Consider the following 71130-nt stretch of genomic DNA (forward strand, 5'->3'; position numbering starts at 1 on the left):
TGTTTATTTCCTTGACATCTGATGGGAGGGCGTTCCCCAGGGAGGGCGCCACTACCAAGAAGGCCCTCAGCCTGGTTCCCTGTAACCTCACTTCTCACAGGGAGGGAACCACCAGAAAGTCCTCAGATGAGGACCTCAGTGTCCAGGCTGAACGATGGGGGTGGAGATACTCCTTCAGGTATACTGGGCGGAGGCCGTTTAGGGCTTTAAATGTCAGCACTAACACTTTGAATTGTGCTCAGAAACGTACTGTGAGCCAATGTAGGTCTTTCAGGACTGGTGTTATATGGTCTCGGCGGCCCAATGACCTACCAGAGCCAAGAAGATTGTGCCATTCAAAGGGACTCAGTCTCAGATTGAACGAAATTATTTCAAGTGCTGCAAGGCAAACTCCCACTTAGAAGGATCAAGAGCTGGGAAAATTTGCTAGTTCATCCGCAACATGGATTCTCACCTGTTTGCCTCGTCGTCATCTGGGACCAGCTGGGCTTCCAAGGTCTCTGATGAGTCAGATTCTCTGATGCGGCAATAAACAAGGCTTCTGAGTGCCATCTGCCCGGTGTCAGAGCTGCCGCCTCCTCCAGGCCTTGGGCAAGCCGAGCGGCAAAGATTGCGTAGTTGACCAAGGTCTTCCAGGTATTGCTGGCTCTCCCACGCACCCATCAAAGAAATTGCAGATGCAGTGATAATTCTTCCTGGTAACAAGACCAATCTCCTCTTGCCCCCAACTGTTACATCTCCTGAGCAAGGCCACCGGAGGTGCCTCGTAAGTGCCTATCTCTCCATCTCAGTTCCACAGACATCAGATGTTTTTTTTTTTAAAAAAAAAATATTTTTATTAAGGTTTTCAGATAAAAGAGAAAAAAAGGAGAAAAATACAAAAATAAAAACAATTCAATTTCCATGCTATTTCTTACATTTGCTTATTTCCCGGACTTCCCCACACCTCCCTCTCTGTATTCCAATTCCATTGTTTAGTCAGCAAATCCCTTCCCTCTACCTTATCCTTAATTTTATCTTAGTATATTATACCTTTAGTTTTCTTCACCACATTATTACTAATAACCCTTTAACCTCAATCCAACATCATTCTAACACTCATTAATTTTATAGTGTTTTTGTAGATAGTATTTAAATTTCTTCCAATCTTCCTCCACCAGCTCCAGACATCGGATGTTACCTGCGTAAGTACATTTCCTGGATTCATGCTGATCTGCTGGCATGTACAATATAATAATAATAATAATTGATTATATCTACCCCACCCATCCGGGGTAGATTATTTCTACCTCACCACACAACCTTTCACCTTGGGTTCAGGGCAGCATGGCAGGAGATGGGTTGCATTTATTTGTTTGTTAAATTTCTTTGCCACCCTTCATCCGAGGATCACAGGACGGTTTTCAATATAAAAAGACAAAAATCATAGAATTGGAACGGACCCCAAGGGCCATCGAGTGCCACCCCCCACCCCCGCAAGGCAGGAGTCATTTGCCCACCACGATCCTGAGATTTAAGAGTCTCGTGCTTTGCCGACTGAGCTATCCATTTTTGTGCATAGAAACAAACAAAAACGATACCCCCCCCCCCCGGTCCAGTTTAAAAGGCTGTAGATTGAACATTTAGCCAAAGGCCAGGGAGAAGAGCAATGTTTTTGCCCGGCACCTAAATATATATAATTATATAATCATAACAATTTATTATTTATACCCCGCCCATCTAGCTGGGTTTCCCCAGCCACTCTGGGCAGCTTCCAACAAAATATTAAAAATACAATAAAACATCAGACATTAAAAACTTCCCTAAACAGGGCTGCTTTCAGGTGTCTTCTAAAAGTCAGATAGTTGTTTATTTTCTTGACATCTGATGGGAGGGCGTTCCAAAGGGCGGGCACCACTACCAAGAAGGCCCTCTGCCTGGTTCCCTGTAACCTCACTTCTCGCAGTGTGGGAACCACCAGAAGTCCCTCGGAGCTGGACCTCAGTGTCTGCGCTGATCGATGAGAGTGGAGACGCTCCTTCAGGTATACTGGGCCGAGGCCGTTTAGGGCTTTCTTGATTTGTGTTTCAATCCAACTGATGCATCTTATTCCTTTATAGCTGAAAAAACGTTGCTTGGGGTTCCGTGATTCTAGCTCAGGAGGCTGATGGATTTCTACCCTAGAACCCTTTTGAGCAAGTGTGCCAGCTGTTTGAACAACTGCAGAAGTCATTTTCATTCATTTAGATCAGTGTTTCCCTGTGTACTGAAGCACATACAGTGGTGCCTCGCGAGACGAAAAGAATCCGTTCCGCGAGTCTTTTCGTCTTGTGTTTTTTCCGTCTTGCGAAGCAAGCCCATTGGCAGATTAGCGCTATTAGCGCTATTGACAGTTTAAGGGCTAAAAACGGCTTTTTAAGGCTTAAGGGATTAGCGGTTTTGCTGCTAAAATGCTTTTAGCAGCTTAGCGCTTCAGAAAAAGGGGTTTTGGAGTGGGGGGGAAAACTCAAAATTTTTTGTCAATTTTCGTCTTGCGAAGCAAGCCCATAGGGAAATTCGTCTTGCGAAGCGCCTCTGCAAACGGAAAACCCTTTCATCTTGCGGGTTTTCCGTCTTGCGAGGCATTCGTCTTGCGGGGCACCACTGTAACCGCATGAGGGGCTGAAGTTTGCCTTGAAAAAGCAGCCGACCCAGTTGAAGGCAGCTGCCACATCTGTCCCTCGTGGAGGGAAGGGGCTGCTTGCCAAATCAATCCTGTTCCTTTCTGCTCTTACATGGACAGCAATATTCCCAGGGGAAAGAGCAAGGCTACCCAAGGGATTCCCTGGCTCTGCATGATATCTGACAGGTGTGGGCACTGGGGAACATCAACACAGATTCAATAGTACAGTGGTACTTCGGGTTAAGAACTTAATTCGTTCTGGAGGTCTGTTCTTAACCTGAAACTGTTCTTAACCTGAGGTACCACTTTAGCTAATGGGCCTCCCGCTGCCACCACTGTGCAATTTCTGTTCTCATCCTGAAGGAAAGTTCTGAACCTGAGGTACTATTTCGGGGTTAGTGGAGTCTGTAACCTGAAGCATCTGTAACCTGAAGCGTCTGTAACCTGAAGCATCTGTAACCCGAGGTACCACTGTACTAAGCAAAGCAGAGGCCAGAGCAACTACAGTGGTACCTCGGGTTACATACGTTTCAGGTTACAGACTCTGCTAACCCAGAAATATTACCTCGGGTTAAGAACTTTGCTTCGGGATGAGAACAGAAATCGTGCTCCGGCGACGCAGCAGCAGCAGGAGGCCCCATTAGCTAAAATGGTCTTCAGGTTAAGAACGGACCTCCAAACAAATTAAGTACATAACCAGAGGTACCACTGTACCGTATTGGCCCAGATATAAGCCTCATTTTTTTTTTCCAAATTCTGACTGAAAGGTTATAGTGCTGCTTATATTTGCGACCTTACGGCTCTCCCCCTCCCCCCAGGACGCAGCGTGGGTCAATGGCGCACCACCTGCCCACAGCCCCCAAGCGTCCCCCGAGCCATCAGGGGAAGGAGAGGGGAGGCCGCTGGCAAAGTGGCGTAGCTCTCCCCCCCCCCCCCCCGGAAACAGCCTGGGTATTGTCCTTTTCCTTCCCCCCCCCCCTCAATTTTAAAGGTGCAGCTTATTTATGGGTGCAGCTTATATTCGGGCCAATATGGTAAGTGGAAGCTTTATGCCACAACTGCAAGGAGCATACTGACTATGGCATTCATCAAAATGTTGGGCTTCACAGGGTTCCTCTTTCTGTATGAGCACATGCTAAGGTGCATGACTAGCAGTAGCTTCTGCTTTTTCAGGCTGTTGTCGCTATTCTACACAACTATGCTCAGCGTTCAGAGTTGTGCCAGCAAGTTCCTGTTGATTATCCCAACCCTGAGATAAGATGTAAACCTGGACCGACTGTATCAGGGGTAAGGTAAAGGGACCCCTGACCATTAGGTCCAGTCGTGACCGACTCTGGGGTTGCGGCGCTCATCTCACTTTATTGGCCAAGGGAGCTGGCTTACAGCTTCCGGGTCATGTGGCCAGCAGGACTAAGCCGCTTCTGGCGAACCAGAGCAGCACACGGAAACGCCGTTTACCTTCCCGCCGGAGCAGTACCTATTTATCTACTTGCACTTTGACGTGCTTTCGAACTGCTAGGTTGGCAGGAGCTGGGACCGAGCAACGGGAGCTCACCCCGTCGCGGGGATTCGAACCGCCGACCTTCTGATCGGCAAGTCCTAGGCTCTGGTTTAACCCACAGCACCACCCGTGTCCCTGTATCAGGGATAGCCAGATGAATTCAAGGAGGAATCAACTTTTAAAACTTGTCTGAGTTAAGAGTTAAGAGAAAAATTAGGGAAAATGATGTACCGGTGGTATATTACCCCGGTTAAATTGGCAAAAATGTATAAATTGAGTAATAAAGCCTGTTGGAAATGCAAATCAAAAGTTGGGGATCTCTTCCACATGTGGTGGGAGTGTGAAAAGATGAAAAAGTTTTGGGATTTAATATATAATGAACTGAAGAAACTTCTTAAGTATACATTCCCAAAAAAACCAGAGGCTTTTTTATTAGGGATAATAGGGGAGGAAGTAAAAAAGGAGGACCATAAATTATTCCAACACGCTACTGCAGCAGCTAGAATACTTGTGGCCCAAAAATGGAAATTACAGGAGACCCCAACGATAATGTAATGGCAGGCCAAATTTTTTGAGTATACAGAGTTAGCTAAAATGACGTATAGAATTCGAGACCAAAAAGGGAGAAAGTTTGAAGAAGAGTGGGGTAAATTTGTGGCATATATAAGAACTAACTGTAGAAGTTTAAAAACTATAGCAGGGTTAACCTAAATCCTGTGCTGTGTATAGAAGGTGAATAAGAATCTACAAGAGAAGTCATATATTAAGAAAACCGAAGCAGGGAAGGAAGGAAGTCTGGGCGTGAATATACACAGTGTAAATAAGACAACATAAAATGATGACTGTAAAAGATTGTTTTATTTTTGTTTGTGAAAAACTCAATAAAAAGCATTTTTTTAAAAAAATAAAACTTGTATTGAGTAAGAATTTGGAGATTCTAGTTCCTTCCCACCCCCCCACCCCAAATACATGAAAATTGTTTCCAAGACTCAGCGAAACATTCTGGGCTCAGAGAAGAGAGTTTTCTGGCTCAAACGCATCATATGCATCATATTAACGTAAATGACCCTGCGCAAGGAATCCTTTCTGGTTTTTTTCTAGCCCTGGATGCGACAGCAAGGGCATCCCTGGGACCGTCCAAAGGACATTCCAAAGAACAACCCCAAAAGTGAAAAGCATGCGAGACTCGCGTCATTCTGGGAGATGCTTCCGAAACGCAAAATACCCGACTCTTGCGCAATCTCCCTACAGCTGCTGGCCAGCTGTCCCCAGACACCCAGCTCTTGTGTTTGTTCTTAACGAAGAAATGTTTGGCTGCTGGCGACGAGTTCATTCCTTGCTAAAAATTAAGACCAGCTGCTGTGCGCCCAAGCTAAGCAGGAGGAGGACAGGCCTTGTGGCGTTGTCTAAAGGGATTGCCAGGCCTTGTGCAGTACAGGCCAAACGCAGCCGCCGCAGAGGCATTAATAGGTGCAGGCTGGTTTTAGCTGCGTCTTCCGGCTGCTTCCCCTTTGCCAAGCCCAGCCCCAAAAATACAACCGCAAGAAATAAAAGGTTTTAGCAGGGTTAGGGAACCTCCAGTCTCCTCTGCCCTGCAACCCAATTTCTCGCTGATCGCTTGTGATCTTCCCTGGTTTCACTGCTTTGCCGGTCTGAGGGAAAGAGTTGAGAAGCGGGAGTGACAAAGGGACTTGGGTGCTGGGTTCTTGCTGAACGGCCAATTTACAAACAAAACTTTCCCTTTCCAGAACAGTTGCACTGGTCTGAAAAAGAATTAAAATCTCACCACATCTTATTGGGGGCTGACTTCTGAGCACTGAGCATCCCCAGCCTGGACCACAGCTCCTTGCAATCATGTTCAGCAACGGCTTGACAGGATCCAAAGTAAGGGGGAAACCAGCTTTGTGGTGAGACAGTAACAAAAGAAAGAGTTGGTTTTGAGCAGGCTTCCTCAACCTCGGCCCTCCAGATGTTTTTTTGGCCTACAACTCCCATGATCCCTAGCTAGCAGGACCAGTGGTCAGGGATGATGGGAATTGTAGTCTCAAAACATCTGGAGGGCCGAGGTTGAGGAAGCCTGGTTTTGAATTTCCATTTTCAAGTGAGTATTCGAATAGGCAACCAGTATAATAATAATAATATTATTATAATTTATTATTTATACCCCGCTCATCTGGCTGAGTTTCCCCGGCCACTCTGGGCGGCTCCCAATCAAATGTTAAAAACAGTACAGCGTTAAATATTAAAAACTTCCCTGAACAGGGCTGCCTTCAGATGTCTTTTAAAGATTCCACAGGGTGGGCGCCACTACCGAGAAGGCCCTCTGTCTGGTTCCCTGTACCCTCACTTCTTGGAATAAGGGAACAGCCAGAAGGCCCTCGGAGCTGGACCTCAGTGTCCGGGCTGAACGATGGGGGTGGAGACGCTCCTTCAGATATACTGGAACGAGGCCATTTAGGGCTTTAAAGGTCAGCACCAACACTTTGAATTGTGCTCGGAAATGTACTGGGAGCCAATGTAGATCTCTCAGAACCGGTGTTATGTGGTCCTGACGGCCACTCCCAGTCACCAGTCTAGCTGCCGCATTCTGGATTAATTGCAGTTTCCGGGTCACCTTCAAAGGTAGCCCCACATAGAGTGCATTGCAGTAGTCCAAGCGGGAGATAACTAGAGCATGCAGCACTCTGGCAAGACAGTCTGTGGGCAGGTAGGGTCTCAGCCTGCATACCAGGTGGAGCTGGTAGGCAGCTGCCCTGGATACAGAATTGACCTGCGCCTCCATGGACAGCTGTGAGTCCAAAATGACTCCCAGGCTGCGCACCTAGTCCTTCAGGGGCACAGTTACCCCATTCAGGACCAGGGAATCCCCCACACCCGCCCGCCCCCTGTCCCCCAAAAACAGTACTTCTGTCTTGTCAGGATTCAACCTCAATCTGTTAGCCGCCATCCATCCTCCAACCGCCTCCAGGCACTCACACAGGACCTTCACCGCCTTCGCTGGTTCTGATTTAAAGGAGAGGTAGAGCTGGGTGTCATCTGCATACTGATGAACACCCAGCCTATAACCACTAGAGAAGGGGAACTAGAAAAGGGTTCTATGCTGCTTCACTAGCAGTCTGTGCAGCAAGATTAAGATACCTTCTCAAAAACAGTACACCTGATGGAGAACATCATGCGGGACATTTGGAACTCACCCTGAAGAGGATGAACAGCATATTTAGCTAATTTCAAATGACAAGCACTACAGTGGCCAATTGTGGAAAAATGAATACTTTCCTAGCTGTGCTGCAAGCCACAGACGACAGAAAACTCAGGCTACAGACAGCAGATGTCACCTGAATTACAGTAGCAGAACCTCAGCAAAGTTTGGGGCAATAGACGTGGGGGAGGGGGGAATAACCTGAAAGATTCTGTGATAGAAGTTTATAAAAGCATTAACAGTGGACAGTGAGAATATATCTTCTCCCAAGATACTAGAATTAGAGGGCACCCAAGAGTGATTAGCAGTAGGTTCATAGCAAACAAAAGGAAGTTTTCCTTCATGTGTAACACAATTAGCAGATGCGGGTGGCGCTGTGGGTTAAACCACAGAGCCTAGGACTTGCCGATCAGAAGGTTGGTGGTTTGAATCCCCGCAACGGGGTGAGCTCCTGTTGCTCGGTCCCAGCTCCTGCCAACCTAGCAGTTTGAAAGCACGTCAAAGTGCAAGTAGATAAATAGATACTGTTCCGGCGGGAAGGTAAACGGCGTTTCCGTGCGCTGCTCTGGTTCGCCAGAAGCAGCTTAGTCCTGCTGACCACATGACCCAGAAGCTGTACGCCAGCTCTCTTGGCCAATAAAGCGATATGAGCGTCGCAACCCCAGAGTCGGCCACGACTGGACCTAATGGTCAGGGGTCCCTTTACCTTTAACTTTAAGAGTGATTAGCAGTAGGTTCATAGCAAACAAAAGGAAGTTTTCCTTCCTGTGTAACACAATTAGCCAATGGAACTCATTGCAAAGGGATAAAGTGATGGCTGTGAACATAAGTAGATTTTTTTGTTTCCTGTGCACGACTACTCAGGAACTTGTTCCCAGGTTGGTGGCGCAGCATCACACAGTTGCATCCTTAAATGAGATTTCTGCGAAATCGTATACCGAGTGTTTTCCATGGCACTTTCCTTATCTGGTGAGTTTCGGAAAATCAGATACACCTGGTAAATGATCAGCATTTCTAATGTGTGCTTTGTAACTAATACAACCAGGCCATCTCAATTTGCGTTAGGGAATACTTACGCACTTATGGGCTTTCCTAACTATTTATGAACATTTCCCATAAAACTGAGACGTTTGGTCAGCAGAGGGCACTACGTTACCATATAATCGCACGCGAAAGCAGCACGAGCGAGAATTTAAAAATACATACATACAAAAATACAGGTTTGTATTTACCGGTATACAGTCCCGGGGCATATTTCAACCGCATCTGTCTACAGGAGAGAGTTGGTCTGCGTGCAATATTTATTTATTGGCGTGCAATAAATAAACCAAGTCCTTTTTCTCTTCTTTTGCTTTATTTCTTTCAAGCAACGTCCAACCTTTCCCATACGCACACACGCCGCCCTCCGGTCCCCGGGAACAAAATATGCAGACGATGTAGGGGGAAGTGAGCTGTCTTATAATTTGCAAATCAATAAATTCTAATGGGGATCGTCTCGTCGCCTCGCCACCAATGAATATTGGGGCAAGCGTGGGCAATATTCGTTGCAAGAGAGGCAAAAGCACATTCCTCGTTTGTTCGGAAAACAATTCCTTTGCAGGCATTTCGGATTTGTATGCAAAAGCAAAAAAGAGAGAGAGCTTTTTGTTTGTTGTCACAAGGATCGCATTCATGGCTGCAGAAACGGGGGCCAAAATCCGGTTTCCCAGCCTAAGGCTGAGGCAAGACCCGCAGCGGAAGCCCGCTACCTGGACCGCATAAAAAGAGCATTGTCTCGTCGTCACATCGGAGACAATTGAAACAATCCGGATCTCTCGGGAAAGGGCTTTTTACGCGCAATCCGAGACTCTCTGGCCCCACCCCTGGCGGGCTGTGCAAGAACACTGAGGTCTAGCGCCTTGGAAGTTGAAGAGGCAGACGGGGGCGCCCTCTGCAAGAACACTGAGGTTTAGCGCCTTGGAAGTTGAAGAGGCAGACGGGGGGGGGGCGCCCTCTGCAAGAACACTGAGGTCTAGCGCCTTGGAAGTTGAAGAGGCAGGCGAGGCGGGGCGTCCTCTGCAAGAACACTGAGGTCTAGCGCCTTGGAAGTTGAAGAGGCAGACGGGGGGGGGGGCGCCCTCTGCAAGAACACTGAGGTCTAGCGCCTTGGAAGTTGAAGAGGCAGACGAGGGGGGAGGGCGCCCTCTGCAAGAACACTGAGGTCTAGCGCCTTGGAAGTTCAAGAGGCAGACGAGGGGGGAGGGCGCCCTCTGCAAGAACACTGAGGTCTAGCGCCTTGGAAGTCGAAGAGGCAGAGGAGGGGGCGCCCTCTGCAAGAACACTGAGGTCTAGCGCCTTGGAAGTTGAAGAGGCAGGCGAGGGGGGAGGGCGCCCTCTGCAAGAACACTGAGGTCTAGCGCCTTGGAAGTTCAAGAGGCAGACGAGGGGGGAGGGCGCCCTCTGGTCCCCAATCCAGGCTCCTTTACGAAGGATAAGGGGAATTTTTATTTTCCTGGAAGCGGGGCGGCGTTTCTTCTGAGGTGGTCGTGACTCACAGGAGAAGGTTGGGAAGGGGGAGGGAAACTTCTAGAAAGCGTCAAAAGGGTTCCTTGCAGCCTTTCTCAGCCTATGGGTCCCAGATGGTGTTGAACTACAACTCCCATCACCCCTAGCTAGCAAGGCCGGAGCTCGGGGATGATGGGAGTTGTAGTCCAACAACATCTGGGGACCCACAGGTTGAGAACCGCTGCATTGGCTTGGAGAGCGGCCAGAGAGCGCCCCACTTTGAACTGGAAGGGTCCACCCCACCCCAAGGCAGGAATATGCAGCTGGCCCATACGGCGATCGCACCTGCAACCTCGGCACTATTAACACCCCGCTCTAACCAACGGGGCTATTCTCCTTCTCCTCGAACCTCTGTGGCCGCTCAATGGGTCCCTGTCGCAATGGCTGTGCACCAGAAGGTTGGTGGTTCGAGCCCAGCCCGGCAGGATTCTTGCATTGCAGGGGGTTGGTCTAGATGACCACTTGGGGTCCCTTCCCATTCTACTCCGGAAAGAAGGCGGGGACGTTCCCGGCTATGGGCTCGAGGGGGTGGGGCCTAACTCGAAAGGGCGTGGCTCCGCCGGCCCTAAAGAGGCGGGGAGAGACACCGCTTGCGAGAGAAGCCGAGGGGAGGGCGTGGCCTGGCCGGAGGAGGGCGTGGTCTCCGCGACGCCCCGCCCCCGGCGCTCCTCCAAGAGCCCATATAGCTCCGTGCAGCGCCGCCGCCCCCTTTTCCTTTCCGCCCCCCCGGCTATGACCCTGCGGAGGCTCCGGAGGCTCCGGCCGGGGCAGCCCGACCCCGAGGCGGCGGCGGCGGCGTCGAGTGTGGCGGGCGCCGGTGTTCTCGGCGGCCGAGCGTCGGAGCTGGAGCTGGAAAGGGCGCTGGCGGCCTCGGGGGGCACCTTGCCCCGAGCCCGGAGGGTGAGTGAGAGCCCGGGCTGCTGCCCTTCTCTCTGCACGGACGGGACTGGACCCGAGACCCGTGTCGCGCCAACACGCGCCGCGTTCCCACGTTACGCGCTCCCCGCCGCCCTAAGCCAAGAGACCCCAGTCCTAGGGCGGGTCCCATTCCGGACCCTAATAATACGCCTCTGCCGCCTCCCCCCCACCCATCACATTCCCCCCGACGAGGATCGGGGCAGGAATGAATGACACCCGCCCGGGATTTCCCTCTTCAACTCCACGGGAGATGGAAAAACACGAGGGGACGTCGCCCCCCCTCCCGCGCCTCTTCCCGGCTGCCTTTCTTGGAGACGTTTCCTTCCTTCCAACGCCTCCCAGCCATGCTTTCCCCTCGGTCCGTCCCCTCCCATCTCGGATGCGCGTCCCCGAGATCAAAGTCCTGCTTAAGTCCTCCCCTGCATCCTCGGAGCACCTGCGAGGCGCGCTTCCAGTCCGCGATGGGGGGCGAAGTTAGAATCGGGGTGCTGCTGGGTCGGGACTCCCTGGTGCGGAGGGAGAGGCGAGGTCCCTTGACACGGATTTCCCCCTTGTCGCCTCCTTCTGCTTGGGCGACGCAAGGGACAAAAGGAATGCTGCCGGCGCTGCTTTGCTTGCCCCACGTGGCTCACCTGGGAGTTGGAAAGGGACCCCGAGGGTCATCTATCCCAGCCCCCCTGCAATTGCAGGAATCATCTTCTCCTAAGTTGCCATTTGTGGGGGCAGGCGAACTGCCTTCCGGGCTCTGCGCATTGTTGCCCGAAAAGGATAGTTTGTTTGTTTGTTTTTCTCACTCTTGTGGACTACTGTACTTATTTAGTTCAGGTGGTTTTTAATGCCTGTCCTATATAAATGGACGGCGTTTCTTGCCCAGCAAGGTGGTTGTGAGTACAGTGGTACCTCGGGTTGAGAACTTAATTCGTTCTGGAGGTCCGTTCTTAACCTGAAAGTGTTCTTAACCTGAAGCACCACTTTAGCTAATGGGGCCTCCCGCTGCTGCTGTGCCGCCGGAGCACGATTTCTGTTCTTATCCTGAAGCAAAGTTCTTAACCTGAAGCACTATTTCTGGGTTAGCGGAGTCTGTAACCTGAAGCATATGTAACCACAGAGTAAAGACACCTTGATTCTCCTCCTATAGCAAGGACTTGCTTCTCTCTCATCTGTATATGGACTTATCCCTTGTTTTCCTGCATTTCAATGACTGTCATCTGCTTCCGTAGTCTGTGTGGCTACATCTGCTCTAACTTTCTTTTGTACTCCATTTCTATCCCATGTGAATATGCCTTAGATCAGTCTTCCCCAATGTGCTGCTCTCCAGATGTGTTTAGACTACAACATGGGTAGGCAAACTAAGGTCCAGGGGGCGGATCCGGCCCAATCGCCTTCTAAATCCAGCCCGCGGACGCTCCAGGAATCAGCGTGTTTTTACATGAGTAGAATGTGTTCTTTTATTTAAAATGCATCTCTGGGTTATTTGTGGGGCATAGCAATTCATGCTTTCCCCCCCAAAAAATATAGTCCGGCCCCCCACAGGGTCTGAGGGACAGTGGACCGGCCCCCTGCTGAAAAAGTTTGCTGACCCCTGGACTACAGTTCTCACCAGCCCCTGGCAGCATAGCCTAGGGGCAAGGATTATGGTAGTTGCAATCCAACAACATCTGGAGATTGGGTTAGAGGGTTGGAAGAGACCCAATTTCGCATCCCCATTCTGCCAGAAAACTCAATCGGTGATCTCGAGTCGGTTAACATCTGTCTGTCCAACCTAACTCACAAGGTTGTTGTGAAAATAAAACTGGTTAGAGAAAGCTGCAGAGGTCACATACGTTCAAAATATTTACAGCGGTACCTCAGGTTAAGTACTTAAATCGTTCTGGAGCTCCGTACTTAACCTGAAACTGTTCTTAACCTGAAGCACCACTTTAGCTTATGCGGCCTCCCGCTGCTGCCACGCCGCTGGAGCACGATTTCTGTACCTGTAACCTGAGGTTCTGTACCTGTAACCTGAGGGACGCGGGTGGAGCTGTGGGTTAAAGCCTCAGCGCCTAGGGCTTGCCGATCAAAAGGTCGGCGGTTCGAATCCCCGCGGCGGGGTGCGCTCCCGCTGTTCGGTCCCTGCTCCTGCCAACCTAGCAGTTCGAAAGCACCCCTCGGTGCAAGTAGATAAATAGGGACCGCTTACTAGCGGGAAGGTAAACGGCGTTTCCGTGTACGGCTCTGGCTCGCCAGAGCAGCGATGTCACGCTGGCCACGTGACCCGGAAGTGTCTCCGGACAGCGCTGGCCCCTGGCCTCTTTGAGTGAGATGGGCGCACAACCCTAGAGTCTGGCAAGACTGGCCCGTACGGGCAGGGGTACCTTTACCTTTTAACCTGAGGTACCACTGTATACCACTTTTTACGGTCATGGCTCCCCCAAAGAATCCTGTCTACAGCAGCTTACCCCTTGCAGAGCCACAATTCCCAGCACCCGTCTCAAACTACAGTTCCCAGGATTTCTTAGATTCATGGTTCTAACGGTGGTGTAAAAGTGCTTTAAATGCTTGGAGAAAATGTGACCGTAGGCTGCCCTGAGCTACCTGGAGGAAGGCTGTTATTTTAAAACTCTTCATTTCACCCCCCACACCTGGAATATTCGTTGCTCCTGCTTGATCTTCCAGAAAGCAATTAAACCAACCGGCAAACTGCAAAGTCGCTAGGGCCTTTTCTCATAGCTTTTCTGCTGCGTTCTTGAAGCAGCTCCTGAACTTTGCAGCAGCAACTAAATCTGAACTGAAGCCGGTCCCGTTGGCAAAATACAAAGCCTGTACATCTGGTAGTAGCGCCCGAGCTCCGCAGTCGCATGCAATATGGTTTTCAACCGCATATGTTGCTTCAGGCAAGTCGTCGGGCTCCTGTGGTAAACTCTGTCTGGCGGGATTGCAGTTAAAAGTGGCTTAACACCAGACTCTCTCCCCCCCCCCCCTGAAGCTGCTGAGCAGCTTAGCTTGTTGACCAGGGCAATTTGCAGATTCGGTGCTTTTTCAGAGTGAGAAAAGTTGGCAACTGGCGAATGCCCAGGCCAGAGGTTTGGCAAAACTGATGTAGGGGTAATCCCAGCCTATCTACAAAATATGTCCAGGTCTCCTACAACCTTTTCTTTGCTCCGAGAAGCAGGGGTTGGTGGTCCGAGTGAAGGAAAATGCAAAGAACTTCAAATGCTTCTTGTGTCCAGGATATTTGACTTATCCTCCTACCCTCATTGTAGACACAAATAATCATTTTTTCTGAAAAGCACAAAAGTTATTCCAGTTGTTAAGCTACATAACTACTTGGATCACCGGCTTATGGAAGAAAGGGAACCATTGCCAACAAAATTAGTAGGCTAAATTCCTGGGACATTAGTTTGGTCAAGATCTCCAGAAAAAATATGAGTACTTGCCATTTTTGAGATGCTTCATTAGAATGATTCACTGATCAAAAGAACCCTAGCAGTACAATAAGGCTCTAATAGGGCAATACGGGATCAGGAAAAGGTAGGGTATTTTGTCTGTGTGCGTGTCTCTGTGTGTCCCAGGAGCTCTGTCTTCCCCATCTGCATTTGGAAACTGAAAGGCCAAGGAAAAGCAATGTTGGAAGCGAGTGCAATTTGTGATCATGGAGCAGCGTCATGACTGATCACAGGGCAGGTCTGTTAAAGTACCCAACTTCGCTTTTAATTTCTTGCTTTTGTTGAGCTGGTGCCAACAGGAGAGAACCATAGCCAGTCTTAAAAGGCAGGGTGTTTTTATTTATTTAATGAATTCTTCTGGTTTTTGAGAAGGAGAGTTATTAAAATAGCAGGTTCTATTAATGGTCTATGTGTGCAAGATTGCCAGGTGGGGTAGGCGATTAGGGTTACAGCGGGGATTTGCAGGCTGTGCTGAGTGGGGCGTTTGTGATGGTGTGTATGAAATGGGGGTTGCAGTCACCGTGTGGCGAGGTGTGTTTTTCGGATATCGAGTGTGAGGCAGATAGGGTTCAGAAGGAGAATAGGGTATACAGGAAGCAGTGTTCAAAATTAACCAGGAGCCTGGCACATTTTGCACCTGGCTATCAGCCAGGGACACGGGTGGTGCTGTGGGTTAAACCACAGCCTAGGGCTTGCCGATCAGAAGGTTGGCAGTTCGCATCCCTGTGACAGGGTGAGCTCCCGTTGCTCGGTCCCTGCTCCTGCCAACCTAGCAGTTCGAAAGCACGTCAAAGTGCAAGTAGATAAATAGGTACCGCTCCGGCTGGATGGCAAACGGCGTTTGTGTGCGCTGCTCTGGTTCGCCAGAAGCGGCTTAGGCATGCTGGCCACATGACCCAGAAGCTGTACGCTGGCTCCCTCGGCCAGTAAAGCGAGATGAGCGTCACAACCCCAGAGTCGGCCACGACTGGACCTAATGGTCAGGGGTCCCTTTACCTTTTTCGGCCAGTAGATAAATAGGTACCACTCCAGCAGGAAGGTAAACAGTGTTTCCGTGCGGTGCTCTGGTTCGCCAGAAGTGGCTTAGTCCTGCTGGCCACATGACCCAGAAGCTGTATGCCTGCTTTCTCGGCCAGTAAAGCGAGATGAGCGCTGCAACCCCAGAGTCGTCCGCAACTGGACCTAACGGTCAGGGGTCCCTTTACCTTTATCTATCGGCCACTTGAGAGCAAGTAAATATATCTGGGCACCAGGATGGTGCCTGATATCTCCACCATCTGGGGATCAGTGGATCCTGACTGTTTCCCCATGCTAATACCATATCCTGTAGAATTCCATCTATTCTATTTTATCTGTACAATCAGAATGAATTTCAGGAACCGAAATGCTTTTTCTGTGCAGGCTGAGCAGGAGCAGTGAACAACATTTATAGTTAAATGTTGTAGGTTGTCTTACCCCACCCCACGGTCCTGCTCACAGTTATGAATAATATGATAGTTTATGAATGGTCTGTTTCACCATTCAGAAAAAGGGGTCGGAATAGGCCAATACCTATGTCGACCATCCCTGGATCAAGTGACTTTCCTTCTTTAAGTTCTCAAAGTTCTTTAACCTAGCTCAAGGTTCTCGCCTGAACCAACCAGATCTTTTACTGACAATCCATCACATCCAGTCCATCATATGAAAAATTAGACTTTAGAGCCGTCTTGCCCCAAAATGGCAACTAGACATTCCGTTTTGGCAACTTTAACCCTGGTTAAAGTTAAAAAGTAGAGACATCACCTTGCCAACAAAGGTCAGTATAGTAAAAGCTATGGTTTTCCCAGTAGTGATGTATGGAAGTGAGAGCTGGACCATAAAGAAGGCTGATCGCCGAAGAACTGATGCTTTTGAATTATGGTGCTGGAGGAGACTCTTGAGAGTTCCATGGACTGCAAGAAGATCAAACCTATCCATTCTGAAGGAAATCCGCCCTGAGTGCTCACTGGAAGGACAGATCCTGAAGCTGAGGCTCCAATACTTTGGCCACCTCATGAAGAGAGAAGACAACCTGGAAAAGACCCTGATGTTGGGAAAGATGGAGGGCACAAGGAGAAGGGGACAACAGAGGATGAGATGGTTGGGTAGTGTTCTCGAAGTTACCAGCATGAATTTGACCAAACTGCGGGAGGCTGTGCCCAAAAATATTGGCAAGCCGTCATTTGATCACTAACCCACACTGGCATATTTCATAACCAAAGGAATAGGTGCTGCATGCGCTCTCTCCGCAAACATGGTGGTCCTGGCAAAATCTTCACTTCAAACCCGGAGCTATGTACTTATTTTTCCAGTACAGTGGTACCTCGGTTTAAGAACAGTCCAGTTTAAGAACAATTTGGTTTACAAACTCTGCAAAACTGGAAATAGTGTCTTGGTTTGAGAACTTTACCTTTGTCTAAGGACGGAATCCAAACGGTGGAAGGGCACTGGTGGTGGGAGGCCTCATTAGGGAAAGCGCGCCTCAGTTCAAGAACGGTTTTGGTTTAAGAACGGACTTCCGGAACGGATTAAGTTCGTAAACCGAGGTACCACTATACTTACTGCCATAGACTTTAACAGAGCAGGAAAACCTTAACTTTTGAACCGCTGCTCAAAATTTCATCCAGTTTCTTTCCTTGAGACGCCTGAATAAGAGTCACACTAGGTTTCACCAAAATGGGAAATAAATAAATGATCTGGCTATTTTTAAAATGAGAGGTGGAAGCCTCAGTTTCAGACCTTCTATATATTGCTGAACCTCTGCCAGTTCTTACTGGGTCAGTTTGAAACTTTCCTGCAGACCCCATTGGGTTGATCAACGGTGCCAAGTTTCAACATATTAGTTCAACAGGTGCCATTTTAAAATAAAGTATAAGTGTTTTGGGTCTTACGGTGGCAAAGCTTCCTTTTTGCAAAAAAAAAATTCAAGCCTTCTCCCCTCCCCCTGTAAAACCTTTGATGCCCTCATTACCGGATCCCAGACCCGGCTTTGGCGTGGCTCCTTCGGGGTTGAATTACTAAAGCACAAAGTATGCGTGTACCACATCAGTTGCAAAAAGGGACGCCTGCCTGTTTCCTTTTCCTCTTTAAAGTTCACAGGCACAAGGCCCTTCTCATGCTTTGCTCAGTGCTCCTGTGTGTTTTTTAAAAGGTTAAAAGTTGCCTGAAGAGCATTCTGTTGTATGAAAAAACCCTCACATTGCTGCTTTAACTTGTGTCCCATACCACATTCAGGTCCGTTCCCGGATTTAAATTAAATTTTTAAAGTCCCTTTAAGTTTTTTTCGCTTTTTGTGAGGTGTTTGTTGTCCAAAATTCCTTCATTTAACCACCTCCTCTGTGGAGTTTTCCCTTCTCTCAGTTCCACTAACACAGGATTGTGGTCAGAAAGTCACCTAGGCGGTCTCAGTTTTCTTCAAGTTTTCTTCATCCTCAATGATAAATCACTGGATGTCCATATCAAGTCGATTCTTCCGGCAGACTGATTGTGGCGCTGAGAAAAAAGCGAATTCTCTGTCCAGTGGGTGTTTAACCCTCCACAATGTCAATCGAATTATATTCTCCCTTCCTTATTTTCAGTTTTCCTTATTGTCCTATCTATTTCTAGAGAGACTACCCCCATTAGTATCTCCAAGTAGAATTACTTTCTGGTCCATGAATTCAAACATTCTTTCTTCTAATGTTTTATAAAATTCCGACTATCATTTGGTGCATAAATTCCAACTAATTTCTCACTTTGTGTAATACCCGGGGGATGTTTCCATTGATATTCTGGCGCATGTGCGCCTGCATGGATATCCATGCACAAGTTCAACATGAAAGGCATCTTCTAGACCACCTGGAAACCCCCTTTGCCAACAACCCCTCTAAGGAAAGTTATTGTGATGTGTCTTTTCCTGGAAATTCTTTAAAAAGAAAAGGCTAGCTGATTTTCACCTGGACTTGCTGTTTAAGAACCCACAGGTCCTCACCAAACATCATCCTTAACATCATAGAGTTGGAAGAGACTCAAGGGCCTAGTCCAAACCCCCACAAATGCAGGAGTCTCGGCTAAAGCATCCATGACAGATGGCCATCCAATCTTTGCTTAAAAACCTCCAAGGAAGGAGAGTCCGCAACCTCCTGAGGGAGACCGTTCCACTGCCCAACAGCTCTTACTGTCAGAAGCTTTTTCCTGTATGTTTAGTCAGAATCTCCTTTCCGGAAACTTGAAGCCATTGGTTCGAGTCCTACTCTCCAGAGCAGGAGAAAACAAGCATGTTTCCTCTTTCACGTGACAGCTCTTAAGATATTTGAAGATGGCTATCATATCTCCTCACAGTCTCCTCTTTTCCAGGCTAAACATACCCAGCTCCTTCAAGCGCTCCTCATAAGACTTAGTTTCCAGTTTTGTTTATTATTATTATTATTATTATTATTATTATTATTATTATTATTATTACCCTGCCCATCAGGCTGAGTTTCCCCAGCCACTCTGGTCGGCTCCCAGCGGAATATTAATAATAATAATAAAGCGATAAAACATAATAATAATAATAATAATAATACAGTCATATTTCAGGTTACAGACGCTTCAGGTTGCGTTTTTTCAGGTTGCGGACCGCCGAAACCCAGAAGTACTGGAACGGGTTACTTCTGGGTTTCGGCGGTTGTGCATGTGTAGAAGTGCTAAATCGTGCTTTGCGCATGCGCGGAAACACCGAATCACAGTGTGCGCAAATGCGCCGCTGCAGGTTGCGGATGCTGCAAGTTGCAAACGTGCATCCCACATGGATCACGTTCATAACTCAAGCGTCCATTGTTGTTACTGTTGTTATTATTATATATCCTGCCAATCTGGCTGGGTTTCCAGCACATATAAGGTAAAGGTACCCCTGCCCGTACGGGCCAGTCTTGACAGACTCTAGGGTTGTGCGCCCATCTCACTCAAAGAGGCCGAGGGCCAGCGCTGTCCGAAGACACTTCCGGGTCACGTGGCCAGCGTGACATTGCTGCTCTGGTGAGCCAGAGCCGCACACGGAAACGCCGTTTACCTTCCTGCTAGTAAGCGGTCCCTATTTATCTACTTGCACTTTGACGTGCTTTCGAACTGCTAGGTTGGCAGGCGCTGGGACCGAACGACGGGAGCGCACCCCGCCGCGGGGATTCGAACCGCAGACCTTTCGATCGGCAAGCCCTAGGCGCTGAGGCTTTTGCCCACAGCGCCACCTGTGTCCCTCCAGCACATATAAAAACATAAACTGTCCCCCCCCCCCCAGCACGTATAAAAACGTATAAAAACATAATAAGGCATCAGACATTAAAAACCGCCGTGTAGTTATTTATCTCCTTGACATCTGATGGGAGGCTGTTAGGTGCCACTACTGAGAAGGCCCTCTGCGGTGGACAATTGGACCACTTTAACTGTCTAAAGAATCCTGAGAACTGTAGTTTATGGGCACCGGGAATTGTAGCTCTGTGATGAACCAGGTTTTTTTTGCAAGCAGGGAGCCATGACTGTTAAAGTCATGTAAATGTGCTTTCAGTGCATGGTGCGGGGGTAGCCTCTAAGCCAGGGGTCCCCAACCTGTGGCCTATGGGCCACAAGCGGTCCACAGAGGCCATTTAACTGAGCCGCCCACTCAGTGAGTCCCTACACGCTGCACTAAACCAGCGCAATGCGGTGCAGAGACTCCAGAAATTGCATTTGCGAATGTCCACGGCGCCGGAAATCGCTTCTGCGCATGCCCAGGCACCGGAAATCGCTTCTGCGCATGCCCAGATGCTGGAAATCGCTTTTGCGCATGCCCAGACGCCGGACATTGCTTCTGTGCATGCACGATTTTCAGCATCTGGGCATGCGCAGAAGCGATTTCTGGCACTGTGGACATGCACAGATGCAATTTCCGGTGTTGCACTGTGCCCGTCCGGCCCTCGGAGGATCTTCACAGGAGTGATCCGGCCCCTGCCCGGTAAGCCTTGCCTACCCCTGCTCTGAGCTGTAGCGTAAATATAGCCCCGCAGAGGCAATTTGGCCGCCAAGCGCTACGTCTCTGAGCCGAAGTTTGTGTTGGTTGCGGCAACAGTTGGGGGAAATAAGGACTCATTTCCTGTGCAGCTCTGCACATCCCATAATAGTATCCTGTGGCTATGGCAGCCTGTTACTGCACGCAGAGATAACAGCTGCTGAAAGGAACTTTGAATGCTGTGAGCTATTGTAGAAATGGGCTTGAGCGCCGGAGAAACTGTCTAGAAATAAGTTCCGTTAAACGAGTTATACAATTTGTTGCTTTTAATAGGGGGGCGGGAGACGGAGCGGGGGCCCAACTGCTGCGGGGGGAATGACGCCAGTGAAAGAAAAAAAAAGCCCCCCCCCCAACACCTTGACATCACTGTTTTTCAGAACAGGAATGACATAAGTGTAAAGAATCAGAACAATTGTGTCAGGGACTTGTGTGGTGGCGGCTAATTTGCGAAGTTGTTTCAAAACAAGCCTTCCTTGCTAGCTTCAGAAACTGTTCTGAGGTTGGGAGCCGAACTGTGGAAGTTTTTTCAATTGTTCCTGAAAAAAGCTTTTAAAAAAAAACAAACCAGTAATGAATACCCAAAGCAGAAATTTGTGTACTTTCCTTTCCTTCTTTTTTCTTTTTTCCATTTTCTGCAATTTCTGTATCAAGCTATACGGATGCTCTGCTAAAACCCACCTGGTTTGTTGCTGGTTCTACCTCTGGGGTGAATCCGGAGGCAAAGAATTATTCGCATTTTGCGGCATTCCACGTACCTCTGCGTCCTTCAGACGTCTGATAGCTGAACTCTGTTTCCTTCAGAGTTAAAATGGGAGAGATTGGCTTCACTATTGCACCCCAAACAGCCAGATTCAAGGGTGCTGAATTCTTATTATCTCTCCTCAAAAGGAGTGCGAAGTGTGCATTTTTACAGTTCTCAACACACCTCCTGATTAGGAGGAGGAAACATCATAGCAGCCATTCCTGCTGATATCATAATAATAATAATAATAATAATAATAATAATAATAATAATAAATTACAGTGGTACCTCTGGATGCGAACGAGATTCGTTCTGGAGCCCCGTTCGCATCATGAGCAGAACGCAACCCGCGTGTGCGTGCGTCACGATTCGCTACGCATGCGCATGACGTCATTCTGAGCGTCTGCCCATGCGCGAGCGGCGAAACCCAAAAGTAACCCATTCCGTTACTTCCGGGTCGCCGTGGGACGCAACCTGAAAAGATTTAACCCGAAGCAACTTTAACCCGAGGTATGACTGTATTTTAATGAACCTTTTAAAGAGGGTAAAAGAGGAGAGCACAAAATATGGTCTGAAGCTCAACATCAAAAAATACGAAAATCACCTCCTGGCAAATAGAAAGGGAATAAATGGAGGCAGTGAGAGATTTTACTTTCTTGGGCTCCATGATCACTGCAGATGGTGACAGCAGTCACAAAATTAAAAGACGCCTGCTTCGTGCGAGAAAGGCAATGACAAACCTAGAAAGCATCTTAAAAAGCAGAGATATCACCTTGCCAACAAAGGTCCGTATAGTTAAAGCTATGGTTTTCCCAGTAGTGATGTATGGAAGTGAGAGCTGGACCATAACGAAGGCTGATCGCCGAAGAATTGATGCTTTTGAATTATGATGCTGGAGGAGACATTTGAGAGTCCCATGGACTGCAAGAAGATCAAACCTATCCATTCTTAAGGAAATCAGCCCTGAGTGCTCACTGGAAGGACAGATCATGAAGCTGAGGCTCCAATACTTTGGCCACCTCATGAGAAGAGAAGACTCCCTGGAAAACACGCTGATGTTGGGAAAGATGGAGGGCACAAGGAGAAGGCGACGGCAGAGGACGAGATGGTTGGACAGTGTTCTCGAAGCTACCAGCATGAGTTTGACCAAACTGCAAGAGGCGGTGGAAGACAGGAGGGCCTGGCCTGCTCTGGTCCATGGGGTCCCAAAGAGTCGGACACGACTAAACAACAACAATAAATGACAGTATTTATACCTCACCCATCTGGCTGGGTTTCCACAGCCACTCTGGGCGGCTCCCAACCGAATATTAAAAACACAATACAGCGTTAAACATCAAAAACTTCCCTAAACAGGGCTGCCTTCAGATGTCGTTCATTCATTCAATCAATCAATCCAGGGGTTGTCAACCTGGTCCCTATTGCCCACTAGTGGGCGTTTCAGAATTCTAGGTGGGTGGTAGGGGGTTCTATGGCACAAGACTGATGGGTGGTAAGGAAATTTTACCATCAAGAAAGATGCATTAGTGGGCGGTAGGTATAAAAAGGTTGACTGCCCCTAATTCAATCAATCGTTCCATTCCACTATCCTTCTTTCTGTCAAGGAACTGAGGGCAACAGAAATAATTATTTCTTCAACATCTTCACTTAATTTATCATCACAACAGCCCTGTGAGGTTGGTCGGGTTAGGCTAGGCATGGCCAAATTTAACCTCAGAGTCGTCCACGACTGGACCTAATGGTCAGGGGTCCCTTTACCTTTATGCATTGTTTATGCATTCTAACAATGTGACAACAGATGGCGCTGTGGAGATCCGTTCTTGCCAACCTGATTTCTCGAAGTTTGCAATGCGTTTAACTGGAACGCTTCTTGGATGTGTCTAGATCCAGCCTGGGCAAAAGATTCCTGCATTGCCGGGTTTCGATTAGTTGACCCCCGTGGCCCCTTCCAACTCGACAAGTCTGTGATTCTCCAATATACAGTGATACCTTGTTCCTCAAACGCCTTGGTACTCAAACAACTTGGAACCCAAACACTGCAAACCCGGAAGTAAGTGTTCTGGTTTGCGGACTTTTATCGGAAGCCGAACGTGCTTTGTTTTGAGTGTTACGCTTCCAATTTGAGTGCCACACTTCAGTTTCGAGTGTTACGCTGAGTTCTCTCTGCTTTTGCTATTTATTTTGTGTTTTTGTTTTCGTGGCTCTTTCTTGTTTTGTTCTTGTGACTTTGTGGAACCCAGTTCAGCTACTGGTTGATTGATTGTGTGACTGAAGTACACTGTTTACCGTTTTCATTTTATGGAATCATAAAATCATGTTAAATTCCTGTTTTAGGCGTTGTTTTTAAAAGTCTGGAACGGATTAATCCGTTTTGCAGTACTTTCTGTGGGAAAGCGCTCCTTGGTTTTGGAATGCCTTGGTTTTGGAACTGACTTCTGGGATGGATTAAGTTTGAGAACCAAGGCACAGTGGTACCTCTGGTTACGTACTTAATTTGTTCTGGAGGTCCGTTCTTAACCTGAAACTGTTCTTAACCTGAAGCACCACTTTAGCTAATGGGGCCTCCCGCTGCCGCACGATTTCTGTTCTCATCCTGAAGCAAAGTTCTTAAGCCGAGGTACTATTTCTGGGTTAGCAGAGTCTGTAACCTGAAGCGTATGTAACCCCAGGTACCACTGTACTACTGTATCAATATATCGCCCAGCCCTACTGGGGAGCATGTGCGCCAAATCGGGGCTGAAAATTGAGAGCCCGAATTCTGCTACTGCTGACCTATAGCCCTTTCCCAGAGTGAAGTCCCCTGATTCAGGTGCCCCCCCCCCGGGTGTCCCAGCAGGGGTGGGGTGCCATCTGGGTCCCCCCTTCAGACTGCCCGATCTCTTTTCTCCTTGTTTGCCCTGCTCTTGCGCAGCCTCTGATCTGTCTGCCGCCTCTGATCTCTGTAAAACTGTGACCCTGGAAAAGGCAAAAATAAGAATTAAAAACACCCTGCGCCTCACGGCAGGAAACCGCCGCTCTCTCAGCCAGGAGATGAAAAGGCCTGTTTGTTTATGGAGCCGTCCGCCCCATTGATGGGGAGGAGTCAGAGCACAAAGATATGGTGCAGGAGAAGCTCATTTCACTTTCAAAACGGCTGCGTGGAATTATTTGCATGCGTTTTGACTGTTGTGCCTCGCATTGTGCCACCAATCTGAGGGAGCCTGGTGGCGGGGGCGGGGAGCCTTCAACCTCCCGACACCCTGCCCCATATCTAAAGGGTGATTCCTCCTTGCACCCAGCTCTGACTCTGCCAGCTTGCACCCTCCTCAACCCAAAAGATGTATCTCCTTTTTTTGCCTCCTCCAGCTGGATATTGGAAGCACATGTTTGCACCGGGGTCTGTGTTTAATTACTGGTGGAGACAGCAGTCTCTGCAGGTCCGAGACGGCTTATTTTGCATCTTTGGGCTCCCGGGGACCAGAGTGGAGGGATGGCTTGCCGCGTTGGAGGCAGGCTTGAAAGGGAATAATTGGGCTTTTTCCGCATCCTCTTTCTCTCAGCTGGTTGCCATTTGGAGCAGCTTCTGTCAGTTCTTCTCCCTCCTTTGCAGGGCAGCGGCTGAAGAAGGAGCCAAAAGGGGTTTCTTGTGTGTGTGATTCTTGTGGCTGATTAGCTGATTTCCCTGGTCAAAGGTCAGAGGGGGCAGGGTTTCTGTTGAGGCAGGTGATTAGCTGTGGGAGGAGCTTATCAGTGTTTGCAGGGCAGCGGCTGAAGAAGGAGCCAAAAGGGGTTTCTTGTGTGTGTCATTCTTGTGGCTGATTAGCTGATTTCCCTGGTCAAAGGTCAGAGGGGGCAGGGTTTCTGTTGAGGCAGGTGATTAGCTGTGGGAGGAGCTTATCAGTGTTTGCAGGGCAGCGGCGCGCGCCTATCGGCGCGCGCAGTTTGAACCATCTTTTAGATTTAGGGGAGCTAGTCTCAAGCCCAAAGACACATTCTCAAGATGGAGGGGGAGGGAACAGCTGCAGTCGCCTGCGGTTCCTGCGCAATGTTTGCCATCTTGCCAAAGGTTGCAGGCAGCTTTACGTGCAGCAATTGCATGTTGATTGCCCTCCTAAAAGACAAAGTCCAGCAACTGGAGGAACGTGTAGCTACGCTCCAAAGAATTAGAGAGCTGGAGCTCTTCTTGGAAGCAACAGAGCACACCGTCTCCACCAAGGAGGAGACAGGGGACTCCCCTGAGAAGGAGGCTAGTTCACCAACACAGGAGCCCGATATGTGGAGAAACGTGACTCAAAGAAGTAGGAGGACCAGGGTTCGCTCTGATTGTCTAGAAATACACAATCGCTTTGAGGTCCTCTCCTCTAGCATGGAAGACGAAGAGCAGACTCCATTTGAGGATCTCTCCCTCATTACAGTCGATCACGTATATGAAGATGAGCAGCAAAGTCAGTCCTCAGGGAATGTGCAGGCGACCTTGGAACGGACTGCTCACGGAAGAACCCTGACCAAACCTAAGAGAAGGCGTGTAGTGGTGATAGGGGATTCCCTACTGAGGGGAACAGAAGCAGTGATCTGTGGGCCTGACAAGATGTCTCGGGAAGTGTGCTGTCTCCCCGGGGCTAAGATCCAAGATGTATCTGAACGACTGCAAGGAATCATAAAACCCACTGACAAATACCCCTTCCTCTTGGTTCATGTGGGAACCAATGACACTGCAAGCAATAGCCTCCAGAAGATCAAAAAAGACTACGAGGCTCTGGGCAGGAAATTGAAGCAATTAAATGCACAAATCGTCATCTCATCTGTCCTCCCAGTTGAACGACGTGGCCCAGGGAGAGAGAGGAAAATAGTGGAAGTAAACAGCTGGCTTCGCAAATGGTGTAAACAGGAACGGTTTGGATTCTTAGATCACGGACTGCAGTTTCTTGAGGATGGACTTCTGGCAAGCGATGGGCTGCACCTCACAACGGTTGGGAGGAATGTTTTTGCCAAAAAACTAAGAAACCTCATCAGGAGGGCTTTAAACTGACTAATGTGGGGGAGGGAGACAGTGCTCCTGAAGGTAGGAGTCTATTAATTGATGAAGATGATCATCCAAATGTCATAGACCAAATGGAGCAAACAGCAAGCAGACCTAGTGGTGGGAGGAAAAAATCCTTAAATAAGAGACACGGGGGAATGACTAATGGACTTCAATGTCTGTACACTAATGCACAAAGCATGGGAAATAAACAAGATGAGCTTGAGCTCTTGGTACAGCAAACTAAATATGACATAATAGGCATCACTGAAACCTGGTGGGATAAGTCCCACGATTGGAATGTAAAAATGGAGGGATACAATCTATTTCAGAGAAACAGACCAGACAAGAAAGGAGGAGGAGTGGCGTTATATGTCAGGGATGTGTATACCTGTGAAGAGATCCAAGATCTAGAACCTCAAAGCCAAAGTGAGAGCATTTGGGTCAAAATTAAGGGAGAGAAGAATAATAGTGACCTCATTGTGGGAGTTTACTATAGATCCCCAAGCCAAACGGAGGACATAGATGATGCCTTCCTGGAACAGATGGCCAAGCATGCAAAAGGAAGGGAGATAGTAGTAATGGGGGACTTCAATTACCCAGATATTTGTTGGAGGTCAAACTCAGCCAAGAGCATAAGGTCAAACAGATTCCTCACTGGCCTTGCAGACAACTTCATTGTCCAGAAAGTGGGAGAAGCAACAAGAGGAACAGCCATTTTAGATCTGGTCCTAACCAATGTCGATGACCTGGTTAATGGGGTAGAAGTGGAAGGATCATTAGGCGCAAGTGATCATGCTCTTCTGAAGTTTACTATACAACGGAAAGGAGCAGCCAAGCATACTAGGACTCAATTTCTTGACTTTAAGAAAGCCGACTTCATAAAACTTAGGGAAGTGCTAGGTGAGATCCCATGGACAGTAATACTAAAAGGAAAGGGAGTTCATGATGGCTGGGAGTTTGTTAAGAGGGAGATAGTAAAAGCACAACTTCAGGCAATACCAATGAGACGGAAACATGGAAGGTGCCTAAAGAAGCCAGGGTGGCTATCTAAAGAACTTTTAACTGAGTTAAGATTAAAAAAGGATGTGTACAAAAAATGGAAAAGGGGGGAAACCACCAAAGAGGAATTCAAACAAATAGCCAGCACGTGTAGACACAAAGTCAGAAAAGCTAAAGCACAGAATGAACTCAGGCTTGCTAGAGAGGTTAAAAGCAACAAAAAAGGCTTCTATGGGTATGTTCGTAGCAAAAGGAAGAACAAAGAAACAGTGGGGTCACTCAGAGGAGAAGATGGTGAAATGCAAACAGGGGACACAGAAAGGGCTGAACTCCTCAATGCCTTCTTTGCCTCAGTCTTCTCCGATAAAGAAAACAATGCCCGACCTGAAGAATTTGGAGGAAATGATTCAGCAGAGGAAACACAGCCCAGAATAACTAAGGAGATAGTACAAGAATACTTGGCTAGTTTAGATGTATTCAAGTCTCCAGGGCCAGATGAACTGCATCCAAGAGTATTAAAAGAACTGGCAGATGTGATCTCAGAACCACTGGCAGTCATCTTTGAGAATTCCTGGAGAACAGGTGAAGTCCCGGCAGACTGGAGGAGGGCAAATGTTGTCCCTATTTTCAAAAAGGGGAAAAGAGAGGACCCAAATAATTACCGCCCAGTCAGTCTAACATCAATACCAGGGAAGATTCTGGAGCAGATCATTAAGCAAACAATCTGTGAGCACCTAGAAAGGAATGCTGTGATCACCAATAGTCAGCATGGATTTCTGAAAAATAAGTCATGTCAGACTAACCTGATCTCATTTTTTGACAGAATTACAAGCCTGGTAGATGAAGGGAACGCAGTGGATGTAGTCTACCTTGATTTCAGCAAGGCATTTGACAAGGTGCCCCATGATATTCTTGTAAAGAAGCTGGTAAAATGCGGTCTTGACTATGCTACCACTCAGTGGATTTGTAACTGGCTGACTGACCGGACCCAAAGGGTGCTCATCAATGGTTCCTCTTCATCCTGGAGAAGAGTGACTAGTGGGGTGCCACAGGGTTCTGTCTTGGGCCCGGTCTTATTCAACATCTTTATCAACGACTTGGATGATGGACTCAAGGGCATCCTGATCAAATTTGCAGATGACACCAAACTGGGAGGGGTGGCTAACACCCCAGAAGACAGGATCACACTTCAAAACGACCTTGACAGATTAGAGAACTGGGCCAAAACAAACAAGATGAATTTTAACAGGGAGAAATGTAAAGTATTGCACTTGGGCAAAAAAAATGAGAGGCACAAATACAAGATGGGTGACACCTGGCTTGAGAGCAGTACATGTGAAAAGGATCTAGGAGTCTTGGTTGACCACAAACTTAACATGAGCCAACAGTGTGACGCGGCAGCTAAAAAAGCCAATGCAATTCTGGGCTGCATCAATAGGAGTATAGCATCTAGATCAAGGGAAGTTATAGTGCCACTGTATTCTGCTCTGGTCAGACCTCACCTGGAGTACTGTGTCCAGTTCTGGGCACCACAGTTCAAGAAGGACACTGACAAACTAGAACGTGTACAGAGGAGGGCAACCAAAATGGTCAAAGGCCTGGAAACAATGCCTTATGAGGATCGGCTAAGGGAGCTGGGCATGTTTAGCCTGGAGAAGAGGAGGTTAAGGGGTGATATGATAGCCATGTTCAAATATATAAAAGGATGTCACATAGAGGAGGGAGAAAGGTTGTTTTCTGCTGCTCCAGAGAAGCGGACACGGAGCAATGGATACAAACTACAAGAAAGAAGATTCCACCTAAACATTAGGAAGAACTTCCTGACAGTAAGAGCTGTTCGACAGTGGAATTTGCTGCCAAGGAGTGTGGTGGAGTCTCCTTCTTTGGAGGTCTTTAAGCAGAGGCTTGACAACCATATGTCAGGAGTGCTCTGATGGTGTTTCCTGCTTGGCAGGGGGTTGGACTCGATGGCCCTTGTGGTCTCTTCCAACTCTATGATTCTATGATTCTATGATTCTATGATTCCTCCTCCTGGCTTGAGAGCAGTACATGTGAAAAGGATCTAGGAGTCTTGGCTGACCACAAACTTGACATGAGCCAACAGTGTGACGCGGCAGCTAAAAAAGCCAATGCAATTCTGGGCTGCATCAATAGGAGTATAGCATCTAGATCAAGGGAAGTAATAGTGCCACTGTATTCTGCTCTGGTCAGACCTCACCTGGAGTACTGTGTCCAGTTCTGGGCACCACAGTTCAAGAAGGACACTGACAAACTGGAACGTGTCCAGAGGAGGGCAACCAAAATGGTCAAAGGCCTGGAAACGATGCCTTATGAGGAACGGCTAAGGGAGCTGGGCATGTTTAGCCTGGAGAAGAGGAGGTTAAGGGGTGATATGATAGCCATGTTCAAATATATAAAAGGATGTCACATAGAGGAGGGAGAAAGGTTGTTTTCTGCTGCTCCAGAGAAGCGGACACGGAGCAATGGATCCAAACTACAAGAAAGAAGATTCCACCTAAACATTAGGAAGAACTTCCTGACAGTAAGAGCTGTTTGACAGTGGAATTTGCTGCCAAGGAGTGTGGTGGAGTCTCCTTCTTTGGAGGTCTTTAAGCAGAGGTTTGACAACCATATGTCAGGAGTGCTCTGATGGTGTTTCCTGCTTGGCAGGGGGTTGGACTTGATGGCCCTTGTGGTCTCTTCCAACTCTATGATTCCTCCTCCTCCTCCTCCTTCTTCTGTTTGCTTATTCTATTTAAAGCCCTAAACGGCCTCGGTCCAGTATACCTGAAGGAGTGTCTCCACCCCCATCGTTCTGCCCGGACACTGAGGTCCAGATCTGAGGGCCTTCTGGCGGTTCCCTCATTGCGAAAAGTGAGGTTACAGAGAACCAGGCAGTTGTCTTTCTCCCAAGAGCATCTCCCAGGTTTTTCCTTTCTCCCCTTTGCCACAACTACCGTATTTTTCGCTCTATAAGACGCACCTAGTTTTTGGAAGAGGAAAACAAGAAAAAAAATATTCTGAATCCCAGAAGCCACGACAGCCAGCAGGATCACAGCGCAACTTATGGGATAGCCAGGCGCAGCATCTCCCGGGCTGAAGACACATGCTCCATGCGGCTCTTTAAAGGGAGCACTGAGCAGAGCCTCCCGCCTGCATTCGCTCCATAAGACGCACACACATTTCCCCTTCCTTTTTAGGAGGGGGAAAGTGCATCTTATAGAGCGAAAAGTACGGTATCTGGTCAGTTGGCTCCAGCTGCCAAGCAGCAAAATTGGCTTGTTCTCTGCTCAGCTAGCGGTACGTGGCGGCGGCCCACACCCAGAAACCAAACCACGCGGTTTTCAGTGGGACTCGAGTAAGCTGGACTCGCCCCGCAAAGTGTGCGAGCAGTTAACTCGACCGGCTGTGCAAAGAGAGGAAGCATTCAGAAGACTGAAACTGGATCCAGTTGACTTTTCTGGATCAGTCTGGAGCAGAGCTCTAAAAACAGAGGGAGTGGCTCTTTTTCACCCAGAGGGGCCACATTAATTCTGAGATGGGGGGCGTTGCATGCCAATGATGGGTGAGGCCTGCGGCCAAAGTGGATGGAGCGATGAATATGACTCTTAGCCTTTGTACAGAACGCTGCAGCCGTACAAAACCCGGAGGTGCTTGCTCAATAGGGCGTGTAGAATTTTTCAACCTTCCAGAAATGAGGGGCGCTTAAAAGTTGTAATGCGACCAGGGAATTTGAAAGAGACTTTGGTTAAATTAATACCGTTTGGTTTTGCTTGGTAAGTGAAACGCGCATAAAATTGCACAGAAATCTTTAAAAATGATTGCAGTTATAACAGACCCTCCAAGTGCCCCTATTTTCCAGGGATGATACCAGATTTAAAGAAGCCGTCCCGGTTTCTGATTTGATCCCAAAATGTTCCGCTTTTCCTTAGTCCCTATTTTCATCAGAGAAATGTTGGAGGATAATGGAGTTATGTGACCCCTGAGACAAGGAGATAAGTAACTACAACCATTAGAAGACATCTGAAGGGAACCCTGTATAGGGAAGTTTTTTAACCTTTAATTTTTTATTACATTTTTTTATATATGTTGGAAGCCATAGTGGCTGGGGCAACCCTGTTTGATGGGTGAGGTGGTATTATTATTATTATTATTATTATTATTATTATTATTATTATTTTATTGCTGCTGTTGCTGTTGTTGACTAAAAGGTAAAGGTAAAGGTACCCCTGACCGTACGGGCCAGTCGTGTCTGACTCAAGGGTTGTGCGCCCATCTCACTTAAGAGGCCGGGGGCCAGCGCTGTCCGGAGACACTTCCGGGTCATGTGGCCAGCGTGACGAAGCTGCTCTGGTGAGCCAGCACCAGTGCAGCACACGGAACGCCGTTTACCTTCCCGCTATAAAGCGGTACCTATTTATCTACTTGCACATAAGGGTGCTTTCGAACTGCTAGGTGGGCAGGAGCTGGGACCGAAAGACGGGAGCTCACCCCGCCGCGGGGATTCGAACCGCCGACCATGCGATCGGCAAGCCCTAGGCGCTGAGGTTTTACCCACAGCGCCACCCACGTCCCTAGGGTGTCCCTATTTTCATTGGATAAATGTTGGAGGGTATGTTGTAAGCATAGACTGACCAAGCTAAATGTTGTGCAGTCACAAAAATAATATTTGAATTCCTTGCACCCAAAAACATATTTTTAAGACCCCCTCACTGGAGAAATATGCAAAAAACTAGTTCCACCCCTTAAAATGACACACCTTATGTGCGTGAAACACCTCTTCATCCAGGCAAGCAAGGAGCACTCAAGAGCAGGGCCAGGGAGAAAAAATCCGGAGGGCCAGATAGAGAATTCTAGTGGGCCACATTGGCCCCCACCCCTCAGCCTTAAGATCCCCACCCCTTCTCTAAAACGATCCCAGGAGTGTGAGCTTTGGGTTTGTAGGTTCCTTAGGGCACCAGGCAACTGGGATTTCTCCTTCCCTGGCAATCTGCTTCTGCAAGTGGATTCTAGAATACCTTGGGAATTCATCTTCTGCAACTACAGGCCTCAATCCAGCACCGCAGTTAGGCGTGTTGATGCCCATCAGAATAAATTGGTTTAAGTGTACGTAACTTGGTGGTTAGGCCATGGGAAGGCCCAATTGCCTTCTAAATCCAGCCCGCCAGTCCGGGAATCAGCGTGTTTTCACATGAGTAGAATGTGTCCTTTTATTCAAAATGCATCTCTGGGTTATTTGTGGGGCCTGCCTGGTGTTTTTACATGAGTAGAATGTGTCCTTTTGTTTAAAATGCATCTCTGAGTTATTTGTGGGACATAGGAATTCGATCTTTTTCTTTCTTTCTTTCAAAATATAGTCCGGCCCCCACAAGGTCTGAGGGACAGTGGACCGGCCCCTTGCTGAAAAGGTTTACAGACCCCTGACTTAGGCTATAAGTGTCCAGTTCTGGCCCTCTGCCTCCTTTGATTTGAGTCCTTCAGTTATCCCACTTCATTAATGGGCGAGACACTTGTATTGTATCCAAACTCGAAGCAGCTTTTTCTGGCCCAATAAGTGGGCCTAGACCTTTTCCAGAACAGAGAGCTAAATCCTCATCTCTGCTGCGAAACAGCGGCACGCTCTTCCCAAAACCTGAAGCAGCTCCAACGAGCTCACATTGGATAGGCTTGCAAAACTATTGCGAGGATCTTTGAGCCAACAGGCCGTGATCTAAGCCTTGAGGTCATTTTAAAGGTAAAGGGACCCCTGACCATTAGGTCCAGTCGTGACCGACTCTGGGATTGCGGCGCTCATCCCGCTTTATTGGCCGAGGGAGCCAGCGTACAGCTTCCGGGTCATGTGGCCAGCATGACTAAGCCGCTTCTGGCGAACCAGAGCAGCGCACGGAAACGCCGTTTACCTTCCCGCCGGAGTGGTACCTATTTATCTACTTGCACTTTGACGTGCTTTCGAACTACTAGGTTGGCAGGAGCAGGGACCGAGCAACGGGAGCTCACCCCGTCGTGGGGATTCGAACTGATCGGCCTTCTGATCGGCAAGTCCTAGGCTCTGTGGTTCAACCCACAGCGCCACCCGCGTCCCTCTGAGGTCATTTTAGGCAGGTGTAAAACAGCGGCTTAGAGAGAGACACATTTTGCTCTGGCTGGCGTGCGGAAATGTTTGCATCCCATGCGAGAGCAGATGTTTACTTTCAAGCACGATCCCCATTGCATGTGTGGCTCTTTAATAGAAACCTGCTGCCTCTGCCTCTTGGCTGCTCCCAGCAACGATGTGGAGTTCAGCCGGAAAAAAAACGCCCAAAAGACGCATATGTTTGCATGCTCGCGCAACTTGGAAAACTTCACAAGAGATGGCGCATTGTCGCTCCGTCCAACTGCTGCCGGGCGGCTTTGCCAAGAAGTCTTACGTTCCGAATGCTCAATGGGAACCGGAATGTGGATCTGCCGCCCACCTCTGAGTGGGTAGTGGGATCTATTTATGCAAATAGATGTGTTTCTTTGGCCCTCTCCCCAGCTCCCAGCATGCACTGGGTGGGCCGCTCTGCTCAAACACCCAACAATGAGAGGGTCTGTTTGGGATGGGCCGGACAATTGATTTCATTTTTCCAAATAATGGGGCTTTTTGCATAAAACAGGCTTTCTCTCTCAAGGACTTCTCGTTTCTCCCCATGGCATCGAGCCATTTGGCTTTAAAAGCCTGCAATGTTCAGGACGTGACTTGGAGCTTGCATGCTTGAAGATCGGAATTGGTGGTGGGTGTTAAGACCCTCTCTTTGCAGTTGCAGTGCAAGGCCAAGTATCTGAAACATTTGAACCAGGGCTGTTCCAAGAAAAGCCCCCTTAAATAATCTGGTTTATGCTAAAGCTCTAGCAATAGGCTCATCTTTTGATGGACACCAACTCCCATCCGTCCCAGCCAGCGTGGCTAATGATTGGGGCTGATGGGAGTTGTAGTCCAACACCACCTGGAGTGGGCAGATTCCTTTTCACAGTGGTACCTCGGGTTACATACGCTTCAGGTTACATACACTTCAGGTTACAGACTCCGCTAACCCAGAAATAGTGCTTCAGGTTAAGAACTTTGCTTCAGGAAGAGAAATCGTGCTCCAGCGGAGCAGCAGCAGCAGGAGGCCCCATTAGCTAAAGTGGTGCTTCAGGTTAAGAACAGTTTCGGGTTAAGAACGGACCTCCGGAACGAATTAAGTACTTAACCCGAGGTACCACTGTCCAAGGTTATGTAGTGTGCTTCAAAGCCATAGAAAGGGGTGGCGACTAGATCTGGCAACTAGGGGAGTTTTTAGTGTTTGGTGTTTTATTATGTTTCTTGTTTATATGCTGGAAGCTGCCCAGAGTGGCTGGGGCAACCCAGTCAGACGGGCAGAGTAAAAATAATAAAATTGTGATCATGTGCAAACAGATGTCACTCAGCACCTGTTCCTCTGTGGCTTTTCCATGGCTTCGAAACCGTGAAATAGTTCTCCCGGTGCAGCCCTCTACCTTATCCAATCTTGGGTGTTGTACCGTATTTTTCGCCCTATAGGACGCACTTTTCCCCCTCCAAAAATGAAGGGGAAATCTGTGTGCGTCCTATGGGGCGAATACAGGCTTTCGCTGAAGCTTGGATTGCGAGAGGGGTCGCTGCGCACCGGCCCCTCTCGCTCTCTAGGCTTCAGGAAGCTATCAGCAAGCCTGGGGAGCCCGCGGGAGTTAGCGCAGGGCTCCCTAAGCTGTGGATAGCAGCCTGTCGCTTGGCGCGTGGGGCGCCCTGAAGCCGACCGCCCAGCGTGCTGGGCAGACATCCGCAGCGTGGGGAGCCCTGCTGGAGTTTCCGCAGGGCTCCCCATGCTGCAGATAGCAGCCTGCTGCCCGGCGCCTGGGGCGCCCTTAAGCAGAGCACCCTGCGTGCCAGGCAGACATCGGCCAGCCCCACAAGCTCGGGGGACAGCGGGGAGGTGCAGCGCCGCCATACCATTGTCCCCCGACCTGGTTTTTTTGGGGGGGAAATAAAGGGGGGGGGAATTTTCCTTTATTTCCCCCCAAAAAAACTAGGTGCGTCCTATGGGACGGAGCATCCTATGGGACGAAAAATACGGTAGCTTTTGTGTTTGTGTGTGTGTGTGTGTGTGTGAGAGAGAGAGAGAGAGAGAGAGAGAGGGAGGGAACATACTTTGAGGCATGCTTTGACTAATTGCGGTCTTTGTTTTCCTCTTGCCATCTCTTCCTTAGGGCTCCGGATTCAAATGGCGATCTCTCAGCCAGTCACCCGAGCAGCACAGGTAAGCTCCTTTGTTCCTTTCCTCTAGGAGAATTTAAGCGGAATCAGCAAATTCTGTTTGCTGGCTTTGCTGCTTACTCTTATCTCTCTCTGTGTGTGTATCTCTTAAGTCAGACTAAGCATGTAGCCTTGCGGTATTTGTGATTGCCCCGTGGACTCAACAGAAAGCACATCCGATCACAATGGTGCGTCCAGACGGTTGTCATCTCCCTTCCCCGCCCCCTGCGCTCTCTGGTTCATTTTTTCCGCTGCGGCTCCTTAATCCCGAATCACAGCTGCTGCGACACACGACACACGTGCTGCCACCCTCTAGGGTATTCCCAGCTCAGCGGATGGTCTCTGGGGGTGTGAATGGCCTTCGGGGAGGGGCTTTAAGGACAGGGCCTTCATCCCTGCCTCTGAATGAGCTGCTCTTTCACAATAGCGACAATGGCTTGACTGATTTCTAAAAGGAGGCGGATCATCTGGGGAGTGTTTGACATCCTCCCCCACCCCTGGGGTGCGCTTGAGAGGAACAGGGGTTAATTCCCAAAACATAGGCAAGGCCTTTGGCTTTCCCTGCAGGGTAGTCTTGAGTGTGACATCTGCTTTAATCTGCGGGCGCCCGGTCCTCTGAGGTTCTCTGCGGGCGCCTGGGGTTGCTCTGAGCTTAGGGCTCTGGGTGGAATTCCGTTCTCTGTCCGTCCCTCTCAGTCCCAAGATAAACTACTCATAATAAGTAGATTCCTGTGTCATCATTTTTAACAGACTCCTGCTTCATCTGAACAACGGGTAGGCAAACTAAGGCCTGGGGGCCGGATCCAGCCCAATTGCCTTCTAAATCCGGACCACGGATGGTCTGGAAATCAGCATGTTTTTACATGAGTGGAATGTGTCCTATTATTATTATTATTATTATTTATTATTATTTTTATTTTATTTTATTTTATTTTATTTTTTTATTTTATTTATTATTTATTATTTATTTATACCCCACCCATCTGGCTGGGCTTCCCCGGCCACTCTGGGCAGCTTCCAACAAACTATTAAAATACAGTAATGCATCAAACATTAAAAGCTTCCCTAAACAGGGCTGCCTTCAGATGTCTTCTAAAAGTCTGGTAGTTGTTGTTCTCTTTGACATCTGGTGGGAGGGCGTTCCACAGGCCGGGGCGCGCCACTACCGAGAAGGCCCTCTGCCTGGTTCCCTGTAACTTGGCTTCTCGCAGTGAGGGAACCACCAGAAGGCCCTTGGCGCTGGACCTCAGTGTCTGGGTAGAATGATGGGGGTGGAGACGCTCCTTCAGATATACTGGACCGAGGTCGTTTAGGGCTTTAAAGGTCAGCACCAACACCTTGAATTGTGCTCGGAAATGTATTGGGGAGCAATGTAGGTCCCTCTGGGTTATTTGCACCTCTGGGTTATTGTGGGGCCTGCCTGGTGTTTTTACATGAGTAGAATGTGTGCGTTTATTTAAAATGCATCTCTGGGTTATTTGTAGGACATAGGAATTTATTCATTTCCCCCCCAAAATATAGTACGGCCCCTCACAAGGTGTGAGGGACAGTGGACCAGCCCCCTGCTGAAAAAGTTGGCTGACCCCTGCAAACTCCCCAAGAGCTCAGTTGGTAGTGAAGGAGACTCTTGATCTCAGGGTTGTGGGTTCGAGCCTCGCTTTTGGGTAAAAAGATCGCTGCAGGGGTTGGTCCCTTCCAGCTCTAAAATCCTGTGGTTCTAAGATCCTGAATGCAGTCCAAACTGCTAGTGGCTGTGTTACTGTAGTGCAGGGTGGCCGACCTGTGTCCCCCGCCTTCTGTCAAAAGCTTTTGTGGCTCCCAAGATCCACCCCCTCTATTTGTGATTTTAAAAAATGAAATAACTCCTTTTTTAAAAAAAACACACAACAACAGCTCCTGTGCATCCCCTAATGTGATGCCCAAAGGTTTTGTGGGTCCCTCTAGGTCAGGCATCCCCAAACTCAGCCCTCCAGATGTTTTGGGACTACAATTCCCATCATCCCTTACCACTGGTCCTGTTAGCTAGGGATCATGGGAGTTGTAGTCCCAAAACATCTGGAGGGGCAAATTTGTGGGTGCCTGCTTTAGGTCCTTCCATTCCCGCTCCCCCCGCCCACCCCAATTCTCTAAAATGTAAACAAAATACAGTTTTACTAACTGCTGCTGCAGGTTCCCATTTGGAAGGCAGGCTTTTGAGAGCTGCATTAATTGGCAGGCCCGCTTTGACAGTTTAGTCCTTGGGAAGAAGCCCCCCCCTCTCAAAAGGGTTTTCAGCTCTTAGTGATGATTTGTGCCCAGTCTTTGCTACACAGTCTATGACCCAGGCCAGTCTTCAATTCACACACCCCACAAAATCGTTTGTTCTTAGCTGTCCTGGAGCAGATTTTGGATGGGGCCAACCAGAAGTTGTGAACTACAGCTTCCATTATTCCTGATTATGGTCCACGCCGGCTGGGACTCATGGGAGTTGGAGTCCAGAACATCTGGAGGGCACCAGATAGTGAAATCTAAGCAGAAAGCTTACCTTTCTTGGTGATATTACCAAGCTTGATCCCAGTTCAAAAATGTAGGGTTGGGCACACCAAAAGTAACCACTTGGAAGGAGACACACAGACACACACACACACACACACACACCACAAAACCCCACTCAGTATCCCCTTTCTTTGATTTAGTTAAGTGTTTACTAAATTTGGGTCTCCAGCTGCTCTTGGACTACAATTCCCATCATCCCTGACCACTTGTCTTGCTAGCAAAGGATCATGGGAGTTGTAGTTGAAAAACAACTGGAAACCCAAGTTTGGGAAACACTGGTTTAGTTGTCTTCTGGCTGGCTTGGTTCCCCAATGAGAATTACAGTGTAAGAATTACAGTGATGCTGACGGGGTTGTAGCCGGACACCTTTTGGGGGGGGGACAAGTTTGTGGAAGGCTACTTTTAAAGTTTTAAAGAAAGAAGATTCCACCTAAACATTAGGAAGAACTTCCTGACAGTAAGAGCTGTTCGACAGTGGAATTTGCTGCCAAGGAGTATGGTGGAGTCTCCTTTGGAGGTCTTTAAGCAGAGGCTTGACAGCCATATGTCAGGAGTGCTCAATGGTGTTTCCTGCTTGGCAGGAGGTTGGACTCGATGGAATTTCCTGTAAAAAAAGGGAAGGTTGACATCTATGGAAGGGGGACGGACAGGAGCCGTGGCTCCCGAGAGGACGAGATGTACAGCTTTGCCAGCACCCCAGCAAAGCGGCATAGCTTCCCCCCCCCCTTCCCCCAACGGCTCAGGGTACTTGGGAGTCGTGCGGGCGCAGAGGCGTAGGAAGGGGGGCAGATCACCCCAGGTGTCATCGCTGAGGGGGGGGGACATTCGGCGCCCGCCCACGACTTCCAAGCCTACTCCAGCTGTCGTGGGGGGGGGGTGAAAAAAAAAATTCCGCACCGGGTACCACCTGGGCTTGCTATGCCTCTGCATGGAACAGCAGCTTTCACAGAAAAGGGAGAATGTTGGTTCACAGAAGGTAACTTGCTCAGGCACATCTAGAAGTGTAAAGAAACACCTTCCAGTGTGTTTATTTCTGGGGCTGCTTTGTTAATGAGGGGGAAAGAAAATTCGAGAAATCAGGTGTAGGCTGACTGGGTCCAGCTGCCTTGGAATAGGCTGAATCCGTCTCATTAAACCATCTTGTCAGGAGGAAGAAGACTCTTTTATCTGTTGCACACCTGAGCAGGGAAGATGCTTCAGGGCAAGTCAACGAGGCGGCACGTTGTGTGAAACGAGTGCGTGCAACAAATATGCTGCCTTTCTGCGTCTGCACATGGTTCAGAAATCCAAGAGCAGCCCAAAGGCTCCATCTTTCTTCCCTTTAAGCCGCAGCTAAAATTGTTTTCAAGTTGAGGACGTCTGGTAATCGTCAACCCCTTTCACTTGATCCACAGATCATGGAAGTCAAATACCCTTCTTGGCAGCGTTTTCCAAACTTGGGTCTTCAGCTGTTTTTAGACTGCCGTTCCCATCATCCCTGACCACTGGTCTTGCTAGCTAGGGATGATGGGAGTTGTAGTCCAAAAACAGCTGAAGACCCAAGATTGGGAAACGCTGCTTCTTGGTATCACTTGCGAAAGCGTCCCAGCCCCTTCATCCGAACATCGCAGGGCAGTTTACAACATAAAGGTGAATAATTTTCTCAATTTGGCTCACCAATGGGAAGTCAGCCCAAATGTTATTATTTAATTAGGATTGTATCCAGGTTCTGCTGGACCTTGAAAAGGATTGCACAACTTTGACATCTTTTAAAATCTTTATTCGTGCAGTTTAATAAATATCGCCAGTGACTCGCGCTCAGAACGTATTCTGTTAATAGATGTTCAGTTGAACCACGGTTCACAAACTGAATCCGTTCCAGAAGTCCATTCGACTTCCGAAAATGTTCAAAACCAAGGTGTGGCTTCCAATTGGTTGCAGGAGCTTTCTGCAGCCGATCAGAACCCACGTGGGATGTTCAGGTTCCAAAGAACGTTCGCAAACCAGAACACTCACTTCCAGGTTTGCGGAGTTTGGGAGCCAAAACGTTCGACTCGCAAGGCGTTCGTCAACCAAGGTACGACTGTATTCTCCTGTTACTCTACTCTTGTGTCGAACCTCTGTAAGCCAAAAATACCCATGATTTGAAACGTCAAGTTACTTTTTGTTTTTTAAATCATAACCAAATAGTAAATATCTCCTTTGCAAATGGGAAACTCCCAGATGGGCACAAAAATACCTGTTCATTAGGTATTCCAATTTGCCATTACTGTTTGGTTCACCTGCCCCTTCTGTACTTAGGTTTCTGTTTTGATTCCTGTGTCTACACCCACCCACAGTCAACTTTGCCCACTCAGAGCCCCTGCCTGGATTTGTCAAAGCTGGATTATACAGAAGCCCACTCCCCTCCTGTTTGTTTTGTTGGCTTAATACTGGGGGGAGTGTAAGGCATCAGAAGATGTCCTAGTGCAAGGCAAAAACTTGGACCAGCTGTTTGACCATAGATCAGGATTTCCCAAACTTGGATCTCCAGCTGTTGTTGGACTACAACTCCTATCATCCCTAGCCAGCAGAATCAGAGGTCAAGGATGATGGGATTTGTAGTCTAGAAACCGCTGGAGACCCTAGTTTGGTAAACCAGGCTGTGTAGTGCATTGGCTTTTTTGTTTTGTTTTCCCCCTCCCTCCCACTGGCCCCTATTTTGAAGGCTTTCGAAAGAGTCTCTTTGGAGAGCAATTGGTGAGCCTGCAAGCAAAGGAAGCTTCTGTAACTTAGCCATGGTGGGGTGTGTGTTGTTTGGGGAGGAAGTGTGCTCAGCACATGCAGCCAGGCAAATGAAGACAAATCGCACACAGCTATGGAAAAGATGGTCTCTTGGCGTCCCCTGGGAAATCTCAGCAACTGACCCCTTTCCTCTTGTTCATTCCAGGAAGGTGATCACACTGGAGAAGGAAGAGGCTCAGGCCTTTGGCTTTGAGATTCAGGTGAGTTCAGAGGGAATCCCTTCCATTCTGGCTCTTAACCCAGTGAGTCCAGAATTCAGCAAGGGTTCAGGTGTGTTGTGGGTTGCAATCCATGAGCACTGAGTACCTAAAAAAAGATATTTCTGGATCTGAAGTTTTTTAAGCTGTTGAATCTCAAGTAGCAAAAGGGCAATTTCCATCTTTAAACTCAGTTATTTGGTTGGGGGGGGGGAGGTCTTTGAATTGGGCAACTCAGGCATTTCATCACGCTCTCAATTTCCAAAATCCATCTCTTCCTACTTGGGAAATACCGTATTTTTCGCTCCATAGGGCGCACCGGACCCTAGCGCGCACCTAGTTTTAAGGGGGGGAAATCATAGAATCATAGACTTGGAAGAGACCACAAGGGCCATCGAGTCCAACCCCCTGCCAAGCAGGAAACACCATCAGAGCACTCCTGACATATGGTTGTCAAGCCTCTGCTTAAAGACCTCCAAAGAAGGAGACTCCACCACACTCCTTGGCAGCAAATTCCACTGTCGAACAGCTCTTACTGTCAGGAAGTTCTTCCTAATGTTTAGGTGGAATCTTCTTTCTTGTAGTTTGGATCCATTGCTCCGTGTCCGCTTCTCTGGAGAAAACAACCTTTCTCCCCCCTCTATATGACACAACCTTTCTCCCTCCTCTATGTGACAAATAAATAAAGGGGGGGGGAATATCCCCCCCCCCAGCCCCAAAGAGCAAAGAAGCCAAGACAGTGAGCGGGATCCATCCCGCTGGCTGTCTTGGCTTCCTCTTTAGCCACGGGCAACCTCTCCAGCCGTGAGAGGCTGCGCACGGCTTTGTTTTTAGCCGTGGGGCTGGGGCGGGGGAAGCCGGAATATGGTAGTAGTGCCAATTTTGGGGAGGGGTGGGTGCAACCATGTGAAGATGCCCGGGAGCCAGGATGGTACCTGATGTCTCTAACATCTGGAGGTGCATGCCTGATGAGGATCCTTGGATCTGGACCGTTTACACACACTAGCAACACATCCTGTAGAATTCTGATTTTTTTATTTGCACAATCAGAACGGATTTAAGGAACCAAAAGGGTAATTGAAAAATACAACTTTCAGTTCTGTTAGTTCGATAAAGGTTCTTGAGGGGGTGGGGAAATACAACTTTCTAGCTGTCTGGCACCCGAATGGCAACTAAGGTAAAGGTAAAGGGGCCCCTGACCATTAGGTCCAGTCGTGGCCGACTCTGGGGTTCATTGATTATGATGAATGCATGTATCACATTGCAGGATTCATCCCAGAAGAGGTATCATTGCCCCTTTTCTCTCACACACAGAAAGGTAAAGGTAAAGGGACCCCTGACCATTAGGTCCAGTCGTGGCCGACTCTGGGGTTGCGGCGCTCATCTCGCTTTACTGGCCGATGGAGCCGGCGTACAGCTTCTGGGTCATGTGGCCAGCATGACTAAGCCGCTTCTGGCGAACCAGAGCAGCGCACGGAAATGCCGTTTACCTTCCCGCCGGAGCGGTACCTATTTATCTACTTGCACTTTGATGTGCTTTCGAACTGCTAGGTTGGCAGGAGCTGGGACCGAGCAACAGGAGCTCACCCTGTTGCGGGGATTCGAACCGCCGACCTTCTGATAGGCAAGCCCTAGGCTCTGTGGTTTAACCCACAGTGCCACCAGTGTCCCTAGAATGGCAACTGGGCATTCCTTTTTTGGTGACTGCAATGCTGGTTCAAGAAAACATTTAGTTGCCTAGCTTATGTATCTGAGTTTCTAACGCCGGCAAGGGGACGTTTTGTCTTATTGTTTGCCGTGTGTTCGTATATCCTGGCGCTGCCAGGAGGCCATTGTTCTTTGTTTGTATTTATCGACCTTGCCAGATGGCTCTCAAACTACAGTGGAACTTTTTGTGTGTGTGTAACATCTTTATTGAAAGTTCAAAAATACATAACTATATGTGCACTAAACACGGTGAGACACAAACCAAAAAGAGAAAAATTAAAAGAGAAACAGAACCCGTGCAGGAGGAGAAACAAGGGGGGGGGGGCAGAACCAAAAACTGTATATTTTGCAAGGTGGTTGTACTTCACCAGTTCTTAACCTATTACAGTATTTGTAAAAATGGATTCTAAATACAGTGGTGCCTCGCAAGACGAAAAGAATCCGTTCCCCGAGTCTTTTCGTCTTGCGGTTTTTTCGTCTTGCGAAGCAAGCCCATTAGCGAATTAGTGGATTAGCGCTATTAGCAGTTTAAGGGCTATTAACGGCTATTAAAGGCTTAAGGGATTAGCGGATTAGCTGCTAAAAGGCTATTAGCAGCTTAGCGCTTTAGAAAAAGGGGTTGGGGAGCGGGGAAAAAACTCAAAAATCGCAAGACATTTTCGTCTTGCGAAGCAAGCCCATAGAGAAATTTGTCTTGCGAAGCGCCTCTGAAAACGGAAAACCCTTTCGTCTAGCGGGTTTTCCGTCTTGCGAGGCATTCGTCTTGCGGGGCACCACTGTATCATTGAATTTGTCCATGGCAAGTCTGCGTTTATATGCAAGTTGTTCATATGTTGCGAATTTGTCTTAAGTCTTCAATCCAATCATAGAAGGGAGCCGCATTTTTATTTTCCGAATTCATCAGGATGGGTGTTTTTGCTCTGGTAAGGGCACAGAGAGTCCATTCGTATTGTCCTTTCGTAAGGTTCCATGTGCTGCGTATATAATTCAAGAGGGTATTTTGCTCTGTAAATGTAAGGTTCTTCCGTACAGTTCTGTTGATGGTTTCAGTTACCCTCTGCCAAAAATGTTTCAATATACGACAATGAAAAAACATACCGTATTTTCGCTCTATAGGACGCACCCGACCATAGGAGGCACCTTGTTTTAGAGGGGGAGAGCAAGGAAAAAAATTCTCCCCCTCTCTGCTCAGCGCCCCTTCAGTGAAGTGGCAGGAGAAACGGAGCCCCTTCCATTTCTCCTCCCGCTTGGCTGAAGGAGCGCTGCGCAGCTCTCCGTCTCTGCTGAAGCCGGGAGAGTCTTGCTCTCCCGGCTTCAGCAAAAGGAACCTGAAGCCTCCAGAGCGAGGAGGGAGCGCTCCCTCTGCGCTTCGGAGGCTTCGCGTTGCTATTGCTGAAGCCAAGGAGCCTGCATTCGCTCCATAAGACGCACACACATTTCCCCTTAATTTTTAGAGGGGAAAAAGTGCGTCCTATAGAGCGAAAAATACGGTACGTTTTAGAGAAGCATTATCCCTATTGCATCTCCAACAGTTAAGCTACGGTGGAACTTGCACATTATTTGGGTGACTGCGGTCTGACCTCATTTTAAAAACCAACCAACTCTTGTTTCCTCTGCTGCTTTCAGACCTACGGGCTCCACCACCAGAACACAAAACGGGTGGAGATGTTCACCTTTGTATGCCGTGTGCATGATGATAGCCCGGCCCAGGTAGCTGGCTTGAAACCAGGTAAGAGATGTCACGCTTTAGCGTCTTGAACCTAATGGACTACTTGTGAGTTTTCACCCTTGTAAAAACTCACTTGCTTGCTTTCAAACGGGGTGGGCTGGAGAAACTAAGCAAATACTGATCAAAACCCTTATCCGTGTGGTGTTTGATCAAAAGTCAATGTGTCTAGGTCAGGGGTAGCCAACCTAAGGCCCGGGGGCCGGATGCAGCCCAATCGCCTTCTCAATCTGGCCCGCGGACGGTCCAGGAATCAGTGTGTTTTTACATGAATCAAGGAAGTTTTTAATATTTAATGCTGTACTGTTTTTAACACTTGATTGGGAGCTGCCCAGAGTGGCTGGGGAAACTCAGCCAGATGGGCGGGGTATAAATAATAATAATAATAATAATAATAATAAGTATTTTGGTTAAAATGCATCTCTGGGTTATTTGTGGGGCATAGGAATTTGTTCCTTTTTTTTTCAAAATATAGTCCGGCCCCCCACATGGTCTGAGGGACGGTAGACCGGCCCGCTGCTGAAAAAGGTTGCTGACCCCTGCTCTAGGTAGCTTCTTGAGAAGGAAATAGAAGGCAAGAGACCTGGCGTCCACTGGAAATCTCAATGCACACTTCCATAGCTCCTTTTTGTGGGGCGGGGCATGTTTTTCCCCCTCCCCCAAATTTCAGAAGTTTTGGCAGTTCTAGATATGCTGCAGAAGTCCTAATGCAGGGTTTCCCAAAATTGGGTCTCCAGCTGGTTTTGGACCACGGTTCTCATCATCCCTGAGCACTGCTCTTGCTAGCTAGGGATGATGGGAGTTGTAGTCCAAAAACAGTTAGGAGACCCAAGTTTGGGGAACCCTGGCTGGTGGGTCAAGGGCTGTGCCTGGTTTCAGGTTCTGAAGGGCCCTTGTGATTTGCCTTTTCTCCCCACGCTCTGTATTTCTGTCAAAGGCGCGCCCATTCACTTCTTGCAGGGGCAGATTCAAAGCCGTCGGCAGCCCCTAACACAGCAGGCTGAAGAGGGAGGCACAGCCAAGGGCAACGCATGTGAATTTCCCCTCTATAATGAGCCCAGCTGCTCTTCTCCCTGGAGAGCTGATGTTGTGTTCGCTGGGTCACGTTGGCAGCAGGTGGAGCGGCAAGCTCAGGTGTTTCGCAGGGCTGAGCTGTGCTAGCATTGCTCCCTCTCCTTCCTTCCCATGACTCCAAGGGTGTCATTTACCCTTCTCTCTGCACTGCAGATGATTTTCAAAGGGCACATACATAGATCCAGGGTTTTGTGTGTGTACGGCCTTCCACAAAAGTGCTGCTGAATGCGAAAGGTAAAGGGACCCCTGGCCATTAGGTCCAGTCGTGGCTGACTCTGGGGTTGCAGAGCTCATCTCGCTTTATTGGCCGAAGAATCCGGCGTACAGCTTCTGGGTCATGTGGCCAGCATGTCTAAGCCGCTTCTGGCAAACCAGAGCAGTACACGGAAATGGCGTTTACCTTCCCGCCAGAGCGGTACTTATTTATCCACTTGCACTTTGACGTGTTATATGTTCCTTCCGGGACCCAAAGACCCTCCCCAGCGTTTGAGTGTGTTATTGGTGGCTGCGGCAAGGGCTGGGCTTGATTGGCTGTTAGTGCAGCACCTGGGCAGGCGAGGTGACAGTGGATTGGTGGCATTTGCGACGACACATGCGAGTGGCAGCGTAGGTCAGGCGGGCGAGCGATTTTCCGCAATCCCCCCTAAAAAAAAAATCTCAGCAACTCTGGGCATTTCCCAGTTTCTAAATTTTTACTCCCCCAAAATAGGGGGCGTCTTATACACAGAAAAATACGGTATGTGGGCAGTGCCTGGTGAAATCTGAAATTGCAGCATCTCCCCCATTGTCTTGGCTTAGGCGTCTCTGCTCTTTTAACAGGGCTCCTTGGCCCATGACTTAGTAGAGCAGAACAAATTAAGCAAGAGAAGCAATGGTGCCCATTTGCATAACTTCTACAGGTCACAAGCTTCTGTTTACATCACTGAGTTTCCTGCCTTGGTGCACAAGCACAGCAGTAACCAACGGGGTGCTCGCTAGATGCTATCAGACTGCAGCTCCCATCATCTTTGATTGTTGACCATGCGGGCCAGGGCTGATGGGATTTGTAATCACAGAGCTCTAAGGGACTCCCATGGGTCGTCCATCCCCCTGCAATGCAGGAATCTCAACACGTGGTCCCCCATCCAGTTTGTAACCAGACCAGACCCTGCTTAGCTTTGCAAAAAGCGTTAGCAGTTAGCACGTACAGCCCAGCCCAGATCCTCTAATGCCAAAGGGAGCCAGGGGTTTCTTGTCCTTCCTTTTGCAGGCTTAGAAAATGACAGCGGCCTCTCTGGCTTTTTGTTAACGCAGGGGATACGATCACAGGTGTGAACGGGCTCAATGTGGAGGGGATCCGACACCGTGAGATTGTGGAGATCATCAAAGCGTCTGGGAACGTGCTCAGGTGAGTGTGTGGGAGATTATTTGGGGGGAAGGGCCAGCCGACCCAGAAGGCATTGCTTGTCCGCAGGGGTGGCAAAACTGTCCCTAACCAGCCGCCACTAATCAGATTCTTGTCCTGTCCAGGTTAGAGACCTTGTACGGCACTTCCATCCGCAGGGCAGAGCTGGAAGCCCGTTTGCAGTACCTCAAGGTGAGTGATGTTTCCGTGAAGAACACGCAGCAAAACGAACAAAGCAGCACGACGAGCTTGTTTTTATTGAAAGAAGTTCATCAATGCAAACACCTGGCTTGTACAACACAATACAAAACAAAATAGTGAAAATACAGGGAGTGCATGCAGCTGAATGGTTTGACTAGAATAAAGTTTGCAAGTTTTTAGAAAAACGTAGTACAGTGGTACCTTGGTTTACAAACGCTTCAGGTTACAGACTCCGCTAACCTGGAAGTAGTACCTAGGGTTAAGAACTTTACCTCAGGATGAGAACAGAAATTGCGCGGCGGCAGCGGGAGGCCCCATTAGCTAAAGTGGTACCTCAGGTTAAGAACGGACCTCCGGAACAAATTAAGTTTGTAACCAGAGGTACCACTGTACTCATCTTAGTCTCTTTTAAGGCCTACAGGAAACAAAACTGTTCCCTTGTTGGCTTACATTCTGGTTTCCTAATAAGGGGCTGGCTGCTGTCACCTGGCAAGGTGGGCTACATCTTTCTTGCTGTCGTTCACCCCAGGAGGAAAGACAGAGCCCACCCTCTGGGTGTAGGCAACCAAGGGTGGGCTGCGTCTTTCCTGCAGGATGAACGACCACCCCACGAGGAAAGTGGCAGCGTGACCCAGGCTCTGTGTGTTTGGCTACCGCTGTCCCCAGCAGAATAAGTCTGAGAGCCCCCCATCTTGCGCAACCCGGAGGCGAGGTGGGGTCTCCGTTAGACTTCTTCACAGCCAAGCAGGAGCTGTTTAACAGAGCCCCCATCCCACCGCTGGCAGGATGGAGGCTCCGTAAAACAGCTCGGCTGAGGCAAGGGCAGCCAAGCAGTTGAGGGAGGAACAAGCTGTATTGTGTCTTGTTTCTCCCTCTGCACTGGTATGAGGGGCAGACTGCGATGGTGGTTTCACTCAGTATAGCGCTGGCAAAACCGCTGCAGCTCCTGTGTCCCTCTAGCTCAGGGGTCAGCAAACTTTTTCAGCAGGGGGCCGGTCCCTCAGACCTTGTGGGAGGCCAGACTATTCTTGGGGGGGGGGGGGAATGAACGAATTCCTGTGCCCCACAAATAACCCAGAGATGCATTTTAAATAAAAGGACACATTCTACTCATGTAAAAACACGCTGGTCCGCGGGCTGGGCTGGATTTAGAAGGCGATTGGGCCAGATCTGGCCCCCGGGCCTTAGTTTGCCTACCCATGCGAGTCTAGCTTATTTCTCCCTCAGCATGCTGGAGGGAATTGGCAACACTGGTGGTTTTACTAGCGATATACTGCCTAGAGAAGCCACCATCGCGGTCTGCCCCCATTACCGGTCCCGGGCGATATATCACCCAGGCCTAACATAGCAGGCAGCTGTAGTTTGGTACTGAGAGGCACCCTGATGGCTTTTCCTTTTAACTGCAGCCAGCTGGACCTCTTACATACAATTCAGGGCCAGCGTGGTACCTGGCTGCGAATTAGTATTTTCCAGAATCTTTTCTTGTGTCTTTCTTCTCAAAAAGGATCCAGCCATGCCTTCCTCATCCTCAAAGTGGGGGTGAAGCTCTGTAGCCAATGTATACCTGCAAATTAAATGAGCAAGAATCAGACCCGAAGAACCACTTTTAGACAAGATTAATCAAGCAGATTTTGAAACACAAATGAATACTGGCCTCTCTCTCTCCATTGCAGCAAACGCTCTATGAAAAATGGGGGGAGTATCGGTCACTGATGGTGCAGGAGCAGCGCTTGGTCCGTGGTGAGTGACAAAGATACATTTGCATGACCACTGGGCCAGTCTCCTCTGTTCTGGTACCCTCCAGATATTGTGCTACAACCCATCACCCTGAACCGTTGGTGATGCTGGCTGTGGCTGAGGGGAGTCCCAACAGCACCTGAAAGGTGCCAGGTCAAGGCTGATCTAAACCAGAGTTTCCCAATCTTGGGTCTCCAGCTGTTTTTGGACTACAGATCCCATCATCCCTAGCTCCCAGGGCCAGTGGTCAGGGATGATGGGAACAGTAGTCCAAAAGCAGCTGAGACTCAAGATTGGGAAACCCTGAGCTAAACCATTTCACATCTGCGAGGAGGAGAAATGGCTGTTTTGAGCGCACACAAAAAGTGCGCACCGACCCCTCTCGCCCTCCAGGCTCCAGCAAAAGCAACGTGAAGCCTCCGGAGTGCGGAGGGAGTGCTCCCTTTGCGCTTCGGAGGCTTTGCGTTGCTATCGCTGAAGCCAAGGAGCCTGCATTCGCTCCATAAGACGCACACACATTTCCCCTTCATTTTTGGAGGGGGAAAAGTGCGTCCTATAGAGCGAAAAATACGGTACTTTCTCCCATGCTCTCGTTAGTGGCTTTTGAATGGACTGGGCTTTGAAAAAGTTCTTTGACTGTGATGCACATCTGTCATGGATGCTTCAGCTGAGACTGAGCTGCATTGCCATAGTCCCTTCTAACTCTGTGATCTGCCCTAACTGTGTCTGGAGGCGGCTGGAGGATGGATGGTGGCTAACAGATTGAGCTTGAATCCTGACAAGGCAGAAGTACTCTTTTGTGGGGAACAGGAAATGGGCAGGTGTGGAGGACTCCCTGGTCCTGAATGGGGTAACTGTGCCCCTGAAGGACCAGGTGCGCAGCCTGGGAGTCATTTTGGACTCACAGCTGTCCGTGGAGGCACAAGTTAATTCTATGTCCAGGGCAGCTGTTTACCAGCTCCATCTGGTACGCAGACCAAGACCCTATCTGCCCACAGACTCTCTCGCCAGAGTGGTGCATGCTCTAGTTATCTCTTGCTTGGACTACTGCAACGCGCTCTACGTGGGGCTACCTTTAAAGGTGACCCAGAAACTACAACTAATCCAGAATGCGGCAGCTAGACTGGTGACTGGGAGCGGCCGCCGAGACCACATAACACCGGTCCTGAAAGACCTACATTGGCTCCCAGTCCATTTCCAAGCACAATTCAAAGTGTTAGTGCTGACCTTTAAAGCCCTAAACAGCCTCGGCCCAGTATACTTGAAGGAGCGTCTCCAACCCCATCGTTCTGCCTGGACACTGAGGTCCAGCGCCAAGGACCTTCTGGTGGTTCCCTCACTGCGAGAAGCCAAGTTACAGGGAACCAGGCAGAGGGCCTTCTCGGTAGTGACACCCACTCTGTGGAATGCCCTCCCATCAGATGTCAAGGAAATAAACAACTATCTGACTTTTAGAAGACATCTGAAGGCAGCCCTGTTTAGGGAAACTTTTAATGTTTGAAGGATTATTGTATTTTAATGTTCTGTTGGAAGCTGCCCAGAGTGGCTGGGGAAACCCAGCCAGATGGACGGGGTATAAATAATAAATTATTATTATTATTATTATTATTATTATTATTATTATTATTAACTGGAACCCTTCTTCCCTGCTAGGGATCGTGGTTAAAGACCCCAGCATCTATGACACCCTGGAATCTGTGCGTTCCTGCCTGTACGGAACTAGGCTGGCCGGAGGCCCTGCTGCCCCTTTTGGGGTGCTGTTGCCAGGATCGGGGAGCACCTACAGCAGCGTGGGCTGCGTCAGCACCACCACGGACGAGAGCGAGGATTCAGTCTACCAGACCTGCTTCTTTGACTCTGCCGACTCCCTGGACATTGTCCCCGCAGCCGCCCAGCCCTCGCGCCCGCGCCCAACGCTCACCCGCAGCGCCAGCGTCAAATGCACAAGCAGCAGCAGCAGCAATGGAGTCGCACGGTTCTGGGACAGATCATGCGACCAAAAGAACTCTGCAGCCGCCCCAAGGCCCCGGAAGAGCAAACCGGGGAGCTTCCGCAAGAGACTGCTCAAATTTATCCCCGGGCTGAACCGTTCCCTGGAAGAAGAAGAGAGCCAGTTGTAAAAGGCGATAGCGTCGCGCAAGGGCATTTTTTTTGGTGGGGTGGGGTGGGGTGGCCGGCAGTCTCAGCTTTTATAAAGTTGGCTGATTTATTTATTTATTTATTTGACCAGCAAAGTGGATTCAAGCACCCCCACCGGGTTGGTTCTCGGTGGATTCGAGGCTTCCAATAAGATCCCAAGCACCAGCAATTGTTAGGCTGTGCTTCTTGGGATCCAGGTCGTCGGACAGATCTGGTCACGAACCTCGAGGAGAGAAGCAATGGGGGTGGGGGCGGGGATTAGCTCGGAAGGAAACACGCCAAATTGTAAAGCCAAAGAAGCATGAGTGATCTGGTATTCTTTGTTCCGTGGAAGGATTGTGGGTGTTTTTTTTAAGAGTTAGATTCTTCCACGGAGCAGGGTCAACCGAATCTGTGAATGCTACTCAGTTTGTTCCTTGCTCTATTGAAAGAGTTAGATCAGGTTTCCCGAACTTGGGTCTCTAGCTCTTTGGGGAACTACAAATCCCATCGTCCTGCTAGCTACGGATAATGGGAACTAGAGTCCAAGAACAGCAGGAGGCACAGATTTGAGAAAACCTGTGATTCCAGGAAGGGGGGGTAGAACTGGGAAATGGAGTGCTCCCTCCAGCTCCCAACCAACCAAGGATTAAAGGTGCGGGGGGGGGGGGACAACACAACAACTTATTGAGAGTTCAGGGTGGCCTGCAGACTGTGGGCTTTGATTTAGGACCGGGAAGATGTATTAGCGGAAACGGCATGTTGACCCTAGGGCATGAAGTAGCATTTGAGGTAAATATAAAAGGTAGAGTTAGAGGAGAGCCCAGACCTGGGATAATAATGGCTTTTGGTGGGGAGGGGCTTTAAAAAAAGCTGCAGTATGTGGTGATTGGTGGCAGACCTTGAACCAAGGGAAGAACTTGGGCCCAGGGTCCTTCAGCATTAAGTCTCCACATCCCTGTGATAATCTGTCAGTGTTGGAGAACTACCAAATTAAATTAGGTAGGCCCTAGTAGGCCCCCAACCATCTGTGGCAGCAAATATCTTGTCACGTACTGCAATGGCTTTTCTAATATCGAAAATCTGGCAGCAGCGTATGGGAATCCCTCTTCCCACCCCGGAGTTCTGTGCAATTGTGGTTTTTCTTTTGAGCTGCTGATCTCTCTCTTTAATCTCAGAGGAGGCCTCTTCCACCAGCCACATCCTGCCTGTCTCGTCACCTCAGGAGGCCGGATTCCTCCTCCAGTACTTTAAAAAAGAAGAAGCTGAAGCTTTTATACTTTTTGTCTCAATATTTTATACAGTGGCTTTTTAAAGGAGGCAAAGGGCTACGACGCTTGTTGTTTTGTGTTCAGCCACGTTAAAGGCTTTCTCTAGCTACCAGGAAATAAGAGCAAAATGTCTGCTGAGGAACCCTAGTTTGGGGGTTTGTTTCGGTTTTAGGCTCCATCTCCTCAGAGCCTTTAAGAGGATCCCTGTCGCTTGCCCTTCTGAACTACTGGGTCCTTGAGAAATGGAAGCCAGGCTGAGTGAATGTCTTAACAGGGTGGCATTATTCCTGTAAAAGCTTTGCTTCTCGTTCAAAGCAATGTTCTGGTTATAAAAGCAATCAAAAAGGGAACTTTCTTCTTCTTTTTTTGCAACTCTAGCTCAACCTTATCTGAGGAAGTAGCTGCAGGAAGGGGGAAGCGGGTGACACGGCGTCAAGAACAGGCAAAGTTGCATATTTGTATCTCAAAAAGAGATGCCAAACCTTTAAGCTAGGACAGGCGATTGCTGTTACTGAGTACACCCAATACATGAAAAAAAAAGTGACCCAAGTAAAGGGGAGTGGGCTCTTTTTGTACTAACATGCACCCATGGTTTCAGGTGTTAACTTGTTCTCTTTTGATAAAACATAGTAAAGACTTTTTGCAATGAAGTTGTGGTGGCGAGTCTCATTTTGCACCAAGTTCTCCGTGGTCTGTCTGAACTAGCTTCCCTGAGAAACTTACCGTATTTTTCGCTCCATAAGACGCACTTTTTTCCTCCAAAAAAGTAAGGGGAAATGTGAGCGCGCCTTATGGAGTGAATGGCACTGCGCAGAGAGGTAGAGCTGCGCAGCCCCCCTTCAGCGAAGCGGGAGGAGGAGAAGAAGAAGAGTTTGGATTTGATATCCCGCTTTATCACTACCCGAAGGAGTCTCAAAGCGGCTAACATTCTCCTTCCCCTTCCTCCCCCACAACAAACACTCTGTGAGGTGAGTGGGGCTGAGAGACTTCAAATAAGTGTGACTGGCCCAAAGTCACCCAGCAGCTGCATGTGGAGGAGCGGTGAGCGAACCCGGTTCACCAGATTACGAGACTACCGCTCTTAACCACTACACCACACTGGCTCTCAGGAACGGAGGAGGAACGGAGCCCCTTCTGTTCCTTCTCCCGCTTCACTGAAGGGGCGCTGCGCAGCTCTCCCTCTCTGCACAGTGCCGCTCCTGTGCGCTGCGCAGAGAGGGAGAACTGTGCAGCGCCCCTTCAGCGATGCGCCCAGGAGAGGCTGCGCACGGTTATCCCAGAAGCCGGGACAGCCACATGGTATCCCAGAAGCCAGATCCCTCTTGCTGTTCTGGCTTCTGGGATTCAGAATAATTTTTTCTTGTTTTCCTCCTCCCAAATCTAGGTGCGCCTTGTGGTCTGGTGCATCCTATGGAGCGAAAAATACGGTATGTTTTCCAGACAGACCCTCAAATTTCATGGATAGCCAAAGCAGCAAAGAGTCGCTGCTCCCCAAACCTGAGCAGTACTTGTCAAACTTTTGACAACAGTCAAGGGGTGGGAGAAGCAGATGGATCTTTTCTCCTGCTGTCCGAGCTTTTGAGCCATCCCAGCTGGGTGCTGGAGGCCCACCCAAGCCAGTAATTCAGCATTTCCTCAGTACTGCTGAGTCCAAGCTTTTGCTTCCCTGCGGGGTTTGGTTTGTTCCGTGTTCTGAGGCAGGGCGTGCCCAGCTGCCTTGTTCCGTTTCTGTCCCTTGCGGTCACCCTTAATTGCATAGGGAACCGTCCTGCCTGGCCCAAAATAAACCCAGATCAGAGGCAACTCTTGTTTAACTTTGGAAAGAGCAGGTGCTATGTGGCCTCTCTATGGAAGCATTAATCACCCTTCCCCTTCAGCTAGTTTCTTCTACAGAGTTACAAGGCTGCAGCCGGTTTCTCGACCGGCTTTTAATAATAATAGTAATTTTTATTTATACCCCCGCCCTCCCCAGCTCAGGGCAGCTAACAAGCAATAATAAAAACAAGTTGAATGAATACAACTTAAAAACAAGATTAAAAAACATTAAAATATTGAAACAGTAAAATGTTCAAATGCAGCCTCATCACAGGAGGAGAAAGGAAAAAGAGGGAGTGGGAATCAAACTGGCTCCAAACCAAAGGCCAGGCGGAACAACTCTGTCTTACAGGCCCTGCGGAAAGAAATCAGATCCCGCAGGGCCCTGATCTCATGAGGCAGAGCGTTCCACCAGGCCGGAGCCAGTGTTGAAAAGGCCCTGGCTCTGGTTGAAGCTAATCTAACTTCCTTAGGGCCCGGGACCACTAGGGTGTTGCTATTTATGGACCTAGATCAAGGGAAGTTATAGTGCCACTGTATTCTGCTCTGGTCAGACCTCACCTGGAGTACTGTGTCCAGTTCTGGGCACCACAGTTCAAGAAGGACACTGACAAACTGGAACGTGTCCAGAGGAGGGCAACCAAAATGGTCAAAGGCCTGGAAACGATGCCTTATGAGGATCGGCTAAGGGAGCTGGGCATGTTTAGCCTGGAGAAGAGGAGGTTAAGGGGTGATATGATAGCCATGTTCAAATATATAAAAGGATGTCACATAGAGGAGGGAGAAAGGTTGTTTTCTGCTGCTCCAGAGAAGCGGACACGGAGCAATGGATACAAACTACAAGAAAGAAGATTCCACCTAAACATTAGGAAGAACTTCCTGACAGTAAGAGCTGTTCGACAGTGGAATTTGCTGCCAAGGAGTGTGGTGGAGTCGCCTTCTTTGGAGGTCTTTAAGCAGAGGCTTGACAACCACATGTCAGGAGTGCTCTGATGGTGTTTCCTGCTTGGCAGGGGGTTGGACTCGATGACCCTTGTGGTCTCTTCCAACTCTATGATTCTATGATTCTATGATTCTATGACCTTGAGGATCTCCGTGGGGCATACTGTGAGAGGCGGTCCCGTAGGTACGGGGGTCCTAGGCCATGAAGGGCTTTAAAGGTCAAAACCAGCACCTTAAATCTGACCCTGTACTCCACCGGGAGCAAGTGCAGCTGGAAAAGCACTGGGTGAATATGCTCCCATGGCAGGGACCCCGTGAGGAGCCTCGCTGCAGCATTCTGCACCCGCTGGAGTTTCTGGGACAGCTTCAAGGGCAGCCCCGTGTAGAGCAAATTACAGTAGTCAAGCCTGGAGATGACCTTTTGAAATGCTCGGCAGGTTGAGCAACACATAGGAAGGTAATGGTCTCCAAAGTCCTAAGCAGTTTTAGAGCTTTAGACAATTACTCTGAAGTGTGCTCAACTTGAAAAAGATTGCCTTATCCCTGGAAGCTGTGGGGAAGACAGAAAAAAGGGTCTTTCTATGTGAGTGTCTGGAGGCGGTTGGAGGATGGATGCAGGTTAATGGATTTGGGTTAAATCCTGACAAGACAGAAGTACTATTGGGGGGGCACTCCATGGTCCTGAATGGGGTAACTGTGCCCCTGTGTCATTTTGGACTCACAGCTGTCCATGGAGGTGCTGGTCAATTCTGTGTCCAGGGCAGCAGTCTACCAGCTCCATCTGGTATGCAGGCTGAGACCCTGCCCGCAGACTGTCTCACCAGAGTGGTGCATGCTCTAGTTATCTCCCGCTTGGACTACTGCAATGCGCTCTACGTGGAGCTACCTTTGAAGGTGATCCGGAAACTACAATTAATCCAGAATGAGGCAGCTAGACTGGTGACTTGGAGTGGCCGCCGAGACTATATAACACCAGTCCTGAAAGACCTACATTGGCTCCCAGTACGTTTCCGAGCAAAATTAAAAGTGTTGGTATTGACCTTTAAATCCCTAAACGGCCTCGGCCCAGTATACCTGAAGAAGCGTCTCCACCCCCATCGTTCAGCCTGGACACTGAGGTCCAGCTCCGAGGGCTTTCTGGTGGTTCCCTCACTGTGAGAACTGAGGTTACAGGGAACCAGGTGGAGGGCCTTCTCGGTGGTGGCGCCCGCCCTGTGGAACGCCCTCCTGTCAGATATCAAGGAAATAAACAACTATCTGACTTAGAAGACATGTGAAGGCAGCCCTGTATTGGGAAGTTTGTTTAATGTTTTATTATGTATTTATATATCTTGGGAAGTGGGACGCGGGTGGCGCTGTGGGTAAAACCTCAGCACCTAGGACTTGCCGATCGCATGGTCGGCGGTTCAAATCCCCGTGGCGGGGTGTGCTCCCGTCGTTCGGTCCCAGCACCTGCCAACCTAGCAGTTCGAAAGCACCCCCGGGTGCAAGTAGATAAATAGGGACCGCTTACCAGCGGGAAGGTAAACGGCGTTCCGTGTGCTGCACTGGCTCGCCAGATGCAGCTTGTCACGCTGGCCACGTGACCCGGAAGTGTCTGCGGACAGGGCTGGCTCCCGGCCTCTAGAGTGAGATGAGCGCACAACCCTAGAGTCTGTCAAGACTGGCCCGTACGGGCAGGGGTACCTTTACCTTTATATCTTGGGAGCCGCCCAGAGGGGCTGGGGCAAGTCAGTCAGATGGGCAGGGTACCATTATTATTATTATTATTATTATTATTATTATTATTATTAATAATAATAATAATAATTTATTATTTATTATTTGCAGGCTCTTTCACAATTTTGGAACTATCAATTAAAAGGCCCAGGACGAGGGGACTTGTGTCCAGATTACAACTCCCAGCAGCCTAGTCAGTGTCAGGGATGATGGGAATTGCAGTTTAGCGACATCAGGAGAACCAAAAGCTTTCCACCTCTGGTGCAAGCCTGGGTAGATCAGTATGAGCCTTCACCAACATGGTTCCAGACAGTGGAGCTGATGGGAGTTAAAGTCCCAGGTACCTGCAGGGCAATGGCTGGTGAAGGCTGCTCTGGAGCCACAATTTCTTGGCCTACCCAGACCTAAAAGCAACTGAAGCTGGAACCATTCACATTTAATGATGCCACTTGTGGCTTCCCCCAAATAATTCTGGGAATTGTAGTTTAAGGGTGCTGAGAATTGTTAGGAGGTTCTTATTGCCCTCACAGAGCTACCATTTCAAGAGTTCCCGGGGAAGAGGAATTGGTGATTAAACCACTATGAGAATTGTAGCTCTGAGGGGAATATGGGTCTCCCAGAACTCACAGCACCCTTAAACTATAGCTCCCAGGATTCTTTGGGGGAAAGCTAGGACGAAAGTGGTGCAGTGCTTTAAATGTGTGGTGCGAACATACCTCCACATGTGGTGGGAGTGTCCCAAAATCCAACTATTCTGGACAACAGCGATACAAGAAATATGTAAAATAACTAAGCAAGTAATAGACATCACCCCAGAATTGGCCCTACTAAACATCTTCCAAGACAACAATGCCCATTTACACCACAAAGAACTCATAACCCACCTACTCTCAGCAGCCAGAAGCATCATAGCCAGACACTGGAGAGACCTGTCAGGAGTAAGTATGGACCAATGGTACCAAATAGTATGGGAAACAGCCCTACTAGAAAAATTAACTAATAAACTGAAACTGACACGGGGACAAACAGAAGAAGACGCCTTCACCCCGGTATGGCTCCCCTTTATCACATCCACAGCCCAATAGGACAATGACAATAATCCACCAACAGCATACAAATCAATATGGCTAACCTGATCCAAAACACCCACCCACCCCACTCACACACGAAAACAAAGATCACCACAGCCAATCACAAGCAAACAATCACACCCTAGGCCAACCCCAACCTCTCTCACCACCAAAGGAACACAAGTGAACAACACAAACAACGCTGACCCCAAACTCTACATACATTAAACATAATAGAAACACCGCCACCCAACCCCACCCTCTTCCATTTCCCCTCTCTCCACCCCCCCCTTTTCTTTTTTCTTTTCTTCTCCCCCTAATGCCTCAACAAATAAAATGGATTTGTAAAAATGTCACATGGGAAAAAACAACAACGAGGCATTACACTTACTTCTGTAAAACAAGAAAATCCTTAATAATAATAAACAAAAAACAAAAAAAATGTGTGGTGCGAAAGAGGCCACCATTAAACAGGATTGGGTCCGATCACTGCCTAGGCACTTGGCCAAATGTACACTCAGGTTCCATAACAAATATGGGATGTCAGTGTAGTCAATTAAATACCCTGCCTAAGGGTTATAAGAAAGATATAACCCAGCTTGAGCCACATAGGATACAAATGTGATAAAATTGCTCTAGATGAACAGAGAAGAGTCTCTGATTATAAGATTGCTTCTCCAATACTTCCAGAGCACCAACGGCAAAATGATTATTTGAGTGTGTCTATATAATCTCATAAGTGCTTATTGCCAGTTTTTTTGGCCCATCTGCAGAAAAGGGCAAAAACCACATAAAACATGACTTTAGGAGCTCGTGACAAAAAATGCAGAGAGTCAAAGGGGGAAAGGAAACTTTCCACATCAGCTACACTAATTCTGCTAAATGACAGCAATAAATCTTCATTTTAGGGTGAATTTGCCTTAGCCAAAGAATTTCATGCAGATTGTACTAAGTTCCACAGTGGCTCTTTTAAACGAATTAACAATGCAACTCCTGTGTGTGCCTATGGGAAAGCAAAATTATCATCATCATCATCGCTGAATAGCACGTCCCTATTTTCATCTGAGAAAAGTTGGAGCATATGATATTGTTGGCCTCTTAACATCCTGATTTGCCCCCCTTTGAAGCTGCAAATAGGCAGGACCTTTTCTTTCCTCCCAGTGCCCCCCCCCCCCAATATTCATCCTTCTGCCAAGGGCACCCAGCAAACTAACTAATTGGCTGTGTTTCGGAGGGGTGTGGGGGCTGCTAAGGCTTATGCTTGATCCTGGGCCTGGCTTACTTGAATGAAAGCACACAGGCACACTCACCATCTGTCACCTGGCAGGTTGAGACCAACTGTTCCACTTGTTCAGAGAAAAACACACACATTTAGCTGGGTGGGTGGGGAGCTCTCAGCAAAAACCCTTGCCACTAACAATCACCATACATCTGGGAATAAGTTCCACAGAGTCCCAGGTTCTGCAAATCCCTTTCAATGCAGGGGGCAGAATCTGAAACTAACCCCTTCTATCTCAATTACAGTGGTACCTTGGTTCTCAAACTTAATCCATTCCGGAAGTCCATTCCAAAATCAAAGTGTTCCAAAACCAAGGCGCGATTTCCCATAGAAAGCAATGCAAAATGCATTAATCCATTCCAGACTTTTAATATAAAACAGTGGTGTAACATGATTTTTGCTACCTAACGAGACCATTGATCCATAAAATGAAAGCGGTAAACAATATACTGCAGTCACACAATCAATCAGTAGCTGAACTGGGTTCCACACAGTCACAAAAACAAAACAAAAAGAGCCACAAAAATGAAAACGCAAAATAGCAAAAACAGACAGACCTCAGCGTAACACTCAAATCGTCAGCGTAACACTCAAAACGGAAGTGTGGCACTCCAAACGGAGCACGTTCGGCTTCCAAAAAAAGTTCGCAAACCGGAACGCTTACTTCCGCGTTTGCAGTGTTTGGGTTCCAAGTTGTTTGAGTACCAAGGCGTTCCAGAACCAGGGTACCACTGTAGGGGCTGCCAACTTTTCTGCAAGCCCTTGTTGCTCTGCCTTTAGTGACCAGCTGAAGATAGGCAGAAATCAGCAGGTGAATCTTTTTTCTTCTTTTTTTATGTCAAAGACCTTAGCAGGTGCTAATCATTACTGCTTCTGCTGTGGAAAAGCAGAAAAGGCTGATTTCTGCACTTCATGCCGTATTAAAGGTACACGGAGCAGCCTTTGTTTTTTCCTGATCATCTGGGAAACCTAACTCCAATTAGTCCCTACCTTCAAAATACAGCTAGAGAAATACTCCGCCCCCCTAAAAATAAATAAAACCAGAGCCTCAGTTTTGAGGAGGTCCCCTCTGCAAACTACCATCTGGAGGGGCAACCTTTGGCGGAAATGACCGGGGGCGGAAATGACCGGCAGAATCCGAGACCAGGGAGAAGAGTTGGTGGAGGAAGATTGGAAGAAATTTAAAGACTATCTACAGAAATATTGCAAAATTAATGAATGTTAGAATGATGTTGGATTGAGGTTAAGGGGTTTTTAGTAATAATGTTATGAAGGAATATGCAAAAATGGTATATTAACAGGTGAAAAGTTAAAGCTATAATATATTAAGATCAAGATAAGGATAAAGGTAAAGAGGGAAAGGATTTGCTGAATAAATAAATTGAACTGGAATACAAAAAGGGGAGGTGTGTGGAGGTCCAGGAAACAAGCAAATGCAAGATATGTTATGAAAGATTGAAATGTTTTTAATTGTTTTTTATTTTTGTATTTTTCTTTTTTCTTTTTGTGATGTTATGGAAAATCTTAATAAAATATTATTTTTAAAAAAATGGAGGGGCAACCTTAGGCAGCAACTTACACATAACCAAAAACCTTGCACATCTAGAAATAATTAGCATTAGAAATAAGTACTGTAAGTAGAAATGCAATATTTCTCACCATATTAGGGAAGACTGCAACCCAGGGTGTGGGGTGTTGATGGGGAACATCAAGGATCCTGCTCTGCATTCCTCTGCCATCTTCATCTTTAAATCAGAAACTTGTACCAGCCAGTCCTTTGAACCAAGGACCGTCCTTTAGAAATTGGATGCTTGCAATGTCCTCTCTCTGCCTATGGACAGCCAATCCTCCTCCTTTGTGGATGAACCCTGTTGTTAAATGGCAGCAGCAGAAGCCCAGTGAAAGCAGTACTGCTTGGAAGCCACAGTTTTAATTTCCCACAATGCCTCTGACGTAGCATTGCTCTGGGGCATTGTGGGAAATTTAAAGAGCCCTTTCCAACCCGGGGTGGGGAATTGAAGAGCAGTCACCGCCAGTGGACTCTACACCAATGCTGTGGATCCTAAGACCCTTCTGGGATGCTGCATAAAAAGACCAGGGCTATTTCTAAGTAGCATTGAATTGCAAAATTCAGCTGTATGGGTATTCCCTGATTACTTGGTCATTGGTCACAGCTGAATGGAGTATGAGCTACATTGGAAAGAAACCAACTTAAAGTCAAAGAACATTTAGGTAAAGGTAAAGGTACCCCTGCCCATACGGGCCAGTCTTGCCAGACTCTAGGGTTGTGCACTCATCTCACTCTATAGGCCGGGAGCCAGCACTGTCCGCAGACACTTCCAGGTCACGTGGCCAGCGTGACAAGCTGCATCTGGCGAGCCAGCACAGCACACTGAACGCCGTTTACCTTCCCGCTGGTAAGCGGTCCCTATTTATCTACTTGCACCCGGGGGTGCTTTTGAATTGCTAGGTTGGCAGGCGCTGGGACCGAACGACGGGAGCACACCCCGCCGTGGGGATTCGAACCGCCGACCATGCGATCGGCAAGTCCTAGGCACTGAGGTTTTACCCACAGTGCCACTCGCGTCCCACTAAAGACCATTTAACCATGGCATTAATATCTGGGGTACGTGATCCAGTTTTGAGTGCTACTAGGAGTTTTTTAAATCAGTCCTGACAAATCCTCCTGCTATTTCACCCTTTTCAGGGGACACATCTCATTGCACTTAGCTAGAATATACTCCAGGACAGCAACAGCCCTACATTGGGGGGGGGGGGCGCTCCTGAAGCTTCAACTGCATTGGCGTCCCCTTTGCAACCTGCAACAAACAAGGCCTGGGCTACCACTGTTATCTTCTTCCACGGAGTTGTTCCCCGACAGATCGCTGCAACTTTACATCTGTGCTACTGGCTCTCAGACTTTGGGATTGTTGAAATATATACAGTGGTACCTCAGGTTAAGAACTTAATTCATTCTGGAGGTCCGTTCTTAACCTGAAACTGTTTTTAACCTGAAGCACCACTTTAGCTAATGGGGCCACCTGCTGCCGCCAGAGCACGATTTCTGTTTTCATCCTGAAGCAAAGTTCTGAACCCGAGGTACTATTTCTGGGTTAGCGGAGTCGGTAACCTGAAGCGTATGTAACCCGAGGTACCACTGTACAACAAAGAATTCATCAACTTGAGTCGCGCGACTCAAATTGGGTCTACTAGACACCCTCAATCAGCGTGTTTTTACATAAGTAGAATGTGTGCTTTTATTTTAAATGCATCTCTGGGTTATTTGTGGCACATAGGAATTTGTTCCATTTCCCCCCCCAAATATAGTCCAGCCCCCCACAAGGTCTGAGGGACAGTTGACTGCCCCCCTGCTGAAAATGTTTGTTGACGCCTGATGTAAGACAATCATACTTGACTACAAGTGATTGCCAAAGAATAATAATGCAGGAATATGCAGCTGTCCCATATGGGGTTCGAACCTGCAACCTTGGGCATTATCAGTACCATGCTTGAACCAACTGATTTACATAGTAGATCCACCCCGGGTCCTGAATACAGAAATGAGTCTGCAAAAAGCCCTGAGGTGGTGGCTTCGGATCCCTGGACAAAGTTTCTCCCATCACAGTGCCGTGTGAGCAGAAGCAACACATTTGCCCCAACGTTCCCTCCCATGCAAATGAATGGGTTGCCTTCCATTTAGCATGCAAATGAATGGGTACTTTCCATTTAGCATTTAAAACAAGAGGGAAGGGCTGTCGTACATGCGAATAGAGCATGCTTTGCATGCAAAAAGGCCGAAGTTCAATTCCTTGTGTCTACTGGTAAAAAGGGACATGGGTGGCACTGTGGGTTAAACCACAGAGCCTAGGACTTGCCGATCAGAAGGTCGGCGGTTCGATTCCCCCCAACAGGGTGAGCCCCCGCTGCTCGGTCCCTGCTCCTGCCAACCTAGCAGTTCGAAAGCACGTCAAAGTGCAAGTAGATAAATAGGAACCGCTCCAGCGGGAAGGTAAATGGCGTTTCCGTACACTGCTCTGGTTCGCCAGAAGCGGCTTAGTCATGCTGGCCACATGACCCGGAAGCTGTACGCCGGCTCCCTCGGCCAATAAAGCAAGATGAGCGCCACAACCCCAGAGTCGACCACGACTGGACCTAATGGTCAGGGGTCCCTTTACAGGTAAAATAATAAAAAAGAGATAAAGGACTCCTGGACGGTTAAGTCCACTCAAAGGCGACTTTGTTGTGGCACTCTTCTTGCTTCAAGCCGAGGGAGCTGGCGTTTGTCCACAGAAAAGCTTTCTGGGTCATGTGGCCAGCAGGACTAAACCACTTCCGGTGCAACAGAGCACCATGACGGAAGCCAGAGCGCATGGAAACGCTGTTTACCTTCCCGCTGCAGCAGTACCTATTTATCTACTTGCACTGGCCTGCTTTCGAATTGCTAGGTTGGCAGGAGCTGGGACAGAGCAGCAGGAGCTCACCCCGTCGCGGAGATTCGAACCGCCAACCTTCTGATTGGCAAGCCCAAGAGGCTCAGTGGTTTAGACCACAGTGCCGCCCGCGTCCCTAGCCTCAAAAGTCTTCTGCCTGAACCCCTGGAGAGGTACAATCAGTCATTGCAGACAACTACTGAGCTAGGGCCTGATGTGATATAAGACATCTTCCTGGGCACCTGTATGACAACAAGAAACTGCCTGCTTTAGTAGGCAGCACACGAGTCTTTTGGCCACCTGTTGCAGCCACGGGTAGTGTTATTGCCTGAGGCTAGGGCTGGTTCTCGGTTGATGAGCTTACATAGCAGGTGGGTTGTTGCGAGGGTGAAGAGCAGGTCAGGATGCAGGCCTTAATTGTTGCTGGGTAATCACACAATCTGCAGCTGGCGGAGTTTGGAGAGGCAAGGGGCTGGCTCTATAAATAGGAGTCACGCCATTAGGAACAAGCAGGTGTTGCTGTTATCTCAATGCTCACCTGGCCCTGGTTGTCATAGTACCTGGAGCCTGGCGGTTCAGCGATATTCCTGCAGCACGACTCCTGTAACCTAAGCGAAGAGGAAATAACGTGAGCAGCAAGCTGGGTGACCATGCAAGGACTGAGGCAGAAGGAGCACCAACTTTGTCTCTGGCAGAGCATCTCTTCCTCTAACAGCAGCCCAATAGGCTGGAATTCTGTGGGTGAAACCTCGGGGCCATCTCCATGCCAGCGGAGGTTTTACCTGCTAGATTTCTGCAGTTGAGGCATGTGTGTTATTTATGTACTTATTGAATTTCTATACCGCCCTATACCCGGGGGTCTCAGGGCAGTTTGCAGAATAAAATCAAAGATATAAAACCACAAAACATGTCCCTTCTGGACCGCCTCTCCTGGTATGCGCCGCGGAGGACCTTAAGGTCCACAAATGACAACATTTTTGGAGGTCCCAGGTCGCAAGGTGGTTAGATTGGTCTCAACTAGGGCCAGGGCCTTTTCAGTACTGGCCCCAACTTGGTGGAACACTCCGTCACAAGAGACTAGGGCCCTGCGGGACTTGACATCTTTCCGTAGGGCCTTGGTTTGGACTCAGTCTGACACTTATTTTTTCCCTCCCCTTATGGTTTTGATCTATGGGCTACTTTTAAAATGAGGCTGCATTTCAAATTGCATTTTAACCTGTATTTTAAATTGGTTCTTTTCCTATTATGATTTTACTGTAATTTTACTGGTGTTAGCCGCCCTGAGCCCGGCTCTGGCTGGGGAGGGCGGGGTATAAATAAAATTTATTATTATTATTAAACAACCCAATAGCCCCCCCAAAAAACAAAACAAAACACATTTTAAAGGGGCTTTACATCTATTGATTGCACTTAGAAGCAAAATGCATTGACAAAGATATATAAATAACATTCAATAAATCTTTACAATGTAGGACACATCATAAAAACTGATCCATTGCAAAATAAACATCATGTAAATAAAATATATCAATATTTTCTTAAATTGTTCCCAGTAAAGTATAACATCCTGCACTTCAGAATTCAAACATAAACCTTCTGCCTGGCTAGCCTTATATAAATATTTTTAGTTTAATCAATTATACCACACATCCCAATCTGCTATTGAAAGCCATTATTAATTTTTCATTCATTATGTAAAAATCATTTCTACTTTCACATCCTGCCTTTCCCTGCACCTGTTGGACTTCTGCCTGGTGGCTGCAGCACCTACATTTAGACCACATCTTGAGACTCTGTAGTTTATTTCACCAGGAAAGTGTGCCATTCCTGCACTGCAAGTTCCTGCAAGGTTGTTCTATTCCCAGCCTGAGAAGAAAAATTGCTACTATCCCATATGTAATGGTTCTAGGGTTGCTCGTGCGTAAATCGGCGCCACACCTGGGTGGGTTGCCTGAGTGAACCCTTTCTGTCTGGACAGCCACTCGCTCGTGGCTGTCTCAATCGCTGGCAGAATCCGTCAGTGGGCGTTTCTTGAACTTCTTCCAGCATAAAAGTTCTTTGACGCCTAGTCTCTGCCTACTCTCCCTGCGCGGAAGCCTTCTGCGCAGGGAGGGTGTGGGCATCGGAGGACCCGTGCTCTCCCCGCTGGTCCCCGGCGAGGAGTCTTGGAGCCACCTCGCCGATTCCCCCACCTGCCCCCCTACTCCACTGGTGTTACGCTGATTTCCTTCCCCAGAAGATGTGCTGCTTCTCTCCCTCCCGGGACGCTCTCCGGAATCCCTCTGGAGCCCTCCCTCTCCCTCTGGCTCCGATGGCAGTTCCCTCACACCATAGGTGGAGGGTTCTGTGCTGGAAACGGATTGGAGTGCACTGCTAAATTTTAGAATCTCATAGAAGCTCTTATTGTTTTGTTATCCTAGCTGTCCTTGGCACAATCTGAAATCTGTTCCACACCTTGCCGAGGCTCATCTAACAGGTTCTTTTAATTGTGCGAAAGCAATTAACATGCTTATTTTTAAGAATTCAAAGAGCTGCCTCGTTGGTCTCCCGACTGGGGCCGCAGCATCTAATCACCACCGCAAGGAGGGCACCAGCTCTCTGCATTCCTCCTATATCGTTTTCCAAGGCAGGTTATATTGGGAAAACCTATTGGTGTTTTGCAGGACCTTAGCCAGACCTAGCAGAGTAAACGCAGAATCCATGGAAGCAATTGGCGACTTGGCTGCAGACAGGATAGACGAAGCAGGAACCAGGAACTTGTAGTTAGGTGTTTATTATATACAGTGGACTATTTACGGGAATAGAACACGGATCTTTTGCTAGCTCTCTCTGACACGACTCACAACTCCTGCACTGACACACAGAACTCTGAACCTCTGAACTCTGAACTAACGCATTCCAGTTAGTAGGCCATTAATTATTACTCCCTTGAAAGAGCTTGACCAATCAGGGAGCTGTCTCCATGTCTCTGTTATTACCAGGCAGACTAACTCCTTCAGATTGCCTTCTGGCTGTCTGCCAAACCTTAATTGACTCTGTGTGAGTAGCTGCACGTACACAGTTTCCAAACAGGTTATCACATTTGCTTTACGGTTCTCGCCATGCTACAGTTGCCCCCTTCAATGTTCTCTAACGGAGAGGTGGAGAGAACCTGTGGCTCTCTTGGAATACGGTGGTACCTTGGTTCTCAAACACCTTGGAACCCAGTTTGCAAACTTTTTTCGGGAGCCGAACATGCTCCGCTTGGAGTGTTAAGCTGACGATTTGAGTGCCACACTTCTGTTTGGAGTGTTACGCCGAGGTCTGTCTGTTTTTGCTATTTATTTTGCGTTTTCGTTTTTGCAGCTCTTTCTGTTTTGTGTGGAACCCAGTTCAGCTACTGATTGATTGATTGTGTGACTGCAGTACGTTGTTTACCGCTTTCATTTTATGGATCAGCAGTCTCGTTAGATAGTAGAATTCATGTTTTAGGAGTTGTTTTTAAAAGACTGGAACGGATGGATCCATTTTGCATTACAGTGGTACCTCAGGTTAAGTACTTAATTCGTTCCGGAGGTCTTTTCTTAACCTGAAACTGTTCTTAACCTGAAGCACCACTTTAGCTAATGGGGCCTCCTGCTGCCGCTGCGCCACCGCTGCACAATTTCTGTTCTCACCCTAAAGCAAAGTTCTTAACCCGAGGTACTATTTCTGGGTTAGTGGAGTCTGTAACCTGAAGCATATGTAACCTGAAGCGTATGTAACCCAAGGTACCACTGTACTTTATATGGGAAAGCGCGCCTTGGTTTTGGAACGCTTTGGTTTTGGAACAGACTTCCAGAACGGATTCAGTTTGAGAACCAAGGTACCAATGTAGTTGAAATCCGGCTCCCATCAACCTTGCCCATTGGCCAGGCGGAAGGTAGGATCCAGAGAGACCCACAGGTTCCCCCCACCCTGCTCTAATGGTTCAAGGGCCTGTGGCGTGTGACTTTTGGAGCGTGTGCTCCTTTGCAGACGTCCTCACAAATGTTCCCACCGCAGATAATAACTGGGCTTGGTAGAGTCGTCAGGCTGACCACACAAAAAACCTCTTTTGCTTTTCTTCTCGTTTCTCTTCTTGCTTCGCAACAGGAATTATATAGAATTGCTGAGAGTATGAGAAAACATCATCCTTGACCTTTCGTTTTTGGGAACCAAGTAGCAGACAGGAGGTCTGCTTTCCTTAACCTTTGTCTCTGTTTCCAAAAGAAGGTGCAAGAGAAGGCTGGTTTGAGCCTCTAAACTGGGAGGACCAGACCCATCGGATGTCAAGGAGATAAAGAACAACACAACTTTTAGAAGACATCTGTCAGAGCTGGCTCCAGGTCCCAGCTCACAGAGGACCAACGCTAGCCGGTAGTAATGTACAAAAGTCTTTATTGAAGTACAGTTTCCATTTTCAAGCCGCAGCGCCCCAGCTCTACGTCTAGGGTTTAGATCGGCGAAGCTCCATCTGAATCTCCGCCCCCTGTACACCAGTTTAAGATTCTAGCCTTACTCCACCTCTTCCGTCTCTCCTTTCTCCTCTGGGTTCTGCTACCCCCCGGGGTCCCTTCCTTCCTGGATTCTTCTGACGCTGACATTGACCCCCCTGACTCCTCCCGCTCTTTTCGGCGGGCTTTGGGACCTGGCTCCCTATCCGGGCTGCCAACCGCGCCGCCCTCCTGTACATTTGAACTTGGCGCGCACGCCCAGCCTTCAACCTTCCTCTCGACCGTTTCCTCGCTCCCCGATGGAGGCGTGGCCAATCCTGACTCATGTCCTCCCGCTGGCAGTGCGCCGCCTGATCCCGATGCCTGGGACTCCTCCCCCCTACTGCACTCTGGTGTGGACGCTGGTCCTGATTTCCGACTGCTGCTCTCTGAGTCCCCTCTGGCCCCTTCTTCCTGGGGTGCCCCCCTAGGCACCCCCCTTGCTCTGACCATGGGAGCCCCTTTCTGTGAATCTTCCGATTCGCTGGAAAGACTCAGAGACCTCGGACCGCTGTCATCGCTAACATTTCCTTCGGACTCCTCCCCCTCGCTCTCTATTTCCTCCCTTTCTTGTGCCTCTGCTCCTGAACCCCTGACATCCATCCCCCCCTCGAAGCCCCCCCTTCCCCCCTCCCCTCCTTCAGGTGTGGGTGCTGGGTGCTCCGTCGTTGTGGGGGTGAATGCCGGATACAGTTCGTCCCCCGTGGCGTGCATCCAGCCGGATAAGTCCGGCTCGTCCTCCGTGCTCTCGTCGACCTCGATTTCCTCTGCTTCCATCTCTTTGCCGCCGTGCTCGAACCCAAGGTCCTCCCCCAACACGTCCATGTCCGTCTCTCCCCCGGTCTCCTCTGGGGACGTTGCCTGCCAAGGACCCCCCAGCAACTTCCTGCGCCACTGCTCTTCTGGTTGATCGTCCCACCAATAAGAACGGTCTGAGGCAGACCCCGAGGGTGATCCCTCCGGGGAACGTGTTTCTAGTGCCGGTTCTTCGTCCGAGGTGAACCCCTGGAACGTGCTGGCTGAAAAAGTGGGTGTGAAAAGCCAGTCGTCGAAATACGCGGCTGGCATGGGCCTGTGTGGGAAAAGGGCATGAAACTCTTCCTTGAGAAGAGGCTCGTCCAAGGCATAGTCCGGCACCCAACGGTTGGCGCTGGCCGGGTTACCTTCTCTGGCGAGAAAATATTCTACTCCCTCTTCCCCCCATCTCGAGTCTAAAATCTCTGTGACCTCGTTGATGGGTTCCCCTCTTGGCGACCCCCTCCTTGTGGGCTTCTCCCTGAGCGGGTCTGGTGCCGTGCCCGGCTCCTGAAATCTGTGAGGTGCTTTGTAGGGCGTGAGCACTGATCTATGGAACACTGGGTGCATTCTGGATCCCTCCGGAAGTGTCAACCGGAAGGCCACTGGATTGACCTGTGCCTCGACTTGGTAAGGTCCTAGCTGCTTATGTCCGAGCTTCTTCTTCGCTAACGATCTGGTCGGCACTGCCTGGGCTGCTAACCAAACCCAGTCTCCCACCTGTATGTCTTCCCCAACCCTTCTGTGCTTGTCAGCCTGCAGTTTGTATGCGTGCTTTGCTAGTTCTAACTGCCTCCGAAGCTGTTCGTGAACCTCCTGCAACTCTGACGCTAAGGCTTCCGCTGCCTGTGGCTCCCCCTCCCCCAGTCTCTCTAATCCCGGGAAGGTTCTGGGATGCCTCCCGTTGTTGGCGAAGAACGGTGTCACCCCCGTGGACACGTGCTTCGTGTTGTTGTAGGCGAACTCAGCGAGCGGCAGGTAGTCCACCCATGTTGCCGGCCGCTGATTTGCGTAGCATCTCAGGTACTGCTGCATGATGGCGTTGACTCGCTCCGCTTGTCCGTTGGTCTGCGGGTGTCTTGCCAACGCTAGGTTGATCTTGACGTTCAGGAAACCCATCAGCTTCTGCCAGAAGTTCGAGATGAACTGTCGCCCCCGGTCGGACAGGATAGACCGTGGCAGACCGTGAACCCTGAACACGTGGTCTATGAACAGTTTGGCGGTCTGTTCCGCCGTGGCCACCTTCGCGCACGGAATGAAGTGGGCCATTTTGGTGAACATGTCCACCACCACTAGCACTGCTGTCTTGCCCCTCGAGCTGGGTAAATCCGTGACAAAGTCCAGGGCCACCCTCTCCCACGGTTCGAGCGGTGTCTGCAGCGGTTCGAGCAGTCCCGCCGGCGGTTTGCCGCACCTCGAGACGTAATCCGCGACTTCCCCCCGCATCTTGGGCCACCAAAAATCTCTGGCTACTAATTCTACCGTCTTCTCTTTGCCAAAGTGCCCGGCGGTGGGTGCGTCGTGCAACTGCTGCAGTACTTTCGCGCGGAGGTCGTCTCCCGGTACGTAGAGGGCCCCTCTGCGGATGAGCAATCCGTCGCGTATCTGGAACTCGTCGTTCTTCGCCGTGCCCCTGTGCACCTCCTCCATCTTGGCTTGTGCGAAGGGGTCCTCCTGCAGCGCTCGACGTACAGCATCCAGGTCCACGGTTGCTGAAGCGCACGCCCACGCTTTCGGTGCGAAAATGTGCTTGGCCGCTGCTGGTGCCACCTCTTCGAGGTATTGCGGCTTTCTGGACAGTGCATCCGCCATGATGTTGTTGTCGCCTGGGATGTACTCTATCCTGAAGTCGAAATCCGCAAAGAACTCCGCCCATCGTATGTGCCTCTGGTTCAGGAACCTTGCCGTGCGCCAGTACTCCAGGTTCTTATGGTCCGTGCGGACCTGCACTGTGTGTTTGGCTCCGATGAGGAAGTGCCGCCACGCCTTGAATGCTGCATGAATGGCCAGCAACTCCCTGTCCCAGATGGTGTAGTTCTGCTCTGACTTGCTGAGCTTCCTGGAGTAGAAGGCACACGGTCTCCAGTCCCCATGCGGGTCTTGCTGCAACAGTACTGCTCCCACGGCTCTGTCTGAGGCGTCCGTTTCAACCCTCATCGGTCTGCTGGGATTCACATGCAGTAGCTGCTCTTCGGACGAGAAGAGACGCTTGAGTTTCTGAAAGGACTGCTCCGCTTGCTCCGTCCAGATGAACTTCTTCTTCTTGGAGCTGAGCGTGTCAGTAATGGCCGCCGTCTGCATCGCGAACCCCTTGATGAACTTGCGGTAAAAGTTGGCGAAACCGACAAACCGCTGGACCTCCTTCCGATTGCGCGGGCTCTTCCAGTCCAACACTGAGCGAACCTTGGCGCTGTCCATGGCGAGCCCCGTGTCCGACAACTTGTAGCCCAGGAAATCTACCTCCTTCATGTCGAACTGGCACTTCTCCAGCTTGGCGTACAGCCTATGCTCCTGCAGTCTCTGCAGAACTTCCTTGACGTCTCCCTCGTGGGTCTCCTCTGATTCTGAAAATATCAAGATGTCGTCCAGGAAGCAGACGCATTTCTTGT

At 48.9% G+C, this 71130-nt stretch overlaps 1 protein-coding gene across 1 annotated transcript; it reads left to right on the forward strand.

Moving 5' to 3' along the window:
- The first annotated feature begins 10574 nt into the window (after positions 1-10574).
- TAMALIN (trafficking regulator and scaffold protein tamalin) lies at positions 10575-52628 on the forward strand. Its single transcript, XM_083427888.1, has 8 exons — positions 10575-10785; positions 35220-35269; positions 40709-40763; positions 44094-44196; positions 46561-46654; positions 46777-46843; positions 48526-48592; positions 50243-52628. Exons 1-8 carry the CDS (start codon positions 10618-10620, stop codon positions 50707-50709), a joined length of 1071 nt encoding a protein of 356 aa, XP_083284014.1. The 5' UTR covers positions 10575-10617; the 3' UTR covers positions 50710-52628.
- The last annotated feature ends 18502 nt before the right edge of the window (positions 52629-71130 follow it).

This window comes from Podarcis tiliguerta, assembly GCF_965153285.1.
Source record: "Podarcis tiliguerta genome assembly, chromosome: 2".
NCBI classification, from domain to species: Eukaryota; Metazoa; Chordata; class Lepidosauria; order Squamata; family Lacertidae; genus Podarcis; species Podarcis tiliguerta.

Excerpts from the sequence above, each read along its gene's own strand:
- TAMALIN (XM_083427888.1), top strand. The coding sequence starts at position 10,618 with ATGACCCTGCGGAGGCTCCGGAGGCTCCGGCCGGGGCAGCCCGACCCC. Across the intron at positions 10,786-35,219 it reads CCTTGCCCCGAGCCCGGAGG|GGCTCCGGATTCAAATGGCG; the intron begins GTGAGTGAGAGC and ends TCTCTTCCTTAG. Across the intron at positions 46,655-46,776 it reads GCGTCTGGGAACGTGCTCAG|GTTAGAGACCTTGTACGGCA; the intron begins GTGAGTGTGTGG and ends TGTCCTGTCCAG.